Source organism: Mustela nivalis (genome assembly GCF_964662115.1).
Source record: "Mustela nivalis genome assembly, chromosome: 2".
Lineage (NCBI taxonomy): Eukaryota > Metazoa > Chordata > Mammalia > Carnivora > Mustelidae > Mustela > Mustela nivalis.
Genome location: NC_139021.1, coordinates 147,614,234 through 147,685,011, shown reverse-complemented (window position 1 = coordinate 147,685,011; position 70,778 = coordinate 147,614,234). Strand labels below are relative to the sequence as shown.

Genomic DNA, 70,778 nt, shown 5'->3' with positions numbered 1-70,778 from the left:
CCCCCCACCACCACCACCACCACCCAGGCTGACTACCCAGAGGTAACTCTGACTTTTTCTGGTAATGCTGATTCATACCTCATTTAACTCTGGTTGAAACTGGAGGACAGCATCCTGGGCACAGGCATTTCCCAGAAACTTTGTGCGCTCGAGTTTATCTTACAATCTTGCCTTACCTGCCCTTCTTCTCTGGTCAGAGAGAAGCAGGTTGGAGAAGGAGAGCAGGTTGGGGGGTGCAGCTCTGAGGGCACAAAGATGGGCTGGGTTGGGGCGTGTCAGGGGAGGGCAAGGCCGCTGCGTGGTGGAGCTCTTGCTCAACATAGGGGCTGCAGAGCCCCAGAAGGGGCCACAGTCCTTAAAGCTGAAGTTACTGCATCGAATGCAGATGGGAAAGCTTGCAATTTTATTTCTTAGCAGAAAAAGTTATGGCAATGAAAGTAGGAATCATTGTTCAAGAAGGAAGAATTTCCTGATTCATGATAGAATGCTTAGACAACGGACACCTGGGTGGCTTAGTTGGTTAAGCGTCTGCCTTCAGCTCAGGTCATGATCCCAGAGTCCTGGGATCGAATCCCGCATTGGGCTGCCTGCTCAGCGGAAGCCTGCTTCTCCCCCTGCTGCTCCCCCTGTTTGTGCTCTCTCTCTCTCTCTCTCTGTGACAAATAAAATCTTAAAAAAAAAAAAAGGAAGAATGATTGGATAAGTGTTTTAATCACACAGGAAGGGGGTCAACACAAAATATTAAGTTAAAAAAATACATAATTGGTTACATAAAATGTGATCCGAAATTAGTGAAATCAATTTCTCTATACATCTATCTCTTAATAATCAGCCATAAATAAAAGAAACCCAAATTGAAATATGACAAAACGTTATCAAATTTTTATTTTATCCTCACCTATCTTTTTTCATTTTACTATAATGGAAATGTATTTCTCGTGGAGTAAAATGTTCCTATGAAAGCAGAATGCTACGTCTATAATAACTTAAACTGGTTGTTGAGAAAGAGGGACTACATCGAAGGTAACTGGCACCAGACACCAGGAAGAAAGTTTTTGAGCCTCAGGTTCTCAGTGAGGATGATTAAATATTTCCAGAGTCCTAAGTGATGGTAATCTCTGAATGAAACCTGGTAAGCGAAGCTTGGGCTGAAAATGAAACTTACATCCCCCATCTCCTCACATGCGAGAGACAACTTGCCCAAGTGGTTTCATCACCTCCCAGATGCTTTTGAAGTTCTGGGTTGCAGGGGCTTGAGGCCACTGGGAGGGATGGAAAGCAGGGCTCCCCGGGTGCCAGGAAGCCACAGGGAGCCCAGTAGCTGCCTGGCGGGGGAGGGGGTTGGTTGTGTTCTGAGCCAGCCGATGGCCTGTGGAAGCCTGAAAGCTCTTCTCTTTCACCAGGGTGTCCCGAGTCTTCTGTGAAGGAACCCTCTTTCTCCTAGTTCTCCTCCAAGGTGTGAGGCTTTTTTACCATGACCTCACATTTAATGCCATCAGATCAATATCTGCATTTCTCTATAGCTGCCAACGTGGGCTATAGTTGGGTGTCTGGGACCTGAAAGTACAAAGAACATCCTGTAGGCATGGCTGGTTTCTAAACGGACCGTAACTAAAATCCTTCCTTAACTCTGCAGGGCTGTGTTTTTCTCCAGAGGGACAAGGAGCCACATGACCCTTCTGCCCTGTGCTCTTCTGGGCTCTCTCCAGAGCTGCTCGTTGGACTGGCGAATGCAAAAGAAGCCAGATAATTTTCTTGTTCTAAAGAATAACTGATGATTTGACTTCAGGTACTCATATATGAACGTTTAAAATATGATAGCCTTGGGGCCAAGAAATCAGCCTGCAGAAATGGCTGGGTTTCCAAATACCGACATTTACTTTCGGTTCAGATTTTCAGGAGCCCCAGTTCTCCCTCCCTGCTCCCCTTGCCGCCCAATCTTTAATTTCACCTGTTCCTAGCTCTTTACTCACTATAGAATGGAATCTTAGATGCTTCTGGCAAACTCCGTGTTATTAGGATGAGATGGCATTTTGTTATTAGGCTGCATTTTATTATTTCCTTCAGCTCAATGTGGACCCGATTGATATTGGAGGGCTCTCCCTGTGGGTTGAGACTGAAAGATGCTGCAAATGCTGTTTTATTATTTTTGTGGGCCCTGCTTCCTTGCAACCAGGTGAGGGACCCTGTGTGGGGCAGGCTGAAGGACAGGCTGGCCTTACCTGGGATTGCGAGAGCCTTCAAAGGCTCGGGCTGCTTTTTTGCTGCACAGAAGGGCCAGAGGTAGCTGCTGTTCTCTTGACTTCAGAGCCCGTTCGGACGAGGAGATCAGTAGGCATTTAGGACGGCTATCCTGGCCTCTTCACACAGAGGGTCTAGTTTGCCATCACCTCCTGGGGAAATAGATGTAATTTTCTCTTGGCCAGTTTTCTATACGATGTCATGTCATAGAAGACAATGGCTTCCACTAGAGGTCACGTCTCAAAGTACACAGGCACGTCAATTGTTAACTAGCCTTTAACAGAGTATGAGTGGATTGCACAAGCTTTTATTTCTGAGCAGAGTGTAGGATGCGTGATGCTCGTCTGCCCGGCGGGAAGCTCTCCAGGGCCAAGAGGTCCCTAGAACCTCACTAATAACGCCATGCACAGCTGGCGTACAGACTCTCATTTTCTTAGCAAGCCTGGGTAGAAGAGTCAAATGGAACAGAAACTGTTTTGGAGGAAAATCATAATAAAACACACATAGTTAAAACGTGAAAAGAAAAAGAAAGAAAAAGAAAACCCCAAAACCTCTTATCCCTAAATTCCCATTTGAAATCTAGGGCTAACATTTCATTTTTCATTCGGTCTCTCCTATGTTTCCAGGGTTCTGGGAAGAAGCCCAAGGCATAGAGCACTTATCTCTGTATCCTTTAGGATGTGCTCATACACGTATCACAGAACACAACGTTTTGAGTAAGAATTTAGGACGCAGAAGAAAAACCAACTTGAATCTGGGCATAACCACTGGCCACTTGCACTTGAAATCAAGCATGCTTCCGGGAAGGCAAAGGGCTGGCTGGGAGCAGGGCTAAAGGACCTACCGAACTCCAAGTCTTGGATGTTACAATGGAAGACAATTTCTTCGTTCACCATGAGTTCCACCACATTCCAGTCTTCTATCTTCTCTAAGATGACCTTGTGTCCATCTCTGGTCAACACAGCTGCAAAAGATGGAGAGGGGTGTGAGTGACATGGGGACAAGCTCTAGATTAACCTGATATGCAGCTGTCCTCATGGATGGCAGCAGCTGGCTTGTTCTCCAGCTGCTCCTGGCTTAACTCAGCGGCGCTGGTGGGTACCCAGCTGGTGCTGGCCCAGGTGTGCCTTCACCTTTGCTGGGAAGTGCAGCCAGGGACCTGAGCAGTTCAGGGGTCGGTAGGTCACAATTTGCCCCAGACCCATAGGGTGCACGAAGATTGAGATGTCTCTAGGAAGGGTTTTTAAATGTTTCTTATAGAGATGATACTCAATGTTGGAAGCATTGTTGGAAGAAGCAGGGCCCACTTCTTATCCTGCGGGTGGAAATATAAACTGGTCACTTTTCTGGAGGAAATTTGGCAATACACGTAAAAAGCCTCAAAAGCCTCAAGAAAATGTAGAATGACAGAATGAATTAAACTCTGGCCTGCGAAATTGCACTTATAGGAAAGCTTCCTCAGGAAAAAAACAAGAAATACAGGCAGACTTTTGTAGCAAGATGTTCCTTTCTGCAGCATTACAACAGAAAATACTTTGAATAACATACTGTCCTAATCGGAAGAGGATGGTCAAGCAGGTCCTTATGATGAGATTTTATTCAAACACTTCAAAAGATGTTTATGAATTTTTTAAATAGAAAGAAAAATATTTCTGACATAGGTAAACAATCAGGATATATATATATGTAGGTATATATACACACACACATACATATATAGTATCTATGAAAATGTATATTCAATACTAATTAAATATGTATATGTAATAGGAAAAGAAATACCCAGTAGATATATATCTTTGGTAATAGTATGTGAAACCTCTTTCTCTTTATACTTTCAGCATTTTCCAGATTTTCTTTAATAATAAGAAACAAAATGCCCATTTTATTTTTTAAGTTAATGAGCTAAATTTTGGAAGCCGCTTCTGGTTATCACTTCCCTAGAGATCAGCTGTAGAACAGTTTTAGATCTTGCCTCCATTGTGGAAATCCAAGAATATATGCATTTAGGAGAAATGATGTGCATTGACCATCACAGAGTTCTGTTTTCTCTAACACGTCTCTCCGCAGTTTTCTTAATAATATGTTCATCCCGTAACCTTGGTGGTAGAGTCAGTGGGCTAAGCTGCCATCTATGGTGGTCTTCATACGTTGGCGAGGATTTTGGTTAGGATGAGAAGAGGAATCAGAGGAAGATTCTTTTTTTTTTTTTTTAAGTCTTAGAATCTCAATCCGTCTTACATGCAGAAAAGCAGACAGTTACGTCAGTTAATTGTATTTAATTACAGAGACAATTGCTGTTTCCAAATGTTGGCATGTCCACTTCTTCATCTTTCAATCAGTTCAAGAACATCCAACCCCAACTGTGAACATTTTAATTGTGTGATTTTAATTTCACTTCTGGAAAGGAACTTCAGAGAGTAACTCAGTGAGGATCTCCATTAACAAGATTGCTCTCCTCAGGCCCCCAAGTGGTGGCCCTAATTGACCCGGCATCAGCTAACGCCTCTTTCTACAGAACACCAGCATCTTTTTCTCTGGCATATTTATGTTATTGTATCTTATTTCAGTGTCCTGTCTTAAATGTCTTTGGAGGAAGGCACTCGGCTTGGACCAATGACTTGTTTAAATGAAGTGGTCCGTGCAGTTTGGGATGGCCGTTAGATCTGGGGATCAGACACTCTCCCAGCAGCACCTCAATAGTGGGGACGTGTAGCCCTAGAGGAAAAAGCTGCAAGGGAGTAGGTCGGAGGCAATTTGGCCTCCAGGACCTTGGCTTTGCATTGTCAGAAAATGCTCTTGGGAAATGGACTTCAACTTGATGGTAAGAAATCAGGAACACATCAGCTTCTCCACTCCTACCCGATCTCTGGAGACAAGGTGTTGCCTCTATCCTACTTACACACAACACCCACTCCCTAAGGCCTGGGGCTTCTGGAGAGGAGGAGGCACGGGTTCTGTGGGGAGCTGCCCACTGTGACTGCACTAGAAGTGTGGAGGGGCTCTGCAGAAGGAGCCCCTAAGAAGGTGTGCACCCGGCAGCCCGCCATGGTGCTTTACTTTCTCACAGGGCAGGGCCCCATCTGACTGAGTCTCATGGAGATTCTGGGTTTGGGGTTTGCTTTATGAGAACAGCAGGACTCTTTCATGGCAGAGTGTCTCCTAAGAGATAGGATTGGATGCACCAAATGACCTACCCTGTTCAAGTCAGTGGTGCCAAATAATGGCACCTGAGCCATGAAGCCCAACAGGAAGAAATCTTCTGAATATATTGCACTTCACATCACCTTCTATATGGTTCACAAAGCGTGAGCTCTCAGGGCCTTTAAGGGCACAGGTCTCCCTCACTGACCCTGACCATAATCTCCCCACCTCCCAAGCCCACCAGGTGCCTGGTATTAGAACAGCTTGTTAAATAAACAAGCTGGCGTAATGGTGCTGGGTACCTCCAATGACTCTTTAGGGCACTGAGCGACCTAAGTCTGCTTCTTATGAAAGCGATGAACCACCTCGGATTCCACATCATACATTCACCCTCAAGATGCCTGCCCCTTCTCATCCGTCCATGATGGGCTGAGCCCAGCTGCAGGGTGGTCAGCGCAGGCTTAAGGGATCAAACTTGGAGAAGCACCAGAATCCCCACAGCTCACCCAAATGCCACCTCGCTACATGGAGGCCTCATTTTTTCTTACGAGCTGCTATGGGGTTGTCTATTCAAAGAAAGGTCAGATAAATATACTCCATGCAACAAAGTCTTTCCAAAGGCAGTGGCTAAACTCCAGCATAAATCAACCAGAAGCTGTAAGGCCACCCGCAGAACGCCTGCCTCTTTGAAGTGGCACCTCATTCTTCAAGGGAGATCTGTGTAAACTGAAGGGACACGGAAAAGCCTCCCTCTTCTCAGCGCTGGCGGAATTGTGCACCATCTGGGAGTGACTGAAACACAGCTAGTTAGGAAGTCACAGCAAACAGACAGGCATCTCCCCCTCCTCCGCTCAGCACAGTTGCAAGGCTGATGACCATTACTGTGTGCAGCTTGTGTGGAGCTAGGGATGCGAGAATGGCACAGAGAGCATCTTAGCTGAATAAGGGCGGATCCTAGCTTTCTGGGTTGGTTTCAATTCCTTTTCCTTCCTTTCAGCAGGTCGTTTGGCAGACTTCATTTGGGACAACGGACGAAGTAGCAACGATGGGCGGGGAATTACTTCGGACTTGTTAAACATTAGATAGCTTAATTTCATCAATATTGAGGCCACAGTAGAGACACTTTTGCTGAGCGATTAGAATTTGTGGGTAATAAGGAATGAACAAAAATGTTCAGATTTCTTAAGGCAGGAAAGTGAGTGCAGGAAAGATCAGGCATATTTCCAAAGCCAGCAGGGCTTCGGGACATGCTAAAGGGCTATGATTTTCAAAGAAATGTACAGAATTCAGATGCAGATTTTACAGAGGAGGACCTGTGCTTGGTCTGATGCTAGTATTGACTCTAAAGTGGTGGAGGGAGTGGGGGATTGGGGAGTGGGGAGCAGACCCTTCCTGTTTTGTTTCTGTTAGCACCCTGGCTTTTGTCGCCAGCCCTCAGGAAATGTTGGCTGCTGGCATTATACGTACGAATTATCATTCAGAATACACAAACTAACTTTAAAAATCAACCACCTGCGGGTAGCCTGCAATGTTGTTCTCCTTTAACCATAAAAATTCTCCCCTTGATCTTCTTGAGATATTCCTTCCCCTCCCCTGCTGTGGGAAGAGCTGTTTGTGCTCTTGGCTTCCTCATCTCTCCCTGCTTTCCTGCCTCCTGCGGATGGAGGCTTCAGTCCATCTTCTCTTGACCCTGTGCTCTCAGAGGTGGGGAACCATCAACACACTCTGGGGACGCACTCAGTTCTCCCCACCCCTCTTAGCAGATGGCCATTCTCACTTATCTCCTTACTTACTTCTTTAAAATACATTTTTGGGGCGCCTGGGTGGTTCCACTGGTAAAGCATCTGCTTTCAGCTCAGGTCATGATCTTGGGGTCCTGGGATGAAGCCCCGCATGGGGCTCCCTCCTCAGCAAAGAGTTTGCTTCTCTCTTGGCCACCTGCCCACCTCGTGCTAGTTCTCTCTCTCTTGCAAAAATAAAGAACATCTTTAAATAAATAAATAAATAAAATGCTTTTGCTGGTTAAAAAAAATAATAACCCAAACTATTTTAAACTCTAAAATTTTGTCAGCTTATAAATGTAATGCAGGCCCATAATTTTTTTAAAACCTTGAAATTATGGGACAAAACTGCTAAATTACCCATATTCGTCCCTCTCCCCACTCTGACACTTTCAGTAGAAATGGGATCACAGAGTGGGTGGAATTCAGGAACACACGTTATTCCCTCACTGCTGTGTCGAGGTTATCCAGCGCTATCGATATACACAGACCGCTGCACCGCATTTCATGGGATGGGTAGATTACAATCTCAAGCCAGTCCTTTGTCCGGTTGTTCTCAAATCTTCACTATCAGCAAGAACACTGCAGAAAACATTCCTGGGCATGTTTCTGTGTACATGTATGTGTGTATATATATATATATATATATATATGTAAAAGTGTATAATTTAATATATATGTACATAAATTTAATATATATATGTACATACATATATACACACACACATATATATATATATATATATATGGGACTGAGCAATAGAAGAGCTGGGTTCTACAGTACATGGTTAAGTTTTAAGACACAATCAAGTTGCCCTCCAATTTCTGTGCCATTTTACCTTCCTGTTGCAAGTCCGTGAGAACACTTTTTTCTATGTCCTTCATCAACCATTAATTCATCTTTTTCTAGAAATGACTCCTACTTTACAGTTTGTTGCTCCTTAGCCATTTTCTTCTTGAAATCCTCACCTCACTGGTCTCCTTTGCCTCTGGGTTCTCTCCTACCTCTGCACCACTCGGAGGGGCCATTGCCAAGGTCCTGCTGCCCGCCAGTTCTGTCTTTCCTTGCTTTCTCCCCAAGTTTCACTTCCTGTGGGTCCAGTGTTCGGTTCCATTCAGGTTTTTTTTTTTTTTTTAAAGATTTTATTTATTTATTTGACAGAGAGCGAGATCATAAGTAGGCATAGAGGCAGTCGGGGAGTGGAGTGGAAGCAGGCTCCCTGCTGAGCAGAGAGCCCGATGTGGGGCTCGATCCCAGGACCTTGAGATCATAACCTGAGCAGAAGGCAGAGGCCTAACCCACTGAGCCATCCAGGCGCTCCTCCATTCAGGTTTATTTTACCTCATGTTTATCAACCCCTAACATGTACCCGGCACAGGGGCGCCTGAGTGGCTCAGTCAGTTGAGTGTTTGACTCTTGGTTTCAGCTCAGGTTATGATCTCAGGGGTGTGGGATCGACCTCTGCATCAGGCTCCCTGCTCCGTGGGGAGCCTGTTTCTCTCTCTCCCTCTGCAGCTCCCCCAACCAACCCCGCTTGCACTCTCTTGCTCTCTCTGTCAAGTAAATAAAATCTTTAAAAAAAAAAAAATGAACTCTTGCCATTTGCAATGACATGGCTGGAACTAGAGGGTGTTACACTAAGCAAAATAAGTCAGTCAGAAAAGACAAACACTGTGTGATTTCACTCATACGTGGAATTTAAAAAAACAAAACAGATAAACATAGGGGAAGGAAAGGATAAAATAGGGAAGGATAAAATAAGATAAAAACAGGAAGGCAAACCATTAGACTCTTAACTGTAGGAAACAGGGTTGCTGGAGGGGAGGGGGGGTAGAGGGATGGGGTAACTGGTGACGGGCATTAAGGCGGGCATGTGATGTGACGAGCACTGGGTGTTATACACAACTGATGAATCACTGACCTCTACATCTGAAAATAGTAATACACTATATGTTAACTAAATTTAATTTAAATATTTAAAAGAAAGAAAAAAAAAAAAAAGAAAGATGCCTATGAATTTCTGGCCTGAGTAACTGAAAGAAGGGAGCTGTGTGCATTGAAATGTAGAGAATGCAGGAGGGACTGGGGTGGTCTGGATATGAAGAGGCCAGTTTAGAGACTTTGCACTCAGTCTGAGATGACTACTGACCATCCCAATGACAATGAGAGGGCCTGACTGGAGAGATAAGTTTGGGAGTCATTAACAGAGAGATGTTATTTACAGTCACAACTACTGAGGCACCTGGGGGGCTCATTTGGCCAAGCCTTTGGCTTGGGTTGTGATCCCAGATCCTGGGATGGAGCCCCGTGTCAGGCTCCCTGCGTGGCAGAGCCTGCTTCTCCTTCTCCCACTCCTCCTGCTTGTGCGCTCTCTCTCTCTCTGTCAAATAACTAAATAAATAAATAAACGAACAAATAAAATCTTAAAAAAAAAATAAAGCCACAACTACTTCTGGATCAAGTCATCTTTAGTAGTCAAATAGTCTTTTTTTGTCTTTCCCCTGAACTTCAGAACTTAATTTCTAATCTCTTAATTTTTCTTAATAATTGTCTTCTCTCACTTCCTCTCCCTAAATCTCTTCTTTCAGGAATTGGCCTCTTTTTTTTTAAATTTTTTATTTTTTATAAACATATATTTTTATCCCCAGGGGTAGAGGTCTGTGAATCACCAGGTTTACACACTTCTCAGCACTCACCAAAGCACATACCCTCCCCAATGTCCATAACCCCACCCCCTTCTCCCAACCCCTCCTCCCCCCAGCAACCCTCAGTTTGTTTTGTGAGATTAAGAGTCACTTATGGTTTGTCTCCCTCCCAAAAGAATGGGCCTCTTAAGGCACATCCTTAATCTCATCATTCTTCACTCAGGAAATGTTGCTGCTCCTGTGGTCAAGGGTAAAACAGGCCTGCCTCTCTCGTTGCGTAACATCCTCTAGCTGGACCCAGTGACTTGCTGCTCCCCAGCATGTCCCAAGCTGTGCCCTCCTCTCCGTCCTAGTAATCCACCTGCTCTGGAGTAATAAGAACTAATGCTTGTTGAGCATTTATTATGTGTAGGAATGGTATTCACGACTGTGTGCATTTTCCCGTTAGAATCTCACATTAGTGAGGTAGTGATCTGCTCCCATTTTATCAATGGGTAAACTGAGGCTCAGAAAGGTAAAATAACTTATCTTGACTTTGGCCACACAGCTATTAAATGGTGGAGACAAATTCAAAATGAGATTGGTTGGACTTCAGAGTCCTTGTGCTTAATCTCTGCTCTATCCGCAGTGCCAAGAATGCAGGTAGGAGACAAGTGACCAGAAGTGACCAGTCGAGTCAAAGGGATTTGTGTGCCAACTATATGGGAAGCCCCCCCAGCCTCAATACTTGTAAATTGTACATTATAACAAGTGCTTATGTATGCATTCCCCTTTAATATAATTCTTGGTATGTAATTGATCTAGTTGAACTCTATACAGTCATGCTGATTATGGCAGCAGCAAGAAATGTAATTAAAAAGGATCTGTAGACAGCAGCAAAATGGCAGAGTAGGCACTCCAAACGCCCATTCCTCCACAGAGAAGTTAACAAACCACCAGAAACTGTGAGAACCCACTTCGTCAGAACTTTGGAAAATAGTCAAAGTTGGCAAAAGAGTAAGGCTGAGTCAAGACAAAGGCAACTTGAAAGTGGTAAGAAAGCTTTGTGGCCTCTTAACTTGCCCTTGTCCCCATCTCCTCCCCGGCAGCCCCTGTCCCCTGTGTGGGTCTGGGTTTCTGTGTCTAAAGGGAGCAGAGCACACCTTGTTTGCAAATTCCTGTGTTTGTCTCTGCCGCCTGTCTGGGGTCTTACTTCAGGGACAGGCAAGCCCTTGTCTCTGTTTCACCTAATGCAGAACTTGGGGTGGAAAAGGCATGGGCAACGCACGGGCAAATGAAAAATGCGAGCTGTCCAGGCAAAAGGCTGTTGAGACAGACAAGGATCCTCTTGAAGCCTGAGAGAGAAAGTTGACGAGGAGGTTTTGTTGGGACGTTATAGAGGATTTTAAAGCACTGAAGGCTCAGTCCTGGACTATTTTCTCATTCTACATGTTGTCCCCAAGTCCATGACTCAGACCTGAAAGTGACTGTTGTCGGGAGCCGGTACAGGAGGCCTACTCTAAGAGCCGTAAGGGACTGAATATGATTGGCTGTTCATTTAGGTCCACTCTCGGGGGAGGTGCATGAGCACTGCATTGTGAATGGGTAACACTGCCTGTATAAAAACACATGTGCCGAGGGTAAAGGGGGAGGAAGAAGAAAAAAGCGATAAAAGAAGAAGGTTCGCCGCTACGTGAGTCTCCGAGTTGTTCTTGCGGGCCGAGAGCGACAAGTGGTGCTGAGACCCGGGATTCTCATCGTGAGAGACGCACGGAGTCGGCGACGATCAGGTAAAGAGTGCACCTATTTCTGTCTAGTGACAGGGAAAGTTCCTCAAGTCGAGGACAAGCGTAGAAAGCTTTCGGGATGGGAAACGAGATGGCTGCAAAGTTCCTAGGATAGGGACGAGAGTAAAGCTTTCCGGTATGGGAAACGAGATGGCCACATATAAAATGCTGGGGCCGCTTTCTGATATCCTTAAAGCAATTGGTACTCCTTTAAAAAATAAAACAGCTCGTTTGTTTTTGAGAGAAGTGGGACAAACGGCTTCCTGGTTTTTGGAAAGGAGCAGAGGAGGGAAATCGCCCAAAAGCCAAAAGGTGAGCAAGATGCAAAAGGAGCTTGCAAAAAAGGAGGAAAAGCTAAAGAAGGCTATGGCGCAGCTCAAAATGCAGGGGTAAGTTATGGCGCAGCTGAAATTAAAAGCGAAAGAAGGAGCTATGGCGCAGTTACAAACAGAGACGGAAGTGGTAGATAACTTAGATCCTATGCCCACGCGCCCAGCCCCAACAGCGCCACCTTACGAGGGGCCTCCTCCGTATAAACCTTGCTGCACCAAGGCCTGCTATTGTGCGAGCTGCACCGCACGAGTGGCTGCCATAGTAGCCTCTCAGGAGTTTGGGTGGGAACAGGATTCTCATTCAGTCCTAAAATCCCCACTTACTCTAACTCCACCTTTTTTGGCTATAATTATACCTACCAAGACCCGGGGCAAGGCGCGTCAGCTCACCTTCTAGATAGGTGGCTGCTCTGCAACGCTGCACAGGCATGTACAGGCTTGGAAAGCCTTCACTTTATTAATGGGTCTACATGGCGTAACTGTACGTACAACTATCACGTAGGCTCTCGATTTGAAACAAATGTTACTTGCAATTGCACCTCAGCTAAGCACATAAGTTACTCACCAATGCCCGTCTGTGTTAGAGCTCCCTTTCTCTTCATAGTTTTTAATGCTTCTACTATTAACAAGTCATCTAGTCTCTCTTGTGAGTCCCAGAATTGTCTGCTATCAGAATGTTGGAATGCCACGGTGGGAGACTCGGCAGTAATAGCCAAGATTCCGACGTATATCCCGATGCCAGTACAGGTGAACCCCGACAACCTGCCGGTGCTGCTTCGACATAAACGAGACTTTGGAATAACAGCAGCCATTATTGCAGCTATTGCAGCATCCGCCGCCGCTGCTACTGCTGCCGTGGTAGCGTTGACAACCTCGGTACAGACAACAGCCGCCATGCTCAACAACGTCACAGGAATGGTCGCTGAAGCATTGGCTACGCAAGAACAAATTAACGGACATTTGCATGCTGGGATCCTTATTGTAAATCAAAGGGTTGATCTTGTACAGGAACAACTTGATATCCTAGAGTCAATTGTGTCGATAGGATGCATACATAATATGGCCGGACTTTGTATCACCCCTATAGCTCATAACAACTTATCCTTAGCAGCTAACCTCTCTAGACAGTTAGGAAGAATGCTTAATGGTACCTGGAACCGTCAATTTCAAAATTTAACTAGGCAATTACGAGCTCAAATTATATCCATATATTCTACCAAAGTAACTATTGCACCTGTTAGTGAGTGGAAAAAAATGTTACAGCAATCTGTTTCGTTCCTCAAACAGTGGGCCGGACTTGGTGCCATGGCTGTTCTCTTAATCACAGCTAACGTACTAATGTTACGTTGGGTGTGTGGCCGTGTCCATCGCAATCAACGACAATAACACCTCATGGTTCAAGCCATGATGGCTCTTGAAGCTGGTACCTCCCCCCAGATATGGCTAAGTATGCTAGATCGGTAGTCAAAGACGGGTAAGACTGATCCCACACCATAGCAACCTAAGACAGGGGCTCTTTGACCAGGGAGAGTACCCGATGACGGGTAAGCATGTGTGCTGAGGATTGGCAACCTAAGACAGGCACGATCTCAGCCATTATAAATAAATAAAAAAGGGGGAGATGTCGGGAGCCGGTACAGGAGGCCTACTCTAAGAGCCGTAAGGGACTGAATATGATTGGCTGTTCATTTAGGTCCACTCTCGGGGGAGGTGCATGAGCACTGCATTGTGAATGGGTAACACTGCCTGTATAAAAACGCATGCGCCGAGGGTAAAGGAGGAAAAAGAAAAAAGCGATAAAAGAAGAAGGTTCGCCGCTACGTGAGTCTCCGAGTTGTTCTTGCGGGCCGAGAGCGACAGACTGTCCTGATCCAAACTACTCTCATCTCTCCCTGGACCACCCCAAAGCCTCTTGACTTGTCTCTGCTTCCATTCTTGGCCCCCTCTGATCTGTTCTCCTCAGGGCAGCCACAGTTTCAACCCCCGCCTGCAACTTTCACACAGATCTGCGCCTGTCTGCCTCTCCAGCTTCATCCCCTCAGCAGTTCAACAAACGCATCATTTGTCCATGCTGCCAGCCTCTGCAGCTCCTCTGCCCGGCACACTCTTTTTCTTCTCCTTAACTGGTTAATTTCTCCTTACTCTTTAAAGCTCAACTCAAGTAAAGTTTAGTGAATAAACCGTTCCAGATCCCTTCCTCCCCTCCAATTATGACCAGTGGTGGGTCCTGCTATGCTTATGTTCCTCTGCTGGAGGCCGGGGCTCAACAGTCAACTAGCAGTCAACCATGAGAAGGTCACTTTAAGGACATCTATCTTTGTTCACCAGTGTGACCCCGGTATCTGGAAGAGTGTCCAGCACACACCAGGTGCTCAGGAAAGTTCTGTCCCATGATTGAATGCTGAAGGCATAGCCTCTCCACCATTTTCCAGCCATCTGACCTTGGCCAAGTCAATTAACGTTCCTGATCTTCAGCTTCCCAATGTGTAAAGCAAGGTATGTAATCCCTCCTATCCAAATAACTTGTGTGAACTGCCTGGTCCCCAGTGCGAAGACTTTCCGGAGGTATGGCGCTTGGTCTGGGCCTGAGGAAGGGAGGAGGGATAGGCAGAGGGCACAGCCTGCACGGGTGTTCAGAGGCCGGGGTGCACCTGGGCACATGCAGTTGGGTGGCCTCTGGCTCTCAGCTGCCCACCTTGTAGGCCCTCTAGACGGAAGGTGCGGTACTCCACAGATAGGCCAACTGCACTGTACGGCCCATAGCGAATGATGACCACCGCATCCTTCGGCATGGCAGTCCGCTGGCTCCCGCTGAGACGCAACACACACTGCTAGGCAACTGCTGGGCGGACTCTTGGGAGCGGGTGTGGCCACGCGGGAGGGTGGGCGGGGCCAGCGCGGGTAAGGGCGGGACCTGAGGATTCTTGCCCCCAGGCCTGTGCCGGGTACCTGTGTGTGGCTGGCGGGATGAGCACTGTCGCTTTCTGGGTATCTACACCACCACCTCCGGGTTGCAAGAGAGTTGTGGTGTAACTTGCTTTCTCTTACCTGACTGCCAGGTAAATGGGAGACTTCTGCCCCGTGTGGCAAGTGTTAATGATAAATACCGACAGTAGCCAACATTTATAGCCAGTTCCAGAACGTATGTGTCAGGTGACATGCTAGGCACGTTCTATATATTATCTTAATCATTTTACCATCCTTATGAAGTAGGTTGTGTTTTGTACTTTGTATTTACAAAGCTGAGGCTCGGAAGAGGCCAAGTAACCTTCCCAGGCAAGCCAGGGGTGTCGGAGGGACAGGAAACTCTTGTAAGGTGCCTGTCTATAGGTTTCTTTTTGTTTATCTTGCCTAGGATTTTTCGAGATTCTTGAAACTGAATTTAAGTCCTTCACCTGTTTTTGGAAAAATGGGAGTCCTTATCTCTTCTCATATTGCTTCTGGTTCCATTTTCTCACTTTTCAGGGACATCAGTTAAATGCATATATATATATATATATATATATATATATATATATATATTAAGATTTTATTTATTATTTGACAGATAGATCATAAGGGAAGCAGGCCTCCGGCTGAGCAGAGAGCCCGATGTGGCATTGGATCCCAAGACCCTGGGATCATGACCTGAGCCGAAGGCAGAAGCTTTAACCCACTGAGCCACCCAGACGCTCCTAGCTAAATATATTTAACTGGGACTGTATTCTTTATGTCTCTTCCTTCTGTGTTTTTCTCTTTTCATTCTTCTTTTGCATTATATGTATATATGTGTGCATACACTCACTCATTTTTACATGTAATCCAGTTTGCTAATTTTCTCTGTAACCATGTCTTAACTGCTATTAAATTAATCAATATGGTTGTTTTTTTTCAGTTATTTATTTTTATAATTCTAAAGTTTCAGTTTGAAGTTTGATCTTTTTTCAAATCTGCTGTATCACCTTTTATAGTTTTCAGTTTCTTGCCAAGTTTTTTTAGGTTTGAGGTTATTCTCGATCATAGTAAAAATACTTTATAGTCTGTAGACCTCACATGTCTGGTTCTCTTGTTGTTTCTGCTGGTGTCTGCTTATCTTGTCTAGAGTTCTTGGTTTACTTTAATTGTGTACTGGACATTGTATTAGAAAAATTATTTGTAGGAAGAGTTTGAGGCCAAGGGTGATGTTATCTTTCTCTATAGAAGACTCCCCCCACACTCACTGCTTGCCAGTTCCTAGTAACACCAGCAACCCAGGATCCCTTCATACAATTTCAGGGTTTGAGATTATCTGAGCCATCCAGATGGCTTGAAACTGGGCCGCAGGACATGTGGAGGTTGGTTCATTTATATTTTATCCTCATTCCTGCCCCAAAGAAGGTGGTAGCTAGCCAGGATTCCTCCTGGGTATTGTTGGACTCCAATTTTTTGTATGCCTAACACTGCAAAGACTCAAAAATTGCATCTCATCTTCTAGGCTGCCTATTCAAGGATCCCTAAACAGCCCCAGAGTAAAAGTACTTCCAGTGCTATGCTTACTTATTCCATCCTCTCCCTGGTCTTGATCTAATGAGCTCTTCTATGATTTTAAGAATATATATATAAAATATAGATATACCAGGAGTGGCTCAGTTGGTTGAGCATCTGCTTCTTGGTTTTGTCTCAGGTCATAATCTCAGGGTCATGGCATCAAGCCCCATGTTGGGCTCCATGCTCAGTGGAGAGCCTGCTTGAGAGTCTCTCCTTCCCTCTTCCCCTGCTTCCTGTCTCTCTCAAATAAATAAATAAATAAATCTATCTTTAAAAATATATACGTATATGCCAGATATTTTAAAATGTCTTCTGTAAGAAGCTTCTTTTGAATTAACTAGTCTACCATTACCAGAGGCAGAGGATTCCCTGTTGAGAGTTTTGATGGAGCTGCATTGAATCTAGAGATCAATCTGGGGAGAATTAACATCTTTCTAATGCCTTCACATTCATTATCTTGAAATACCTCTCCTTTATTTAGATCTTTTTCAGTGTCTTTCCATACATTAATATCTGTATTATAATTATAATATGATTATCTGTGTATAGATCTTCATGTCTTTTGTTAGATTTATTCCTAGGTTTTATTATAAATCATGTATTTTGTATTGTGATTTTATTGTTTGTTGTGGTGTATAAAATAAAATTGACTTTTGTATATTGATTTTATATAAGCAACCTTGATCTTTTTAATTGATTTGTTAATTTGTTTACAGATTTCTTTTGGATTTTCTTTATGGAAAATCACACTGTATGCAAACAAAGATAGCTTTTTTCTTTTATTAAGCCTTTCTTTCCTTTTCTCCTTATTTTATTGCACAAACTAGAACCTGTAGTGCAATGATGAATAGAAGTGGAAATAATGCATATCCTCACTTTATTCTACATTTCCCTATTTGCAATGATGTATATTGTATGTTTTATGTAAATGTTAATGTCAAGCTAATTTCTTTTCTACTTCCTTTTGCAATGGGTTTTTTTTTAAATTATGAATAACTGTTGAATTTTACTGAATGCATTTTAATAATCTATTAGAGTGGGCCTATATTTTTATTCTTTAAGCTGTTCATGAGTAAATGACATTTAGCTATTTTCTTGTTTTAAAGTTTTTTAAATAAAGTTTTTCTGGTCTTAAAGTTTTTTAAATAAATTAAAGTTTTTACTTTAATTTCAGTTGATTAACATACAGTGTCATATTTCAGGTGTATAATATAGTGATTCAACACTTCCATACATCACCAGTGCTCATTATCTAATATTAAACTACCTTGCATACTTGGAAAACCTGACTTGGTCATGGGTATATTATCTTTTTTATATACTGTTAGAGTTAGTTTGCTACTGTTTGATTTAGATTTTTTTAAGTGGGAAGATTTTAAACTATGGCTTCAGTTCATTTAAGATTTATAAGGTTGTCCAGAAATTTTATTTATTCTCTCATTAGTTTTATTTTCTTAAGGATTTTTATCTAATTCTCAAATTTACTGGCATTAAGTAGTTGATATATTTTCTAGTTATCAATATAATGTCTACTGCAGTAGTATCTACCTTTTATTCATTATATTATTTCTGAATTTCTCTTTTTATTGGTTTTACCAGAGATTTGTTTATTTTGTTATTCTTTTTAAAGAACCAACTTTAAAAAGATATTTATCACATTGTATTTTAATTATGAGTTTATCAATATCCATTAGATTGGGGGCTCCTTGAAAGCCAATGATTGTTGCATTCATTTTGCCTTGACATAGGTAACAAATTATTTGCTAAATGAATAATGAACACTATTTCTATTCAAACCATATGTATTTGCTCATAATTTCTGAGTGTTAAAACTCCAACTAGTCTATAAGCTGATTTAAAATACTCATATTTAAAGAAGAAGCTTATACCAAGGCTTTGCTTGAAAGCCTGCGCTAAATCATTTCTAAATTTGTAGCTTTGAGGCATTTTATCATTAAAAGCTGGCACTCATACACCTAAACTAACAAGAACTTAAAATTCATGACACACTTTCTTCATTTTTTAGCTTGACCTTCTTGTAAATCTTTAGCTTCATGGATTTGGGCTGCTCTATAAGGAGATCTTCCCTTGTCTGGGTGATTTAAAAGCATAGTTCATTGGTGAATATCTCCTATTTTTCCTTTATTGGCTGTAGGTTTGCATCTACACCTCATATTATGTTGCTTCTTGTTTTATCATTTTGGGTTCAAACACATCTCTATAATGCCACCACTGGAGGCAGATTTTAGTAGATTTTGAAAAACTTGTTTTACTTGAGGCTTCATATGTTTCATGGCTTGCCAGCCATAATGGTCTGCAAATCCTGCAGAAGCAATGGTCAGGCCAATGTGTACCACACATGGCTCTGACTGTGGCTTGGCTCCCCACCCTCCATTGAATGCATGGTCAAAGAACCCAATTTTCTTTTGTTTAACTTCTCTTTAACTTTGTTTTCTCCTTCACTGATAGCTGTCCTCCCTTTGTTACTTTTTGACTTTACTGTTCCTTCTACTTTCCTTAAGTTTAGGGCCTGACTCTTTTTCTTACTTTGTAAGTTACACTTAGCTCATCGATTTTCAGTCTTGCTTCTTTTCTGATGTATTTTAAGGTTAAAATTCTCCTCAAGGCATCAGTTTTGCTGTATCCCAGAGGTTTTGATATAAGGTATCTTTATTATCATTCTGATCAAAGTATTTCTAAATTTCCATTATTATTTCTTCTTTGACCCAAGAATTTTAAAATAACATATTTCTTTGATTCTGGAATATTCCTAATGATTTCCTCTTCGAATAGTGCTTTCCCTCATTCTCTCTAATCTCTTCTTCCTGAACTACATGTACCTTCCCTGTATTTTTATTCCTTTCTAATGTTAAACATATCAATCCCCAGAGTTGGAGATAGAACAGATTTATCATCCAGTCATCCCATCTCTGAGCCTGGTGCTTTTCCCTCCACTCCATTCTGTCTATGCATGTTGGTGCAGGCTTATGTGCAGACACCCATCTCTACACCCAGATTTCTGCCAACATGATCACAAAAGCCCCTGAAGCCTCTCTGCCCTTCACCCTTTCCCCATGCCACACACTAGGAGAGACTAAGTTCCTGCCTCTCTTTCTCTCCTGAACCCTGTATCTTTCAGATGTCCACCGCTGCTGCTGACCTCAGACAAAGCCAAACAGATCGTTGACCCAGTTCACAGAACTTATAACAAAATTTGAATACCATTTCTGTTTAGAAACAATGGCTAACACCGTCTTTCTTGGTATTACTTTTTATTGAATATGGACTTATGGTCTTTAAATATTTTGAATATAGTGCTTTCAATATACAGTTCTTTAGTCATACATATTTCTTCAAAGCACAAAACTATAACTTAAAATCGAAAGGCTATAATACACACGTATATATTGCCATAAATCTAGAACAATTTTATAAAAATAGAACTCAAATGTCAACTTTATGTATCTTGGCAACTTAGTGGTATCGTAAGGTGGCCACAAGCATGTTTATTATGCATGACTCCCCCACAGTGACTGTCTCCATGTTTCATTTTCCATCTCTTTGGGGACACTTGGAACAGTCTCCATTACCAGGATCCCCCAGAAATGCCCATGGCCATGGCTCAGCATTGCCTTTGCATAAAGTCTCAGTGCCTCCACTTGTTCTTGGAGGGGGAAGACCAGCTTCCAGATTCTTCCTCAGAAAGAGGAGGTGTTCCCTCCTGCCAAATGTCCACAATCCCCCACTTCCTGAAGCCCTCACAGTGCATGGTTGATATCTGAATGTGTAGAGTCAGTTTCCTTTCCTTTTGTGCAGAGAATGATAGATGTGAGTTTGGCTCTTTAAAATCAGTGTGAAAAGTTTGAAGCAAATTCATCTGAACATTGCCCACTGGGGTAACATCATCATGACAGAGGACACCAGTGTCCACCTGCTTTTGCAAGACCCTTTACACACGTGCTCTACAATCCTCACAGCCTTGCAAGGTCGGGACATTCTTGTCCCCATCTGATGATAGAAAGAATTGAGTCTCTGGGCATTTAAGTCTCTTGGTTAAGGTCAGTGGGGTTGCCTGATCCCCAAATCAGTGCTCTCTGCCTGCCCAGAAATCCATGGAAGGAAACCAGCAGAGAACTCAGATCTGTACTGTGGTCATTTGGTGAGAACAGACAAGTGGCTTTGGGTCAAATTATAGCAGGGAGACAGCATTTCCCCAGATATTCCCAGGACACTTGAGCTGCAACTTTCCTAGGGTAGCAGGAAGGTGGATGTCTGTGGAAGCAGTATGGACCTACAGACTGATGACTCTGAAGGGTTGTGCAGAATATTGCAGATCATCCAACAGAAATCCTCCGTCTAAAACCAGGGCTCAAAGCATTTACTGCTTGGTCCTGTTTGTGTTTTCAGAGAGCTGAGCAAAGGTCATAATGCCAGCGGAACCCATCTCAGCCCTCATCCATAGAGGTCAAAGTGCAGAAACTTGCCTAGTGGGCAAGAGGGACCTGCACAGGGTCCCCAGCCCAGAGCACAATGGGAGTGTAGTGAGGGGGCTTTGCCAGGACTCCCCTTCAGGGTTGTACCGCAGATCTCTCTAGCGCTGAGCTCTGTTCCTCCTCTGAACAGAGACTGCCTCATTTATCTGCAGTTTTGATTTTCTGCTTGCTTTCCCACTCCCTTGCCTTTTTAGATTTACCATAAAAATATTCCCCAGTGGGAAGTGCCTCTCCTATCTCCTTGATGATCACAGCCTCTCAGGACAAACTTAACTTTGGCTCTGTGCACGGTCTGTCCCTCCATCAGGGCTGACTCTGGACATAGCCCTTCCCTCCTCCTGGCCCTGGTCCCCACCAGCTGTCTGCTCAAACTTGCTCCCCCCACCCCCCCCCCCGCCAGCCTAGGCAAAGCCCTGCTCTGTGCTCCTCCACATGGGGTTTCATTACAAGCCCTAGATAACATCCTCTACCTGCTTGGGCCACTGAGATCATTTTCTGAAATTAATGTCACAGTGGTTTTCTTAAAAACCTCTCTTAAGAATGAATAAAACAAAACAAATAACAATGACAGAAAAATCCCCAAAGCAACCCTCTCACTTCTCCTCTAGAAGGCAGATCACCTATAATGGGTATGGTTCCTTATAGAAAGGGCAGTGGGGAAGCCACCAGAAAAAAAATACAAGAGGCAGGATTCTTGGGGAAATGGACTGGTCCTCCCACCAACCCTGCCCTGCTGCATGGGGGGCACTGGGTTGTTTCCTCCTCCTGGACTGTCGCTGATGCCCCGGGGGCCGAGCAGCATAAGGTCAGTGCAATGGTGGATGATTCTTTTTCCCTTCTCAGATTTTCCCAAACTCAATGGAAGGCTGCCCCCAGGAGATGAAAGGAGAAATGTATTTTGGGGCCTGGGTCACTGTATTTTAAATTAACTGGATGTGTGTGTGTGTGTGTGTGTGTGTGTGTGTGTGTGTGTAGGGATGGGGTTTTTGCAGCCCTGTATGGCTCAGGGCAAGCCACCCTGGAGGAGGTCATGGTCACACTGCTTCGAATCTGAAAACAATGTCCCCTACTCCTCCCAGAAGAAAAGAGGTATTGACCTGGAGTTAGCCTCCTTCTTCATGACACTTGTAGATATGCTGCATGTAATAGAGTGACACATTCTCTTGTTGGGCAAAACCTCCCCTGGACACATTAGGTCCCGCTGGAGAAGTAAACACTACCATTAAGCTTCTGCGGCCATGGAGGGAAGGTGGTGTAGACTTGCACACCTCACCAAGGCCACCTCCGAGCCAGGCCGGACTTACTTCCCAGTACACAGGCCAGAGGGCAGTTTGGCAAACAAGGACAGTCCCCATGCCTAAGGAGGGACACTTTCCTCTTCATACTCTTGCTTTGCGTGATGCCTCTGTGTGGTCTCTGTTGGGCCCTGAAGACAGGGGAGCTACCGAAAGCTAGGGGGAGAGGGTTGGGAGCTGGGGTTTGGCAGGGTCTAGCGGCAGCAGAATGCTGGGTTTGGGGAGCTGAAACCGAGAAGCAGGAGTCAAGGTTGGTGCCCCTGAATGGGCCTTGTTGCTTTTTCTTGTGGCGCCAGTGGCTTGCCCCCTGTAGACTGTGGCGGACTACACAGGTCCCTCATTTCAAGGAGGCTTTCTTCCACTGCTTTCGCAAACTTGGTAGAAGAGGTTTCCTTGCAGCCATGAAAGCTGGAGATGCAGAAAAGGATATTCTCTGGCTGGGGGTTGTAGCAGGCCCCGTAGCCATCCGGCACCACGGGACCATAGCAGCAAAACATCTCCATGGTTGTGGGCACCTGGAGGAGAGGACAGGTCAGAAGCCACTGGTCTGAAAAGTAACCTGTGACCTTGCTAGAATACAGGGTGTTTCAGCAACCCTGAGGCTTCAACGGGATATTTACTTCTCCATTTTCCACCTGGGTGTTTGACTGAATTAACCAAATGATCCAATAGCTTCAGCATGGATGGCTACAGCCAGAGTCATAAAAACAAACCCATCTAACTGCACGATATGGAAAGAAGAGGGTCCATAAGCCACTCCCTGGTGGGAAATCTGCTCAACTTATGAAGTCAAAATCTCCCAGAGTGACCTGTGCTGGGTCTCAGGCTGAGTCTCCCCTTCACCTTGGGGGCTTTATGAGGCACCGAGGCAATCAGGGTAATTTCCTCAATGGCACCCTGGTGGCACCCCATAGTTAGATGGCTTCCCAGAGGGAGTAATTTATGAACGGAAGGAAATCTGGCCTGTCTTCTCTGTCGATTTTCCCCACATCCTTAATTACTGTCAGTATTGCCTGGCTGGTCTGCTTTTCTCCCCATAGCCCCCTGCCATGTGCAATTACCCAGCACTGGGCATTTCAGAGACTGCCATCGACTGGCGTTTTAGTTAGGCACCTAACACATTTTGAATTCAGAGCGCTGAGGTTTTGTAATTAGGACACAAATCAGGAAAATGTGTCTCCGAAGGCATTCCCGCCATACATGTTCATTGTCAGTTGGGAGAAAGAAAAAACACCAAGCCTCTCCCCCCGCCCCCAAATTCATTGTCTTAGCTGGTCATAGGGGGAAAACTAGAACACATTCTCGGGGAGTTGCAGGCTTGGGATTGTTTTTAAACCCAAGGTTTTAGGCGCTGTGTAGTCAGGCCTTCAGAAGTGACACCGGCCGTTTTAATGGGGCAGAACAAACCATTAGTCTTGCTAATAGAGTCACCTTATTGTCAGATAAATTTGCCGTGCAACAGCTGAAGGCCGTAAAACCGTTCCAAAGCACTTTTTGGCCCATGGATAGTTTCCTGAAGAATTTATGTTGTTGTGGCCTGCCCTCGCTGATTCGCGTCTGCGAGCTCACCGCTGTCATGACAGAATCAAATTACTGAGTGGGCTTTTATCCTCAAACACAACTTGATCAGCCCCTCTCATTGCCCATGTCCAGCCTTTAGCAGATGAAGCGGAGTCTTAGTCAACTGACATTTGGGAGTCCTTTTCTTTCCCAAACTGCTGTCCTTCTCCAGTAGACTGTATTCTGTCTTTGTCACAGTGGTCCTCCAACAGAACAGGCTTGGGAGATGTTGGGCTGGCCACTGATCGTCTGCAGTTGGTCTCATAGCACTTTACCATAATGACCGTGACCTGTTTGGAGTGCCTGTTCCACGCCAGCCACTGGGCTAGGCTTTCTACCCAAACTGTTGCTTCTAGCTGAACCGGGACTTGGCTCTAGACCTGTTGGGCTTCAGAGCCTGTGGCTGTCATGGTGGAACACCACCCCACAGGTAACAGATGAAATGCTGGTAAGCTCAGGGCTAGAGCACCAGTTCCCATTCAGGACACCTCTGCTAGGGTGGCATCCATGATTACAACCACTAAGTGGGGAAACCAGTACTCTGAGCATTTAGGTCACTTTGCCAAAGGGCATGCAGCCTGTGAGAAGCTCCTCTGGGACTTGTCTGACTCTAGCCAGTGGGCTGGAGTCACTGGTTTATGCTAACTGGCCTTTTAGAAAGCTCATTTACACTAAATGGCCCCTTGGGTGACAGCCACACCGTACCTGGCTGGTTGAGAGGACGAACCGGTTGCTGGTCAGATATGTTTCATCTGTGAACATCTCGGGCAGCTCCTTGCATGTGTCCCGAGCTAGCTCCCGCAGCGCCAGCAAGTGGTTGTCGATGGCCATCCCTGTTATGGCCTGGGTAGTTGGGGGCAAAGAACAGGAAATGAGACAGGGGCTCCCAAACCCTCCCCCTTCTCTAGTCCACAATGCCGATGGCCATTGCAAGAGTCCTGGCTTATGCTGACCTGGTGCTTGCTGTGGACAACGTGTGTGGGTGGCCGCCCAGGGCTGACCACTCTACCGCTCAGCTGGTGTTCCTCAGATCCTTCCTACATGCACAGGGCGAGTCTGGCGCAGGCTGGGTTCTAATGTGAGCATGCCTGAGTTAAAGGTCTGTGAGTCTGAGTATCCCCTGCTTCTCAACCCCAGCATGGTCATTGCCGACACACTGCATATGACCCCTCTAATTGGAAAGGGGTGGGCTGGGCATCTCTAGTACTTTCTTGAATAGGGGAGGAGACTGGGGGGGCAGGGATGGGTGCTGGGTCCTGTTGGGGCATGGAGAGTGGTGCCCCAGGCTATCACTGGGCAGACACTCACTGCAACAAACACTTTATCCCCCAGCCAGAGTCCAAGGAATGAGGGATAGAGGACATTAAGGCCTGTTCTTAAATCTTGGTTGCTATTTCATGGGCTCAGGATCGGTTCAAATAAACTGGATTTATAGCCTAAGAAATCATTCTGAGACAGGAACTAGACATCTTAGAGGCTCAGCTAATGTTTACAAGGGGAAAGCTTGTTGAATGAAGAAAGATTTTTTTTTCCTTTTTATTACAAGATACTTGAACTCTTATCAAAGGTTAAGATCAGAGCAGTGGGGACTCTAGGATGTCTATGTAGGCAGAGCTTGGAGGTGGTCTGGCTGGAAGTGGGGCGGTGGGGTCTGCATACTCATTTCATCTCCTCCCCACTTGAGGCTGCATATGTAGCATGCACACTGGTTTTACTTGGATTACATGTTCATTTGGGGTTAATTTTAGGAGTGGTGGAGACTTGGGGGCCGTCTCTGACCTATAGTAGTGCGTTCACATTGGGTTAAGTGTAAATCTTGGGAGGTTCACACTTAGGTAAGATGGCTGCTTAGCTGTTAAAGCCCCAGATAGGAGGAAACGTCCATCAAAATGAACTTCGTTCAAGTTTACAAGGCACGTTTTGGGATTTGACAGCTGTTCTTTTTCAGTGAAGAATGAATGAATAAAGATGAGTCAGAGGCTCCAGTCTCTTCAGATCCACCTAATTATAGGCTGGAAAGATGTTATATAACCACAGCTCACTTTGGACATGCCCCGCTAGGACAGAGGGGAAGGACTCTGAGCCCATCTATGCAGTGAGTGTGCTACTGGTTCCTCTGTCAAATCGCAGACTCGTGTAGACCTGTGGAAGCCGCTGCTCTGTGCGGCAGCCAGCCTCCGGTCCTCACCCCCTCCAGCTCACAGCAGCAACCAAGGCTGACTGAACGGAGTGTTTGGATTAAGGCCACGAGTCATCATGAGTAACACGATTCATCGTTCAATCTTTCATCCATTCGGGGAAACTTACTTGAGCTCCCACTATGTGCCCAAGGCTGCTGGGCACTGGGGATGTGCATGCTGTGAAGGGAGAGCCTAAGGTGCTGTGAGAGTTTGTGTGGGAGGGTCTGGACCACGACGACTCCTTCACTGGGATGTCCTTTCTCGCTACCGTGGCCCAATACAGCTGCCACAGAGCTGTAGCTCTCCTTGCTGCTTCCCCCTGACCCTGACCCAGCACCACACAGCCAGCCAGGCTCCAGATTCACCACAACAGATTTTCATAGTTCTCCCCTTCCCAAGCCCCTCTGTTTTATTTAGCTGTTCCCAACAACATAAAATAGTTAACAGAGCTGAACCCTAGAGCCATGCTTTAGAGGATATTTTTCTAAATCTTCCATAAATTATTACCAAAGCTATATATTTATATAGCTTAAAACCCCGGAGAAGCTGAAGGCGTCTGTCTCTTTGCCAGGTCTGATTCCCACTCCACAGAGGCAACCAATTTGGCTATTTAATTGTCTTAGTTCTAAATAACAGTCTTAGAATGCATTCACTACCTTTTTCAGCTTTATCTATGTCTTCGTGCGATAGAAGACGAACCTTTGGCTCTTTCATATTCCTGCTCCCCAGACAGTCTTCCATTCTCCCATCCTCTCAATAAAGCTACTTTTAACTCCTCACTGTCTGATCAGGAGTCAGTGCTGACATGATTTAAATTATACAAGTATTCCCATCTGAGTCTCAGGCTGTATTATGATCAGATTTACTTTCTTATTCATCTTTTGTTTTCCTTGGAATGGACAGTTTTTTAATGATTGAATTATGGTTTTCCCCATTTGCTTAGCTTTCTAGAGATCTATAACTAATTGATTCCTAAACTCTCAGCCAGAAGTGTAAAACTTTTCTTAGTACAGTCAACTAAATCAGATAATTTATCAATTTCATTCCATCTCTCACTTCTTGCTTCTCTATTTTTTAAAAATGATTTTATTTATTTATTTGACAGAGAGAGCGAGTGAGCGAGAGCACAAGCTGGGGGAGTGATTGGCAAGGGAGCCCAAGGTGGGACTTGATCTCAGAACCCTGGGGTCATGACCTGAGCCAAAGGCAGATGCTTAACTGACTGAACCACCCAGGTGCCCCCTCTTCTGGCTTCTCTATGGGCTGATTGTTTCTGTGTCTGCTAAACAGCTGTCAACTTGGGACCTCCTTTTACTGTCACCATCTTTCTCACTTTCTTGTGCTGAATCTTCTGATTGTTGGAGCCTATGATGTCTTTTATGTTTTATCTCTTACTTTAGTAGTCTAAATCCTCCAGTAGTTTGACAAGAAAGAAAGCTTAAAAAGTAAAGCTTTTGAGAACTTATCTGTCTGAAGATGTCTTTCTTTTGTCTACAAAGTTGATCATAGTTTAGCTGGGTATGAAAAATACATTAAAAATAATTTCCCCTCAGAATTTGAAGGCATTGCTCCATTATCTTCCACCTTCTAGTGATATTGTTGAGAAGTTCAATTGCACTTTTATTCCAGATCTTCGTATTTTTTCCCCCTCTCTCCCACTGAGATTTTACGATCTTCTCTTTGATCTTTGTGTCGTGAAATTTCCTTGGTATGAATCTTTTCATCTCTCATGCAAATACATGGTGGGCTCTCCCAATAAGAAAGTTCACATCCTTCAAGTCTGAGAAGTTTTCCTGAATTATTTTGTTGTTGTTCCCCTTTACCACCATTTTCTCTTTCTGGATATGTATTACTTGGGATATTATTTCTCACATAATGAGCATTTTTTCTGTCCCATATTTCATTTCTTGTTTTGTTGATATTTGGGGAAGATTATTTCAGCTTTATCTCCTAATCCTTCCATTGCATTTTTTCTACCATATTTCCCCCAGAATTATTTTTATTGCCCCAAGAAGATTTTTTTTCAGTTTTGTGTTCTTATTAATGGATGCAATAAATTCATTATCTTTCAGAGGACCTCAATTACTGTTTTAAAACATGTTCTCCTGCTTCTGCATTGCTTTCATTTCTTTGAAGTTTCTCTTAACTTATTTTTAAAAATTAACCAAAAATTTAAAAATTACACAAAAACATTTCTACTGGCTTTTGTGTCTTATGTTAGTGGCTTTCCTCAATGTCTGATGATTAATGGCTACTTACTTATATTTCAGAATAAAGCACTGAAAGAATGATAAGAAGATACAAGGGTAAGCCTGTGCTTGCCCTCTGGTAGCCTTCACTGGGAGGTGAGCTGGCTGGGCTCTTTCTCTGGGCACCCCAGCCATCAGTATCTGTGAATTTCTTCTCTTGGCCTGGTCAGTTTCACCACAGAGAAATTCTATAATCTCATTCTTGGAGAGACTTGGTAATAAAAGTACTTCCCAATGAACCTGGAGCTGAGTAGGTAGACTTTGATTAATTGCCATGTTTAATCTGATTAACCCTCCCTGAGCTCTACCTGGTGTCCCCAGATCTAGAGTCTTCTGTCTTCAGCTTCTCCAGAGGCTAAGCTTCTAGCTTACCATTGAGAAAGGGTAGTCACCTAACTGCATGGGATGGTGGAAAGGAACTGAGGGTCTGATTCTTTCTTATAGAAATAATCAGCCAACCCTCTTCTTTTCAGCCCTACACACACCTGTACTTCTGGTGGGTGCCTCCAATGCCTGAGCCATTCTGTGATTACAATTCATTGGGTTCCTGGGTCTCCCTTACTGTTCGCCTGGGTTTTAGCTTCCCCTGGTTTGCTAAGTCACTGGCCATCTGTTCTATTTTCTAATGTGAAAACTTTGCTGTTCCTTTTTTTCTCACTCTCTTTGCCTAGTATACTCATGGCTTAAAAAAGAAAAAAACTGCCTTTGCTGATATTTCTGAGGATTTCAGAGGGAGTAACAGTAAACCCTGTGTCTACCATGGCTAAGCAGAAGTTGGTGTCTACCTCTTCAATCCGCTGCCCATGCCCTATGTCAGTCCTTAGCTCAGCTCTACCTAAATATTATATAGGTTCCTAATTAGTGTCACTGAATGTTGGCAGACCACCCATGCTCCAACCAGTCCTCCTTCTACCTGGCCACTGGAATAAACTTTGTGACTGAAAAATCCCACCTCATAAGCTCTCCTGTGCCTCTGTCCTTCGCAAACATACACTGAACTATTTGCCTTTCCTCCAATGTGTCTTATTCTCTCAAGATTCTTTACCTTTGCACGTACTCTTCCTTTCTGGGACCATTTTTCCCTTCTATGTCCGCCTGACAAGCATCCCTTCATCCTTCAAGTCTTATATCAAGCACCACTTCTTCTGGGAAGTCTTCCTGGCTTTCCCAAGATGAGGAACTAGCTTGCCCCTCCATGCTCTCTCCTACTTCCTGAGGACCCTTTTCACATGAGATGAGATTTATCATTTAAGGGATTTTCCTCTCAGCTACTCAGTAAACTCACTAAGGACAGGGGTTGTGGACTTCACCTTTTATTTCCTCCCACCCAGCACCTTGTCTGGCATTAAGCAAGAAGACCAAAAATACCCAATGAATACATGAGTGTGAGCTGGATTTTCCCCAAACAGAATGAACATTTAACTCTTCAGATGAATTCAGGACCTGGTAACTCAGTGGAAAGAAGTCTACATTGGCTCATTCTAAAACCCAAATAAGCATTGTACTTGCTTTCAAGTATATGGAGTGAAATTTGGTCAAGCCCTTTTCACAGGATCTATGCTCCTTCAAAGACTGTATCAGAATAAATTTCAACTGATATATTGATCACCTGTCCAAGTAGTAGCTTATTCTCTGTTATTTATATGCAAATGATGGCTCTGCCATGCTAGAAAATAAACGACTTCCTTAAACTAAGAGAACATTTCCTTTAGAATTTTGATTTAGGGACTCCTGGGTGGCTCAGTCGGTTAAGCAACTGCTCTCGGCTCAGGTCATGATCCTGGAGTCCCAGGATCGAGTCCCACGTCAGGCTCCCTGCTCAGTGAGGAGTCTGCTTCTCCCTCTGACCTCTCCCCTCTCGTGTTCTCTCTCTCTCATTCCTCTCTCTCTCTCATATAAATAAATAAAATCTTAACAAAAAAAATTTTTTTTTGACTTGGGGTACCTGGGTGGCCGAGTGGGTTAAGCATCTTACTCTAGATTTCAGCTTTGGTCATGATCTCAGGGTCATGAGATGGAGCCTTATGCCAGGTTCCACGCTGAACATGGACCCTGCTTAAGATTCTCTCCCTCCCTCTCCCTCTCCCTCTGTCCCTCCTCCCCTGCTGTCTCTCTTAAAAAAAAAAAAAAAGTAAAAATAAATAAAATTTTGATTTCACTATTAATTTTCAGCAAAAACGTTTTACTCATAGGCAATATAAATAGAAAATAAGAAAGCAAAAGCAGTACCATCCCACCAGCAGTCATACAAGGTGCCCAAGCCACCACAGTGTGCCAGGCTTGGCCGCCATCTCTCACATTTGACTTTTCTTGTTGTATAAACTGTAAAGTACTATACGTATTTGGTGCTATTATTACCATTATTGTTCTTTCAGAGATCATTCATGGTATTCTTGTAAAATCCAAGTGAAAATGAGTGCTGTGTTACCCAGGTACTAAAAATAAGAAAAAGGCTGAGAGGCATGGCATCAGCCAAGCCACTGAGTGGCTGGTGGCTCGGCTCTCACACAGGTCCTGTGCTGTGGCCCGGTGCCTGCAGGACCAGCTTTTGGGCCCACGGTCATGAGTTCCCCCGAGAAGAGGCACCATGTCACTCACCATGACTGTGTACTCTGTCTGGGCTCGGATGGCATCCTTCAGAAGCAGCAGCTTCTCTGAATCCTGTCAACAGACCAGAGATGGGGCTTGAAGGGCTACTCAGGGACCAGCAAGTGAAAGGAGCTGGCTGTCCCCGAGACCTGGCCAACAGGAGGCTCCCGGGGGACTCCTCAGGCGGAGCAGGACTTACTGGCACGGCAGCCTTGTGGTCAGTGACGGCCTTCACAAAACTCAGCGCCTCCGGAGTGGCTGAGCGAATGTTGTCCACGCGGCCCTCCTGGAACCGGCGAATGGACGCGCTCTCGTAGGTGGCCACGAGTCTCCTGTGGAGCCTGCAGAAGATGGAAGATGAATGGCAAACGCTGTCACCGTCTGAGGAAACCATAAATGCTGGAAGAAAAATAGCATCTGCAGGCTTTATGTTTACAGCCCTGACTACTGGGCACAGTATTTCATTTTAATGTTAATAGAATTCTCGGGGAGATTTCCCAAAGATGAGTGTCGGGGAGTCGCTAATAGGAAGAGCTGTGTACGCCTTCATCCACCAGTGACACTGTGTGGATATAAAATAGAGAAGTGACGGGTAACTTTTCAAAAAACCTCCATCTGGTGGGAAACCTAGAATTTTCTTCGAGACCTGATGAGTGTTTGATTAATAGCACAGAATGGAATAACTATGTGATTAATCATTCATATCCTTGAGGGAATCCTGTTTTATTTAGAACAATTCAAGTATGACCTATGGATTGAGGCAGGGAGGAGGCTGAAGCCCAGGCCTGCCTGTCCAGGGGCAGCTGAGTTTCCAACAGACCCACGGGCGCCATGGCTGTGCCTCTCCCGGCCCCAGCCAGGCAAAGTCCTTTCATTAGGCACACGAACCAAGTGAGCACTCCGAGGCTTGCACATCTGGCTGGCACATGTCTTTCTCACCGGTCAGCAAAGTCTTTGGTGTTGGAGGAGGTGGGGAGGAGGAAGACACAGAATCACAGAGGGGCCTTGATAAGGGGACACAAGTCATGGGCCTGCATGCTGGCTTTGTCAGAGCGTGTATCTCCTGTGCTGAGGGAGCTCTACTAAGAGGAAGGCCAAGTCTGATTCAGCACAGGGCTTGGCGTTGTAACTTGGTGAGAAGGTGAATAAACTTTCTGGACACTTCTGTCTCATTACCCCAGGTAGGAAGGACTCTGACAGTGAGCTCATTTCCCTGGCAGCAGATACCATGTCCAACACAAAAGTAGAAGCCATCACTGGCTAGTCACTGACCAACCCCCATCTAGACATCTTCTAGGCTTTGCTGAATCTAGGGGCAGAGTAAAAACATTTTTTTTGGTTATGGCTTAGACTCTGAAGAATGTTCTCCATGGGAAGCAGATCCTATTTTGGTTGTTCACTGAGCCCAGCAGCCTCCGGCCATGTCCACTCCTGGCCACATCCAGTGCCACAAGGATCAGTTGAGGATAGAGGAGGCTGTGCGCAGGGCTGGCCAGTCCCTCCTAGCTCTCGAACTGAAATGCTCCCTGTCTTATGGCCCATCTCAGCCACCTGCCAGTATCAGAATGGCGACAGTGGTTCAGAACACCAGGTCCTTCCACGGCTCAGTGTCAGCGAGGTCTCTGTGTCCTCACGATGAGCACAGACCTCACGTGGGATGACGTCAGCCTTCCCCATGGAGTCAGTGCCCAGAGTGGCTGAAGACATTTCCTCTCCCTGTGGGTTATGGCCCCTTGCGAGGACACTAGGATCTGGGATGCTGTGTCCACAGGAGAGCTGTCTGCTCATTAGTGAGACCTCCTTCCCCTGGCCTTACTGCAAGGTCACTTTATGTCCCCTGCTCCCCCTGTATATTGCAAAGTAAAAGCAGATACTGGTGGGGTTCTGTGCCAGTTGCTTTGGGAACACTGGAACCAACAGGAGCCAGCCTTGTCTTGAGGTTGGTCTACTTTGCATTTTAGTTTAGCCTCCTATAAAAGACCCATTGGCCTCCCTGCCCTGTTCTCAACCCTTGCTCTCTACTTTCTCTCCTTCCCCAACACAGAGCTACCACGAGATTTCTCTAAACCCGACCTGACTGTGCCACCCCCAGTTAATACTCCCGTAGTGTCTTCTCACGTCTGTGACTCAGCCCTTGAGGCCTACTCTGGGCCAGGTGTGTGAGACATGCAGAGTGTCAGGCTTGGGGGAGATAGTCTAGAAAACAAAACTGACAAATCAATGAACAAGGCAGCCCACATGAACAATGACTGCCATGAAAGAGAACACAATATGATAGGCTGGAGAGCTGGATGGTGAAGGGGTCTGAGGTGGCTACTTGAGGTAAGGGGGTCAGGGAAGGCCTCTGAGGGCAGACACCTGGGCAGAGACCTGGGTGGAGGGGAGGAGCAGGCGTGTGAAGAGGGGTGGTGGCAGGAGGCTAGGGTGCGAGACACAGGGGGAGCAAAGGGCCAGAGGCCGGAGAGAGCTTGGGAGGAGGGGCCCAGGAGAGGCGAGTTCACAAGAAGCCTTTCAAAACCTGGACTTTGTTCTAAACATGGTGGGAAGCCATGGGGAGGGTTCACGGTGGTAAGTGATGGAAGCTGATTTGCATATTTCAAAGTTGATGATTTGTGAAGATGGGAGTGGGAAGCAGAGCCCCCGGGGAGCTTGCTGCCGCTGTGCAAGCACGAGATGATCAGGGAGGGGCCGGCGGCCATGGAGATGGAAGACGGGGTAGGTCTGAGAGACCTCTGGAGGACGGACATAAGGGTGTCCCGGGTGGGAGAGGAGAGACAGGGACGAACCAAGGATGAGTTTGCATTCTTGGACGGGACACATGGAGGGGGTGCTGGCTGCATGTCCTTATCAAGGAAGAGGGCAGAGCTATAGGGGCCCACGTGAGGGCAGGAGGAGGAGCAGCCCCTGGGCCTTTGCTCAGGCAACTTCCTGACTATGATGTCCTTCCTTCTCATTTCTGAGATTGGATTCAGACTCTGAATCCCGGTTCAGGCGGCTCCTATTTTTCTGAAGCCTGCCCTGCTCCTCCCAGCTTCTCAGCCCACAGAAAGTCATTCTTACCTCCAGGATGCTTCTAGACTCCAGAGTCTAGAGCAGCTTGTCGGGCAGCCCACCTGGGCCGAGTTGTTCCGCTGTCAGACTTTGCTTACCTGTAGAAGGCCAGCTGGAGGGCCACCTGGATGAAAGCATCAGGACTGCATTTCTGCTTCTTAATGAATGTTTTCCCAAAGATGTCAAACTTATACACAATGAAGTCAAGATTCTTTACTATTCTGTGGGAGAAAAGAAGAGGCCCTATTGCATGCAAAACAGAATGCACAGACTACGAAGTCTAACTGAGTGGCTCAAGCTTGGTCTACGACCCAGGACTCTGGAGGTGGAGGACATGGTCCTTGCCCACTGGGAACGCATCGGGTGTCAGAGACAGGACTTGACATGAGGAAGTGGCAGAGGGCCTGTCAGACCAGGGTTCCCTGAGCTGAAGGGGAGGCTTGGCCCGGGTAGGGCAGTGGCCCTGTTCTGGTGGTCGGGGAGGGGACCTGGCTGCAGGGAAGGGCATGGGGCATGGGGGCAAGAGACATTTGCATGCGCAGGGACAACACTGCCCACAAACAAAACCCTGGAGCCCATTGCCTGCAGAAGTGGGCCTGAAAGAAGCCATTCATCTGACCTGTTTAAGAATGCGTGTCCCACAACCTCAGATTCTTCTGGCACCCTGGCCATTCTCCCAGACCTGGCACACGGCCTTTGCCCAAGGAAAAACCCGTTTCTCCGATGGCTGGAAGCCATGTCTCCTCACAGAGACTCCTCTCTGTTGTGCTATGAGAAGAAATGCCTGGGGCCTCCCTGGGGGTCCCGGTCACCAGAGCGAGGGCTGCTCGACTGTAAACCCATCTTACCCAGAAATGATTGCTGAGCCTCCTGTGACACACCCGGCTCTTTACTGCCCACGAGCCATGGTCAGAGTAACGGGTAGATTCTCTGACTCTACACTGAGACCTTTGAGCATTCATCCCCTCACCAGTATGGACCAGTACCCTCCTTCACAATGAGCTCAGGGTCTGGGCTGATTGTCCACTGCAGCAATGTCTGGCGGGGTCCACACGGTCTGTCCACAGGCTGTATGTGAATGCAGAGCCCTGGGGAGGCAACCTGCACCCTCCAGTCACGCTGCTGCAGGCCTCAGATGCTCTCTGCCTTCTTGCCTCGCAGTGGGGCTGTGCCAGATTCTGGGGACCAGGGTCCAGTCAGTTAGCCAGCTGTCTCTCGACAGGCTGAGTGCATGGTCACACAGTCACCTGGAAGTCTGTTGCTTGGGCCCTGCCCACTCAGACCCTGTTCCCTTCCGTAGGCAGCTCGGAACCCTTGAGGCTCCTCCTGCTTTCCCACACTCAGACCTCTCCTGGCTCCCCACCTCTGGAAAGAGAATTTGGAGGCACCACTCAGATCTCTGAAAGTGAGTGGGCACCTTTCTCCACCCAAGGATGTCAGCCCACCAACTCACTGGCTCTCCTAGAGGCCTGCTTATCCCAAGAACAGCCCCTACAGTTGAGCTCTCAGCATCTTTTGTGGATGAACACCCGAGGCCTCTTCTACTCTCCCGCGTCAGCCAGTCAGCCCCCAGAGCAGCTTGTGGTGGACTCGTCCTCCCTCCCCTCCAAGCTTGGCCATGATCTGTCCTGCTCACTGCATCTTCCTCACTGGCTCCCTGAAACCCCTGCTCCAAACCCTCCGAGGGCTCCTCCCCACTGCACAACAGCATCCAGACCCCATAACACAAGAACAGCAAAGCTCTTCAAAATGTGACCTCAACTTCCCTTTAGTGCCTCAGTTCTGGCCGTTCTCTCACTTGCTGGTTTCCAAACCAGCCTACATCTTCTATAAATCTTCTATGTACAAGCTCAAACAAGCTGCCTTTCTGCCTCTTCTCCAGCTGCCTGCACCACGAACTCCTATCCATCCTTCAAGACTCATTGTTGCAAAGCCCTTCCACGATCTCCTGGTAGAATTCCACTGCTGTGTCCTCTGTGGGTTCAGGCCTGTATGCCTTTCTCCAGTTTGGGCACTTGCGTCACACATGTTTTGGTCTGGGGGTCTACTTCCTCCACTGAAGTGTGGATGGCAGGCTCCATGGCATATTCATTTATGTGTCCGCAGCCTTTCCACGTACTGGCACATTCATATGTTTGATGAATGAATGAATGAATGAATGAATGAATAATGCTCACTTACTGAATGAGGGAATGAAAAACCAAGGGGCCGATTTAGTTGCCAGCCTGCAGCTCCCTCCACAACTTGGCACTGCGCCAGTGCGGGGTTGGGGGACACAGAGACCCACCCCCATCCCAGCCCTCCTGCCTGTGTCCCGTTAGGGACGGAACTGCCTCTCTCCCCTTGGGGAGAAAGGTCCCCTTGTCACATTGTAGTGTAAATTCAAGCAAATTGAAGTAGCTTGGATTCAAATGACCTATTCAAACCAGTTGTTTATTACTCCCCCCCCACCAGCCAAAGCAGAGGGATAATCCCCCCCCCCCCCCACTCAGCTCAGTCAGGTGAAACCTGTGAAAAAATAGCTCCATGTTTGCATTTTATGGAAATGATGGAGACTTGAGCAAGGTTATTTCCCCAAGAGTTATAACTCCCCTTTAGTTTGACTACATTTCCCTGAAGGGGTGGGCCGGGGGCGGAGGCGGGGGGCGGGGAGGCAGAAGAGCTGGGGTCTTTGGAAACTTCCAAGGGGCCTCATCGTCCTGGGCAGAGGGGGTTGGGGTGAGAGTGGACACGGGGTGACACCAGAGCATCGCCCTAAAAGAGGCTTGGGCTTTGTACCGTTGAAGTTTTTCCGCTGACGAGGCTAAGAGGCCTTGGATTTCCGGGGAGCACTTCCAACGCAGCCTCCTGGGGGCTGGGAGCTCGCTGACAGAGTCTGCTCGGACCAGCTTCTTGCTGCTCTTCACCCTGCAGGCACAGACAGGTGATGGCCTGCGGCCCTGGGAGCTGAGGACTGCGGGCAGCTAGCCTCGCCCTCTGTGGGCATCCTAGCTGCTGGAGCCTCAGGGGGTGTGAGTTGCCCTGGGCCCACTGCACAGATGAACAGACTGACGCTCAGTCCCCAAAGCCACCCAAACAAGCACGTGGCAGAGCCTGGATTCCCGCCAGTTCCGCCCGACTCCAGAGCCCATTTCTTTTCACGTTCTTCCGCTCCACTAACACTTGGGAAACACTCGGAGAGAAACTGAAGAAGCAAACTGTGTTGTTTGTTTGTGAGGGTTGCTTTGGGCTTTTAGGGATTCTAAAGAGCTCCCAAATCATGTAAGAGATTTAGAACTTTGATTCAGGGAGAAGATTCTGGAGGGACAGAAGGAGCAAACCGTGAATGGAGGAAGGAACTCGGTGTGTTTAAGGGATAGGCAAGCACTCAGTCCGGCCAGCCCGGAAGCTAGGGAGAGAGGTCCAGCTCCCAGGGGTGGAAGGAAGTACAGCTCAGAGACCTCCCCCCGTCCCCTCTGTTGGGTCAACAGTCGGCATAGGCCTGACTCGGAACAAGCACTAGATATTGGTCTGGGTTCCTTGGGCCAAAGCAGATGTTCCTTTTTGGCTAAGAATTCTTGGCCAAGCTTCTCCTGATGCCCAGCCTGCCCCCACTGTCCGTGGCAGATAAAGTGTCTGAGCTCAAGCTGGTTTCTGAATCCATCCTTCGCTAAGACACTTTCCAGACTAATGCAGCCCCCCGGTGGCCACCCAAATTTTTCATGGCCGAGCCGGGCCTCGCCTTGGCAGTCTGGTGTTGGCTCCCGTAGCTGCGGCGGGGGGTAGGGAGGTGAGGGGATGGCGGCGGGGGGGGTGGGGAGGATGTGCCCAGACTCACATGTGCTTGAGCAGATGCTCCGTGCACTGCACCAGGACGATTCCATCAAACGGGGAGTGCTCGCACACGACGCCGCATGTGCCATCGCGGCCCACCACGAACTGCAATAAGGAGGGAGAGAAGTGAGCGGACCTCAGGTAGGGTCTACATCTCAAATTAGTCCCTGGGCTCCAGGCTGGGTCTCCCTGGCCTCTCCGGAGCGGGGGGCTGAGAGGGGGACCCTCCTCCAAGGACACAAAAGCACATAATGTCCCAAAAGGAATGCTGTATGAAATTGCCATGACCTGAGAATATGGGGGCCTCGAGACAGCTCTATTAGGTGACCTCCTTCCCAGAAATGCTCTGGGCAGTGAGGGTAGAGCCCAAGGTTCCCCAGTTGAAGCAGTCCAGTGATTCCTAAAAGTCCACCCTGAAGCCCTGCATTCTTTCCTTAGGTCATGGGCAAGTTCCTTTGGCTTCTGTTAAGCCCTGTGTTCCCCCACCCCATCGCACAGTGTGCAACAGGGCCACAATCCTGTACAGCTTCGTGAGAGTATGGGTCTAAATGGAGCCTGTGTGTTTGCCCCCCCCTGGTTTCTTCCCAGGATCTAGACCCATGTCTACCCCCTAGTAGGTGCTCAACACTTCTGTTGAATGAGTGAAAGAAAGGTAACGATCCGGTTTGGATCGTGGGCAGATCCTAGGGAGAAATAGTTGTCTCTGGGTGGGAGTGAAGGAAAGGTGTTCTAAGGGTGTTCCATGAACCGCTGTCTGGGCTTCGAGTCAGGGACCAGGGTTCCAGGTCTGCCACAGCCACCTGCCAGCTGGGAGACCTTCAACAGGATATTTTAGCTCCTGGCTTCAGTTTGCTACCATTGAAAATGGATCCAATAAAGCCCAGTTCACAGGATGGCTAGGAGGATCAGAGAGAAGGATTAGGAAAGGTCCCCAGGGACTGTAAGGAGTTTGCTAAAGCTGTACTTAGCTGACGTGGACAAAGGACATGCTCGGCATGTACAGAGGTGCTGGGAAAAAAGAATGAGAAGAATGAGATTTGACTGTTGACATGTAACCCAGATGAGGTGAGGCTGCCCACAGCCCGGCTCAGCACAGCATCCCATCTGGTCTCCCATCCACAAGCAAGCAAACAAACAATTATTGACAGTTTTCTGATGCCCTTCTGGGGCACTATAACACATGTGAGCCGACTCTCCTCCTGTCTTCCGCCAGCCCTCACCTAGAGCCAGTGGCCCGAATCTCTACTCCCATTCTTCCATCAACCTCCCCACAGAGTCTTTCTCAAAACTCATCCCTTGCAGTCTTTTCTTTTCTCCCTAGTGTCCTCTGCTTCTCTGTCTCCTGCTTCCTTCTAGCTCTTGATCGCTCAGCTCAGGTCCCTGGAGCCTGTTTGGCTTCTCCAGGTCATCTGATCATCTGTCTTGCCCGTGAACAGCACCCAGCGGTGGGCACAATCACCCCTGTGGGGCAGGAGGAGAAGACTGTGCCCACTTGTGCATTAATGCTTTTCTGTCCTTGCCACTTAAACAAAAGGGAGGAAAACAGTGCCTTTTTAAAACCACTACCAAGGCTTCCTACGTTTCTGGTCCCCTACATCCATTATATCATTACATTCCCACAGCTGCTCCATGAAAGATTACAAGCCATTAGCACCACTGGTGGAGGCTAAAACGGCCAGCGCAGCAGCAAGTGAACTCATCAGAAACAGCAGAATCAATATGCAAACCAATAAAAAGGATAACCTGCCGAACGCAGAGGCCAGAGAAAGAGAAAAATGAAATGTTGCCCATCAATGCTTATCTGTGGGAGCCGATGTTAGCACAAAGCATAGCGATCGCTGGCTATTTAATATGGTCATTGTGAAAGTGGGGTGGGGGGCTTTAAAAACAAACAAGGATCGATTCAGGATTGACACACCAGAGAGAAAAGGCTGGAGAAACAGGAATGAATGGGCCCAAACTCGAACTTCATCTGCACCTGCATGAGCGTTTCTCTCCGGGCTAAAGTGAGCATCTTTTTTCAGGGTTGATGTCACGTGAATAAAAAACATAGGAATTGCATTATTTCATTTTATGGCTTTTCTTCTGTGGAGATGCTGGGCTGTCTGTCCTACCTCTCAGAGTTGGAGGGAGGTATGTCGAAACAGTCAGACAAGAGTGATGGAGATTCAGAAAAACTGGCACTTCCGGGCATCAGCCATGATTCTTGCTGGATGCATTGAAGTTATGTTCAGGGGGCCCCCGGGACACCCCACCTTACAGTGTGTGCTTGGAGAGTGGGAGTGAGCTCCAGGTCTGACCCCGAGGTCCTGCACACCTGGCCCAGGCTGTAGGAAGGTTGGGAGTTGGAGCTGGGTTTGGTCACTGGCTCTAGGGAAGGGGTGTGGCCAGTCCCAGGGGCTGACACCAGTGGCACATTTCCAGTGCCTTCGGCTCCCCCGGCCCCAGACGTGGCATCCTGGGCAGCACAGGCCAGCGTGTGAGCCCGGCAGGTGTGCGCATCTGCTGGCTCGGCCCTGGCTCTGCCGCTGGGGAGGCTCACCTGCAGGGATTTGTCATACCAGCGGTTCGCCCCATTCTTGCTGCAGCCTCCGCCGTGAAGCAGCTGAAGAGCCCTGTTGGTGTCGCTGAGCTCCACGCCCGCCGGGGCATCCAGGCACACAAGACAGATGCAGCGTTCAATCATATCCAGTGCATCCCGGTTGGTGGAGTCTGCAGGCCGGGCAAATAAGGCCTTAATCCCTATCCTCCGGACCCCAGGTCTGAGGTCCCCTCTGCGGAGCCCCATGCGCCACAGGCAGACACACATGGACACCCAGCCCTTGAGCCAGTCCTGACTCCTCTCCCGACTCCAGTGGGTGGGCCGTGGTGGTCAGCTAGACTCTCCTGAGCTCCTGTGCTAATCCCAGCAACCGGCTCCCACTCAGGGGTCTGCAGGAGTCCCACCGACACTCCAGCTCTGGCCAGATATGCCTTCAGACAGGTGGTCATTGGAACTGCCCACCAGGATGAAGGGGGTTCATGCGGGGCCTTCTCCATGGACATTAGACCAGCCTCAGACCAGCCTTGCCAGGGGAGGAGCCCCAATTCCTGCATCAAACAGTACCCTGCCCCCCCCCACTGTGCTGCTTGAGAGCCACATCTGGCCCATAGGTCTGTTTGTTTTTTCCAAACTAAAATTCTCAAACATTAGTTGCTGAACATTAAAAACCTGTCAATTTCACATGAAAAGCTTCAGGGAATCAAGGTGTTGCTGTCTCTGCCCCTCCCTGCCTCAGCGGTTATTTCAATGAAGAGCGCAGATGGAAGGGCCAGGCGGTCTGCCCTGAAGCCATACCCCGGTGAGCCCACTGAGGCCAATTCAGGCATGTGGAACTCGTCAGGACAAATAGGCTAGAAGGCACTGAGTTGTGCAGGAGACGTGTCACCAAGGCAGCCTGATTGCTCCGTGGGGGACATTGGGCATAAGGCTCTTCCCCAAACAGAGCTGGGTCAGCTGGATGGGCTCTCCCCGCACAGCCCCCTCCATTGCCACCACATCCTCTATCCAGACTTTTGGGCTGGAAAGCTGTAACAGGATGAGGGACAGGGTTACCTCTCCCCCCAAGCCCCAGAGTATCCTGTGCATGGAAGATGGGGTGCAAAGTATTTGGAGGCAAAGGGACACTGTGGGGCAGAGGCTGCTAGCTGTGTAGGGCAATATCCATTCTTCCTTTAGACACAGAGTGCCTGGTTTTAGCTTGGCACATGGAGGACCAGAACTAAAGGTGCGTTGCCCAGCCTCACTTACAGTTAGAGGAGAACCCACATTTAATTCTGCCAATAAAATTTAGAAACCCTATATGAGAGCTTCCAAGAGACTTCTTTAAAGGTAACCAGCATGTGCTCTTTGCCCCTCTTCCCACCCTCTTCTATCTACTGCTCGGAGCGCTGGTGTGATGGCTGGACCTCTAGCCTCCTTTTCGGATCATATGGCTGTGCACCACACCCTTGCAGTGATGGAAGAATCCTAGCCACTACGTATCAGCTCTGATGGCTTACTTCTGGTATACAAGAGAGAAAGAGAGACCTCTGTTTTCTTTAAACCACTATTATTTTGGGTTTTCTGTCATATGAGGCCAAATCTAATCTTAACTTATACCATGTAGTGAGTTTGGGTTCACCTTCTCACACTGTAAGAATCAGCTGGAGCTGAGAAACCGTACCCTTGTTTTACCATAGTCCTCTCATTCATTCAGCCCCCTTGGTTCCTGTAGGTATTGAAATCCAAGGTCCCTGTCCAGGAGGTGTTTGTCAGAGAGAAACATTCTGCGGGCTAAGGAGCCCCTGCACAAGATGACAGTCCCTGTTCCTTTTTGCCCCATCAAGACAGGCAGTGGGGCAGGTTCTGGTCCTGAGTGCTGGCCCTTCTATTTCCTGTAGTCAGTCCAAGCCCAGGCACACATACCTCTCTGCTCCTGCCCTTTCCCTCACTACTGGGATCCCACTTACTGCTGAGTCAGAGCCCCTGGTTCTGGAGGTTTCTCTTCTTCTGGAGCCTCAAGCCAAAAATTATGCCCATCACCTCTCATAGCCACCTGAAATCTGCTTTCCTGAAGTCCAGAGAATGTGTGGGAGCCAGTGTGGTCTCCGTTTACCAGCCAGGTCCTGCCTGTGGGTTGAAGCCAGGCACAATGGGACCTTCCCTAGTCAGTGGGAGGCTGAGTCCATACACAGTCTGACGTTGCCAGTGGGAGCCTGCCCTTCCCTTTGTCCAGCTAGGGACCCAGGGGTCCTGTATGTTCCTCCCTGCTCTTGGCCTCACCTTGACCCTCCCTGGGACATGTGGTGACTTCCCTCTTCCAGTGCAATCAGCCTTGAGTGGAGAAGTCCCCAAGAATCTCCCCTGGTCCTCCTCAACATAAGATAGGCACACGGATGCTAAGGTCACCTGTGACGATCACTGCTCTGCCCATGTGATTTCTCCAGCTCATGAGAGGCGTCTGTATACAGTTTCACGGAAGACAGTCTCCAGTATCCACCCATCCCCTTCCTCCCACTTCTTGCAAATCCCTCTCACAGCAAGCCTTCCAGTCTGAGAAGCAGAATGAGCAGCAAGCCAGCCCATCCTTGGGTCATCTTTTCCCCACTTCCTGTGTAGAATGAGGGTTTGGAGAGTACCATGCTTTCAGGACCCCTCTTGATCCCGAAAAGGCCAGGATGACTCCTTATCTTTTGCATGGCTTCTTGGGCTTTCCTGGACTCTGATCATCTCCAAGACTTTCGGTCATGCCCTGAAGATCTAGATGTAAAGGTAACCCAGTTGAAGCTCTGGGGAAATTCCCCTTCCCTCCGCCCCTGAAGGGTGCGGCAGTCACTGTGTTACCATCTTCAACCTGAAATGACTTCTATGAGGTTGAGTTTAAACATGGCCCTTTGGGCTCCGTGGCTTACCATGCTGCCCCTCGAGGGTCACATCCCCTGAATGCATAGGGTGTCTCCTGGATAGGGGACCTTCTCCTACTCTGCCTATCAGAGTTTCACTCATAAACCTCTCCCAAGCTCTCTGATCCTATTAATGCGGCTGGACCTAGGCCTGGCATGGGTGGCAACAGCCCAGACAGAGCGCCTGCCCTCCAGAACTCACACCCAGAGGATGGCGGCTGCTCCTCAGTGCAGACAAAGCACCGCTGCTCTGTTCACTAGGCTGGCCTCGTACAGTACCTGGGTCCAGGGCTAGACCCATCCCCTCTACACCTGTTGTCTCCTATGACATTGCGCATGCCCTTCCATACATGACCCAGCTACTGACTGCAGACTTCCCCATGCTTCAAGCAGTCAGTGCCAGTCCAACCCCAGAAGCTCTGACCTGGTCTCCTCCCCCATGTCTGGGAGCTCGCAGAGGGTGGAGGCTGGGTCTCCAGTGCAGGTGGGCACAGGAAAGTGTCCATGGCTGGCAGTGGACTCAAGTGTACATGGACAGGTGAGGCAGAGATCTGTGTATGCAGCTCAGAGAAGGAACCTGGAGGAGCCCAGCTGGCTTGAGGATCAGAAAACCACCACCTTTGGGGTATGGACCCTTATGGGATAGGGGAATGGTGAGAGGTTGGGAGGGATGGAGATAGGGAAGGGATTCCTTACCCTTTGCAAGGCTCCCAGTCCTGCCCCTGTCTGCTCTATAGAAGTCCCCACCTAAGGCTCTGGGCAGTGGTCCTGCCCTGTGTGCTGTTCTGGGGGTTCGTTTGGGATTCCAGGCTGACTGGTGACTTCAGAGCATGGGAAGGCCTTGGCCATACTGTGGTCAGATTCAAATAGGCAGAGAGGAAGGGGGGAAGCCTGTCAGGAGGGAGATAACAGTGCTGGAAAATGTTCTGAGGGCTGGGGTGCATACACCCAGGTTTGTGGGCGGAATGTGGGTGAGTGGGCCACCCCAGGCTGCAGTTCACCCCCAGATTGTAGGTGAAGGCGTGTAGGATTTAGGTGAGGCTGAAGAATGCAGTGAAGTGATGCTATTAGTGAACATTTGTTGAACACCTACTATGTGCCAGGCATAAACCTAAGTCCTCATACTAATGAACATGAGATAGGCGTTTTTATCATCCCTGTTCACAGAGATGCTAAATGTCTTGCCTAAGGTCATCCAGTAAACTGAGGGAGCTAGACTTGATCCCCAGCATGCAACCCCAGTGCCCAGGTTGGGAACAGATCATCAAGGGCTGTGAATGGCCTCATCTAGCAACAACAAGCAGCCGCCAAAGGATCTTGGATAGGAGTTGATGTGGTCAGAGCAGAGTCTAGGCTGCCTAGCAGCCTGGGGAGGGTGTTGGTCTGGAGGCCAGTTAAGGGACCATGGGTAGCCCCAGACCTACTCATCTAGGCCCTGTTGGCCATGTCTCAGTGAGCTCTGAAAGCCCAGGCTGGGCATCTGCCTATAGCAAAATTTCCTTAGAAACAACCTTAAGGCCAATGTGGAGTGGACAGGCCTGTCTAGCCAGGATGCTGGGGAGTAGGCCTAACACATCCTCGGGGCAAGAGAGAGGAGGCCTGGCACACTCCTTCCCAGATGGACAACATGAACCTGACAGCAAACAAGGATGGCTCCCTAGGTCTCAGTGCCCAGCCACCTCCAGGAAGAAGCACGGGACTCCTGGGGAGGGACTGAGCCATCACCATCACAGGCAGGTTGTGCAGGGCCCCAGAGCTCAGCGCCAACCTACAATACCCAGGTCCTGGCTCATTAGACAGGGCGAAATGGGAGCAGGACAGCCGAGCCGAGATGCCAGGTGGCCTTGCAAATGAACTCCCTGCATACGAGTAGCTGATCGGTCAAAGGCTGACAAGTTTATCGTGTAAGGCAGAAAATGAACTACACCCAAATTCATCCACCATGACTCTGGCCCCAGTGTAATGGAAACAGGGGGTGGGGGGCTGGAGGCACGCGGCAGGAGCCGTTTGTCTTGTGACATTCTCATCGAGCACATGGGGGCTCGTTTAATGTGGTAAATCAATCTTCCTCAAGGAGCCCTGCTTAATAGTGAGAAGTGGGAGGTGAGTAATAGGAGGAGCTTGCTCGGCCACCCACGCCTGGGGAGCTGACAGCTTCGGTGATGCAGAAATTCCAGAGACCACGAGGCCTTGGAGGACCTGGAGCTTCTGTTAGAGGCTGAAAGCTTATAGACTGTGACTAAGGTGAACAAGATGAAAGGAACAGAGCGCCTCTGTCTTTTGGAGGGCTCCAGAAATCAGGTGCTGCTCCCCAACACCTCTACCTGTGCGCGCGCGTGTGCGTGCACACACACACACACACACACACACACAGCTCTGTCTGGTACACTTGCCTTCTCTGGTCTATCCCCCTGGGAGGGAGATTGACTTAAGTAAGATTCCTATTTTCCTGCCTCACAAGGTCTGTGAAGATAGAACACTAGGCTCCTCTTCTGAGGCTTAGAGCTTTTCAACCTCTGTCAATCTCATCTGAGGATTTTTCTTCCTCAGAAAAAGGGATTGTATCTGCTTTTGGGATAGAACTCTGCCATCACGCATCCCATGTTCTTCTTTACTTTATGGCTTATAGAATAATCTTTATGCTCTCAGTTCCCAGTTTCCAGAGGCTATGGAAATTTCCACAAAAATATTTCTTGCCCAGTGAAACCTGCCTCTTGCAAATCAGAACAGCTTTTACTTGAGTTACAAAAGACTCACTCTCTCTTTTTAAAGATTTTTATTTATTTAACAGACAGAGATCACAAGTAGGCAGAGAGAGGTGGAAGCAGCTTCCCTGCTGAGCAAAGAGCCCGACCTGGGGCTCAATCCCCAGACCCTAGGATCATGACCTGAGCTGAAGGTAGAGGCTTTAACCCACTGAGCCAGCCAGGTGCCCCACAAAAGTCTCTTTAAAGAGCTCAAGAGGGAGGGTCTTCTGCTTCCAGGAAAATAAAGTGGAATTTTCCCTATTCCTTCCACTAAAAGTCCTGGACATTATATTTAAAACAAACATAAGAAGATTCTGAGAGATGGACAGAGAGGAGCTAGGGACCTCAGGACCCAAGGAACAACATGATGGTGAGTTCCTGGTATACTGGACTGAATTGTGTCCCCTCCACCCTGAAGTTCATATGTTGAAGCTTTAACCCTCAATATGACTATATTTAAAAATGAGGCATTTAAAGAGGTAATTAAGGTCTAATGAGTTCATAAGTGTGGAGTTCTAAACCAATATTACTATTATCCTTGTAAGAAGAAGAAGAGACACCAGCAATGTGTGCACACAGAGAAAAGACCACTGGAAGATGCAGTAAGACAGCGATTATCTGCAAGCCACAGAGAAAGACCTCAGGAGAAACTAACTCTGCCAGCAGCTTGACCTTGGACTTCTAGCTGCCAGAATGGTGAGAACTAAATTTCTGTTGGTTAAGCCACTCAGTCTGTGGGGTTTTGTTACGGTAGCCCTAAAAAATGATCACACTGGGTTTTCGGTTTTATGTAAAATTTCCCAGACTTAGAGCTCAAACAGCCAGTAACATAAAACACAAGCCAATGTAAACGAACAAACAAACAAAAAATCCAGCAAAACCTGCTTTCTTTAGTCAAAGGACCAGGGAAGAGAAAGACTAGCAACACAGGAAACCTTTAGATAATGACCTTCCTCCATGTCAGCAAAGGCAGAGTGGGGAGCCTAGACTTCTACCATAACCCATCTGTAATGAAGCATCTCAACCTCTGATGGGTCAGAGGAGACATGCTCTCAGGGAGAAGCTGGAACATTCATCTCCTTTGGATAGTAACCACCACCTCAATTCCTCCAGATGGCATCAATAGAGAACATGTGGGGACCTTGAATTCCCACTTTCACTACCAGTAATAAGAAGCATCCTCCCCTAGGTTGTCAATATAGGCCTCATGAGAAACCTGGACTTCTACCTCCACCCGGCTATAATAAGGTAGCACCCACCCTGCTCCTGCTGGAGTTTTGTCAGAAAGTCAGCTAGAACACAAATTTTAAATAACATCCAGAGTCTCATAACACATCCAGGTTTCAACAGAAAATCATTTATCACATCAAGAACCAGGAAAATCTCAACTTGAATGAAAAAAGACAGTGGATGCCCAACACTGATGTGACAGGAATGTTAGAATTAGGTGACAAATATTTTAAATATTTAAAATTAATCATTATAAAACTGAAAAATCTGTGGGACAAAAGATCTAACAGTCATATCACTGGAGTCCCAGAAGGACAGAAAAAAAGAGCAGATCAGGAAAGTACTCAGGGAAATAATGGCCCAAAGCTTTCTAAATTTGGCAAAAGACATAAACCTAAAGATTCAAGGTTAATTAAAATAAATCCACAGGATAAATTAAAATAAATCCACATCAAGACATTATCATAGTCAAACTTCTGAAAACTAAAGACAAAGGAAAAAATCTTAAAAGCAGAGAAAAAGAAATGATGCTTTATCTCTAGAGGAAAAAAACAATTCAAATTATGGTGTATTTCTCATCAGAAACCATGAAGGCTGACACAAACTTTTTCAAGTAGGGAGAGAAAAGAACTGTCAACCCAAAATTTTATATCTGGCAAAAATATCCCTCAGAAAAGAAAGGGAAATCAAACATTTTTAGATGAAGAAAAACTAAAAGAACTTATTCCCAGCAGACCTGCCCTAAAAGAAAAGCTAGAGGAATTTCCCCCTTCAAAAAAAGAAATTATATAAAGAAAGGAACATTGAAACATCAAGAAGGAAGAATAATAGAAAAAGTAAATATTTTAGTAAATAAATTTTCATTCTCTTCTTGAGTTTGTTTTATTTTTAAAGATTATTTATTTATTAGAGAGAGAGAGAGAGATCACAAGTAGGCAGAGAGGAAGGTAGAGGGGAAGGGGGAAGCAGGCTTCCTGATGAGCAGAGAGTCCGATGCAGGACTCGATCCCAGGACTCTGAGATCATGACCTGAGCCGAAGGCAGAGGCTTAACCGACTGAGCAACCCAGGGCCCCTCTTTTTGAGTTTTTAAAAATTATGTTTCACTGTTGAAATAAAACTGTAACACTGCCTGATGTGGCACTAAATTTATATTAGTGGAAATAATTAAGACAAGTATATTATAAACATGGGAGAGTAAAGGGATGTAAAGGGTGGTAAACTTTCTAAATTTCACTAGAACTGGCAAAATTTCAATAACTATAGACAGTGATAAATTATATATATAAAGTAATACCTATGGAAACCACTAGAGAAGCTAGTGAAGGGAGAGTAGACAAATTCACAATTATACTTGGGGACTTAAACACCCTTTTCTTGGTAACTGATAGAACAACTAGACAGAAAGTCAGCAAGGATATAGAAAAGCTCAACAACACCATCGATCAATCTAATTGACATTTATAGAACATTCCATCCAACAACAGCAGAATGCACATTCTTTTCAAGTGCCCATGGAATATATATGCCAAGGCATATTCTAGGCTATAAAACATCCTCAAATATATTGAAGAGAACTGAAATCATACAAAATGTATTTTCTAATGTATGAAATCAAAGTAACAATAAAAAACAAGAAAAGTTCTAAACATTTGGAAGCCAAACAATACTCTCCCAAAGATTCCATGGGTAAAGAAGGAATTCTTAAGGAAAATTAAGAAAAAAACATTGCAATGAGTGAAAATAAAAATACACCTTATCCAGATTTGTGAGTCACAGCTAGACCACTGTTGAGAAGGAAATGTATAGCACAAATGCTTATATAGATAAGAAGAAAAGTCTTGAATGAATTCTATTAGCTCTTACCTGAAGAGCCTAGAAAAAGAGCAGCACAATAAACAAAAAGCAATCAAGAGTTAGGAAATAACAAGAATCAGAAACCAACAGAATTGGGAAAAAAAACCAACAAAAACAATAAAAAGAAATTTAGTTCCTTTAGAGGATCAATCAAAGTTCTAGCAAGACTTGTAAGAGAGAGAGTGAGGGAAAGATAGAACACTATCAGGGATGAAATGAGGGTTAGTACTACAGACCCTGCAGACATCAAAAGGATTATAAAGAAATACTATGAACAACTCTACAGACATAAATTTGACAATTTAGATGAAATGGAGTGATCTCTTGAGAATTATAAACTACTACAATGCACCATATATAAAATAAATAATTTGGGGGCACCTGGGTGGCTCAGTGGGTTAAGCCTCTGCCTTCAGCTCAGGTCGTGATCTCAGGGTGCTGGGATCGAGTCCCGTATTGGGCTCTCTGCTCAGCAGGGAGCCTGCTTCCCCTCTCTCTGCCTGCCTCTCTGCCTACTTGTGATCTCTCTTTGTCAAATAAATAAAAACAAAAGGAAAAATAAGAAAGAATTTGGATAGACCTATAACTACTAAGAAAATTGAATTTATAAGTTTTAAATTCCAGAAAAAGAAATTTCTGGGCCCAGAAGTTTTCACTGGAGAATTGTACCAAATATTTAAGGAAGAACTAAAATACAACAATACAATTCCTTTCAGATAACTTAAGAGGTTAAGAATATTTCCCAATTCATTTTATGAATCGAGTGTTATCCTTATACCAAAACAAGATGAAAACAGTACAAAGAAGAAGAAAAGCCACAACACCCAACCAGCTGTAGGCCAATAATACTCATGAATGTATGAATATAGATACAGAAATATTGAACAATATATAAGTAAAAAGAATTATATACAAAGTGGGGCTTATTATAGGAATGCAAGGCTGAAAATCAACCTATATAATCCACCATATTAACAGGTTATAGAAAAATCACGATTATATCAATTGGTGCAATAAAAATATTTGACAGTACTCCTAAAATTTAATATCTATTCATGACAAAATCCCAGAAAAATGAAAATAGAGGGGAACTTCCTCAACTTCATAAAGAACGTCTGCGAAAAGGGCTATAGTTAACATCATTTTAAAGGTGAAAGATCACATGCCTTTTCCCTACGATCAGGAAAAAGAAAGGATATCCACTTGTACTACTGTTATCCAAAATAGTACCAGAAGTACTGCCCAGTGCGATAAGGCAATAAAAAAGAATTAAAAGGGATAGAGATCAGAAGGGAAAAAAATCCCTACTTTCACATGACATGATTGTTTGTGTAGAAATTCTAAGAAATATACCAAAAAAAAAAACAAACCCACAAAACCTAAACAAACCAACGCCCCACCCCAAACATCCTAGAATGAATTAATGTGTTCAGCAAGTTTGCAAGATACAAGATAAACATACAAAAATCAATTGTATTTCTGTACACCAGGGACAAGGACATGAACACCAAAATTAAAAATATAATACCACTTACAATGATGCAAAACACTGAAACACTTCAGTGTATGTAACAGAAATGTACAAGGCTTGTATGCTGAAACTACAGAACACCAATAAAAGAAATCAAAGAAAAACTAAGTAAATGGAGAGATGTTGTGTTCAGGAATAGGAAGTCTCAACATGGTGCATATGTCAATTCTCCCCAAACTGATACACGGGTTTAAGACTGCTGCCATCAAACTCCCAGCAAAACTTTTTGTAGGTAGGGGTGCCTGGGTGGCTCAGTGGATTGAGCAGCTGCCTTCAGCTCGGGTCATGATCTCAGTGTCCTGGGATCAAGCCCTGAGTAGGGCTCTCTGCTCAGCAGGGAGCCTGCTTCCCTTCCTCTCTCTCTCTGCCTACTTGTGATCTCTCTCTCTCTCTGTGTCAAATAAATAAATAAATAAATCTTAAAAAAAAACTTTTTGTAGGTATAGACAAGATTAGTCTAAAATTTATATGTAAGTTGGAATAGCTAAAATAATTTTGGAGAAGAATAAAGTTGAAGGAACCAGTATATTCAATTTCAAGACTTAGAGCTACATAACCAAGAATATGTGGTATTGGCAGATAGAGGAGCACAGAGATCAATGGAGGAGAATAGAAAACCTCAAAATGGACTCAAATAAAAATTCCTAACTGATTTTGACAAAGGTATGAAAGTAATTCAGTGTAGAAAGGATGTCCTTTTCAGCAAACATTGCTGGAGCTGTTGGAAGCTATAGGCAAAATAAATAAATAAGATCAAAATTAAAATTAAAATTAAATAAAAAAAGAAATAAAGCCTGACTATAAATCCTCACACCTTATAAACAATTTAATTAAAAAATAGATCATAAACTTAAATGTACCAATGTAATATCAACTTTTGGAAAAAATATAGGAGAAAATTTGGGGGACCTAGGGCAAGGCAAAGAATTTCTAGACTTGACATCAAATGCATGATTCATCAACGGAAAAACTGACAAATTGGACCTCATCAAAACTGAAAACATTTACTCAGTGAAACACCATGTTAAAAAGATGAAACTGTAAGTTACAGATTGGGAGGAAATATAGAACCACATAGCCAAGAAAGGGCAAGTAAAGAATATATAAACAACTCTCAGAATTCACAGTAAAACAACAACAACAACAAACCCAAAACCAAACAATCTAATCAGAAAATGAGCAAAAGACGGGAAATGACATTTCACCAAAGCGGATCTGAAGATGGAAATTAGCATATGAAAAGATACTCAACATCATTAGTCACTAGAAAAATGTAAGTTAAAACTACAGTAAGATATCACTACACACTGCTGAAAAAGGCAAAATTAAGAAATAGTGACAACACCAAATGCTGGCAAAGTTGCAGAGAAACTACATCTGATGGGAATATAAAGTGGTACAACCAATCTGGAAAAATTTTAGCAGTTTCTTTAGAAACTAAACATGCAGATATCAATTCTACTCCTGGAATTTTTCCTAAAACGAAAACTTATGCTCACACAAAAACATATAAATATAATGTTTATAGTAGCTTTATTTGTAATAGCCAAAAAATAGGAATAACTCAGGTGTCCTTCAATGGATGAATGATATCACCCATACCAAGGAATAAAAAGGAATGAACTATTGACATATGGGACAATGTGGATTAATCTTCAGAGAATTACATCAAGTGAAAAAAAAGAAAGGCTCAGAAGGTTATATACCATATGATTTCATTTATACAACATTCTTAAAGCAATAATATTACAGAAATGAAGACAGATTCCTGGTTGCCAGGGATTAAGGACAGATGGGGTTGGAATGGACATCGGTGTGGCTATGAAAGGCAATAGGAGGGGTCCTTGGGAGGATGGGAATGATCTGTTTGTAGGCTGCATCAATGTCAAGATTGTGATGTTGTACTGGAGTTTTACAAGATGTTAGCACTAGGAGAAAAAGGGTATGGGGGAGATTATTTCTTGTAAGGGTGTGTGCATCTACAATTATCCCCAAATAAGTTTAACTTAATTAAAAAAAAAAAAACCTTCAAGAACTAAGCATTGCTCTTTCTTCTGGGTTTGAAACACCCACAAAGGCAGATTTAAAGAGCTAGCATACTTGCAGAATTAGGGGAGGGGTGGTGAGTGGAGAAGGGCAGGAGATAAAAAATGAAACAAAGCAAAGCAAAATAAACAAAAAGACACACCTCCCACTCACTTTGAACCCCAAATATCATAAAATGGAAAGTGAGGGTCAAAGAGAGGGTCTCGGGGGTAGAAATGAAACAAAAGAGTGCACACTTGGAGTGTGTGGCCTGTGAGAAGCCCAGGGGACGCAAAGGAGCGGCTCAGAGTTAATAAGGATTAGGGTTCCAAGGCAAGGAATCCAGGCCATTCAGTCTGAGGCCACGGGTCACTGTCACCGACGGAACAGATTCAACAGGTGCCCATGTGCAGTCTATCAGATTTTTCCAGTGAGGCTGTGAGCCTCGGACAAACCATCCCCACAGTATTTCCCCAAATCTAATTAAGAGTTAATCCTTTAGTGAACAGCCTCGGTGCCCCAGGGACCAGACCACCTGCTTTGCAGCCTCTCTGCACCCCCTTGGTCCTAGCCACTGGGCAAGGCGACCACCTCCATGTCCTAGCCTAGAAGCGAGCTCCAGGGCCCCGGGAGGAGGGCCAGGGCAAGCCCAGGTCTCTTGCCACAGGCCATGTGCCTCTCCCTGTCTGGAGGCCCTCAAACACCGGAATCTTCATACTTCCACTGTGGGAGGCAGACAATGGCCCCAGAAATGCCTCCCACCCTCCCCAACCCCCACCCCGGAGGAAAGAAAACAGCATTCAGCCTCAGGAGCCCGGGAGGTATTTCTGGGCCAATTAAATCAGAGAGGCTGTTATTGCTAATGTGTAATTGGTTTTAAAATCAGCAGACTTGCCTATCTCTGGATGACAATATTTAAGTAGCAAAATGCCCATCCCGAGCGGTTCTTGTAAACCATGACCAAGGCCTTCTCCAGACGTAGCTGCCTTCTGTCAGCTCCCTCCTTGAAGGCAGTGGCTCAGCTCTAATTGGCTGCTGGGGATAAATATTTACGGTGCTGTGTAAACACAAGCATCTGCGTGAAGTCAGCTCCCAGGATCTCCACACAGCACCCAGGAAAGCCAGCAGGCTCCGGGTGGGGGGTGGGGGGTGCCGGCTCTCTGAGCTGGCTATTCTTTTCCTACAAATTGACAAGCACTGTAGTCTTCCAGACTCAGGGCCGAATATCTAATTAAATTTGCAGACCAGGATAACAGTGTTGGTCCTCCTGGGTTCAGGAAGGCCACAGTTTCGAGGCTCTGCAGGGAGGGAGGTCCTGCGAAGTTACGGATTCCCTTCCTGAGGCCTCAAATCCTGCCCTGCCTGCGAGCCCTGAGGATCTTGGGCTTGGGAGAAAAAGATGCCCTCATTCCGTCACTGACCACCTCCAAGGGTGAAGACTAGCTCAACCTGCTGGAGACAGAGCCGCCTATGTTTTGTGGGGCTGAATCCCCACCTCACGGGCTCTGCTGAAGACTCAGAGCAACAAGGAACAGAAAGGGCCCTGGGTAAGGCCAGCATCACGGGAGACCTCCATGCACAGTAGCTGCTAACTTAATATCTGCTTAAGTTGGTTTCAACCTGGGCTGACCATGAAGGTGCTTTAAAAATACAGATTCCTGGGGCACCTGGGTGGCTCAGTGGTTAAGTGCCTGCCTTTGGCTCAAGTCATGATCTCAGGGTCCTGGGATTGAGCCCCACATCAGGCTCCCTGCTTGGTAGGAAGCCTTATTCTCTCTCTCTCTCCCATTCCCCCTGCTTGTGTTCCCTCTCTCACTGTGTCAAATAAATAAAACCTTAAAAAAAAAAAAAAGATTTCTTGGCCTCATCCCTATCCCACTGGAAAATCCCTGGGACCCCAGAATCTTTATTTTAGGGGTTCTCCATATGACCCTGATTTGTTAGCCAGCCCCAGTCACAGCCAGCTCAACCCACCTGGGCTTAGCCTCATGTTCTACTTGACACAGGAAGCCCTCCTAAGCTATGACAAGCACAGGGGATAAGATCCCCAAATTCCCTCAGGACTCCTGTTGGAGACGCTCCTTTGGTTTTATCCTGTCCACTCTTGTCCTGATAATTCTGTTTATTCCGGGTCTCCCCAACAACACCACAGGCTTCTGGGGGGGCAGTGATGGTCCTGCCAGATCTCTTAGCCCTTGGACCTCCAAGATCTTATTCTGTGTTGGCTGTGGATGATTAGGCTGCAGATAGAGATGATAATACACTCACCTCTCCTGCACCACATTCTCAGAGAGCTCTGTGTGAGCAGTGCTGGGGCCACAGGGGGTGGGGGGAGCACTGGGTGAAGGGGGAAGCCTGGGTTTTACGGCAGACAGCTGGTCCACTGTCTTGTGAGCTCCACCCTCCCAATGTCATGACACAGGGTCAGGCTGGGGAGCCAGTGGGCCAACGAAGGGAGCTGTTTTGATTGGGGAGCAGAGTGAAGGATCAGGGACGGTCTCTCTAGAGAGAACGCGTGGATAAAATCAATTGCCCCGTTGGTTCTCAGTGGACCCTATGAGAATTCAGATTTTGTCTGAGCTCAGATGTCTCGGTCCAGACCTCCAACGGGTCAACAGGAGCTCAACTTGGTCGAGAAAGCTCCTGCCAGACAACACCTACCTGGGCCCATCAAACCCCTAGCCCAGCCCCCACAACCACACCTGGAACCAGGAGAGTACCTTCCCAGAGACTGAGGATTTGGGAGCATTGTATACAATGCCCTGCTGCTCTAATGTCCCCTGCATGGACTCATCCCTTACCCTCCGCACCTTTCCCCCTTCGCGAACATTTCATGACGTCTGAGTAGTGATGGCGGGTCTCCTTGCACTGCTAATCTCTTCTGAGAGTGTTATGTTCACCTGCCTCACCGGGGGGGGGGGGGCACCCCCTGAGGGACACACTTGAGAGACACACCTCCTGTGACCTCTCCAGGAGACTATTTTCCTTCACACTCATGCACCGTGGGAGTCTGGTGGGGTCGGTGGTATTCTTCTCCCTGTCCCTACGCCTGCGCGGCTCCTCCCTGCTTTTCCTTTGAAGCCGCAGCTCTTAGACTTCCACATTCCCATCCCCATCGTCGCTGGCCCCGTGTTGCTGCATTCCCCTGATGTCCTCACAACTCCCCATCATGCAAGTCTGGGCACCTGGTTCACCTTCTTCCTCCCCATCACCACTCCAGTCCTCATTCCTGCAGTCTGTGTGGAGGACCCAGCCCACGTGCACCCTCCTCTCTCAGACCCTCAGTCTCCCCCTTTCAGATCCCAACACTATAACCAGTCCCTTGCCATACCTTCACCTTTTCTCCCTCGGTTATGTTCTCCAGCCAAGGCTGAACCTGGTGACCTACCTTCTCTTTGCCTGAACCTGAGGCAACAAATTGTAAAACAAAGCTAATTAATTTCTCCTAAAACATATGACCCCAAAGCCCTTAAATATGAGCTCAACAGAGTCCATACATCTCATCAAGTTTTCCAAGGGGCTATTTCTTGTGTTCTCTTTTGTCTTCAGAATGCCACTGGTGCCTCTCTCGGCTCATGGCCATTGCTCTGCTGATCTGAGACCAGAAGCCATCAGTCAGGAACCTCCTCACGTTCCCACCACCACGACTGCATGCCCAGGTTTCAGTTTTTCCCGTACCAACCAAAGGTCTCTTATTCTTTGGCTTGCATTTCCTTTTGCCTTTGCAAGAATCCCATGACTCCATTCATCTCCTCTGTCTTCATTAATAATTTCTCCTATTGGAGTACTTCCATAGACTTGTCTGCATACAACCATGCACTTGCCTCTCCGACTCGACACTTCCCTTGACTCCCATCCTTTCCCATCAACTGCCTCATTTTCCTGCTCTTTTAATACCAAAATACCTGAAAAGGGTCATCCACGCTTAACTGATCCTACTCATTGACAGTCCCATCAACAATTTCTTCCTGCTGTTGGATCACACCCATTAGCATACAATCATTCATCCTTCCTACTCCTGTGTCTGGTCTTGGTGAAAGTCACTGATAACTTAGTGTTGCCAAGCTCTGAGTCTCCTCTCTGTCCAGCTCTTCCTTGAGCTCTGAGCAGCATTCCAAGTGGCTGGCCGCTTCCTCTTTCCCTTTGGATCTTCATGACTCATCTCCTGGTTTGCTCCTTACTTCATAGGCTGCTCTTTCTCAATCCGCTTTGCATCTTTCCCTACCTGACCTCCAAGGACCCATTCCGCTGTTTCTAGATGATCTCACCCAGGTCCATGACTTAAAAATCACTTATGTGCTGATGGCTCTCAAATTTATGTCTCCGTACTGACCTCTCTCTTGAGCTCCAGACACATAGATCTAATTTGACATCTCCACTTAGATGACTCAAGGCATCTCAAACCTGACATACTTAGAAAGGACTTCATTCTGTAGTCACTTCACCAACCTGGTTCCCATCACAGGGAAATCACCATTTAGGATGCTCTAATCAAGAATCTAGGAATCTGGGACACCTGGGTGGCACAGGGGTTAAGCCTCTGCCTTCAGCTCAGGTCATGATCTCAGGGTCCTGGGATCGAGTCCCACATCAGGCTCTCTGTTCGGCAGGCAGACTGCTTCCTCCTCTCTCTCTCTCTCTGCCTGCCTCTCTGCCTACCTGTGATCACTCTCTGTCAAATAAATAAAATCTTTAAAAAAAAAAATCTAGGAATCTCTCTCACTTTTCTATTTCTCCTTGTCACATCTCTTTTGCAATGTATCTGGACCCCACTCATGTCTTTCATCTTTACTTTCCAGCCTCGTCCAAGTTGCTGCCATCTTTCACATCTATAGTGAAATCCTTTCCTAAATGGTTTCCTCTCTGTAGGCTGGTGCTGCTCTAGGGAGGAGGGCTCTGGAGGGTTGGTTTCCTGCTGTGCCGATGACACAGTCCGTGCCAACCACAATAATCAGATCTCTGAAGAGAAAGCCTGTGGGCCCCTCCTCTCTGTCACGCTGCCCTCAGAAACAGCACTTCCATTCAGAAAGCCAGATCAAGTGCCATTAACAAATTAATTCCGATTAGCACAGCCCAAGCACTTAAACCTCAAGGCAATCCTGGTCAGTCCTGCAGGGAGGTAGCTTGGTCTGCTAATAAAGTGGAAACTGTATTGGAAGCGGAGGGGATTGTCTGATGCCTGTCCCTGTCCCTGGAGGGGAGAGGAGTGGGATTTGATTACACCATGGTCTCCTGAGGGAAATAACTCACTTTCCAATGAGAAGTTATTAATTTTCCAACTTGGCCGTTAGGTCTATGAGGACGGGTTCGGCTTTCACACCCTCCTGTGGCCCGTGCAGCCCCTGATTTAGGACTGAGCATTCCGCAGGTGCCCCATGGTTGAATGAACAATCATTAACTGGTAGAGAGGCAACAAGTCTGGGGCCTGCTATCATTCGTAACCCTCCACTCTTTTATTTAACAGATATTACTGGGGCCCCACTGTGTTTGGCACAGCAGATTAAAAAGTTAATCCAAACAGATAAGGCCCCTGTTCTCCTCAGAGACTAGGGAAGGGAGGCGGGTAATCAGCATGCATAAACAAATGAGAAGCTGACTTCAGAGAGTGACAAGGGCAATTAGTATAAGACAGCAGGACAAGATGACAGAATGTGCTGAGTGGGGGATGCCCTAGGGGGCCTGAGGCAGTGACACCTGAGCTGAGTCCCACCTCTTCCAACAAAGCCTTTCACAGGCCTCCCAAGCGGAAAGGCCCCCTCCTCTCGCTAAGTCCTAGAGCACTTTTTTTTGGACCTGCTGTCTCTATTGCTTTACGTGGCTGGTTGAATCTGTGCCCCCCACCCCCACCCCATGCCTTCCTTTCCCCTGTCCAGTGGGCTCCTCGGGGGCAGGGGCTTCCTCCCCTCTGCCTCTGCCTCCTACCTTTCCAAGCCTCACCCAGATCCTCAGCTGACAGACACTCAGGGGAGTCGGAATGGACACCTGGCTGAAGGAGAGCCCGAGATGCACATGGAGTTCCACAGAAGCCTTCTCTCTTATCCTGGACTCTCTAATTAGGCAAGGAGGGAAAGCACTGCAACTAATTCCTGGGAATAGGACTGGCTTTGGATTTGAAAATGAGTTTCCAAAAGGATGGCTTAAAATTTTTAAGACTATTACTAGCTTTCTTTTTTTAAAAATTTATTTTATTTTATTTATTTGACAGACAGAGATCACAAGTAGGCAGAGAGGCAGGCAGAGAGAGAGAGAGAGAAGGAAGCAGGCTCCCGGCGGAGCAGAGAGCCCGATGTAGGGGCTCGATGCGGGGCTCGATCCCAGGACCCTGGGATCATGACTTGAGCCAAAGGCAGAGGCTTAACCCACTGAGCCACCCAGGTGCCCCTATTATCAACTTTCTTATGGGAATGCTTAGAAACCTTCCTAAGAGCAGCAACCAGCCAGAAGGATAGGTCAGCCTGAAGATGAAAAGTTCCAGGACCGTGGCAGTGAACCACCCTCCCAGAGCTGGGCTCTATCCTATATCTCCATGTGACAGCTCTGCCAGTGACTCAGACCCTCAAAATAGGTACCATCCCTGCCCACCAGTAAATCACAACTGCTTAATTGTAGCCAGCCTTCCTCCAGCTCAAAACCTTCACTCCCCCAATATTCCCAGACATCCCAGGATTTCAGCGCTAATCATCCAGGAAGCTAGAACATTGCCGGATGAAATATGAGGGTACAAAAGGTGCTGTCAGCCCCCGGGTGCCTCAGCCCACGTGCTGTCGGGTCCTGAGTTGGAGGGAGGCCTGAGCTCTCCATGCTATGGCAAATGGGGATGAGGCATGGTGCCCGACCCTGGAGGAAGGAAAGCCAATGGGCATGAGGATGAGATGAACGTGAAGACGCACTGGGCACTGCTGCTAACCTTTCACGAGGACCGTCCTGGCCTCAGCCCACTCGCTCCTCCCTTCTGACGTCAGCAGGCCGATTGGAGGCAAGCGTTCATCCTCGTTGGAAGCCATTTTGACTATCTTTCTCAACTGAGTGAACAGATCCCCCTCACTGAGACGGCGGAAATTAATGACAACATCCAAGACAAAGAACTGTGGGGGAAACAGGTCAAACACGTCACTCAGGGCAGCCAGCCCAAGGCGAAGGGCCTTCACTGAGCCTTCACACGTGAGCCCAGGTGGGGGATACTCAGGCCCAGGGATCTCAAGGTACGTGATGGCTCTGAACAGTCACAAGTTGGGGACCCAACCAATGCTGTCAGCGGTGCTGGACTCCAAGCTCCCCCAAATCAAAGAAGGCAGATTAAACTTAGCTCAAATAAAACTTCCTTCTATGGTTCTTACTTCGTGTGGGGTTCAGGTATAAATTTGCACCATTGTTGTTGGAGGGCAGCGTCTGTCCAAACTAAAAACATGTGTTCTGTATGATTCAGCAATTACTCCTCTATATGCATATTTTAGACTAAGGCTTGGAGAAACATATACTCTTGCGCCTCGAAGATAAGTGAAGGAGTGTGCATATAAGTCATATTTGCAATAACAACATGGTAGAGGGTGCCCAGGTGTTTTCCAGTAGGGGGACAGCTAAGTCAAATGTAGCGCATTTGTCTAGTGCACATCTACTCAACAGTTAACGGGAATGAACTACGGCTACAGGGACAGATCTCAAACACAACTGAAGCAGAGAAAAAAAGGCAAGTCAAATAATATGCAGAGGAAGATTAAAATGAAAAACAACATGCAAAAGTTCTATCCCTATATGTGTACATATACATGTGTGCATGTGTGTGTTCCAAGGGAGATGTGTGAGCTATCATTTAGCAGTTCTGAAGCTGAAGTCTTGGGCTTCATGAAAGGTCTTATTCCAGCCCCAAGTTCTGATCCCTTTTCTGCCAGTTGGTATGAGAACCTGGTGTTGTGCCCTGAGCAGCATACGCATGGCCTGGTCCAGGGCAGGGGCCCTGGGGGCGTTTCTAGAATGGATGAATACTGCAGCATGTGGGGGCTGGGAAATGCTAGTTTGATGTTTTAATGAAGATGGAGAAAAGTTCTTGTTTGTGGCCAAACTCCCAGGTGGGCTTCTGGTGGGAAGAGCCAACCTAGGATGACAGACTTTCCCTGAGCTCCTATCAATGACTGCAAATGTCAGGGGAGCCCAAGAGAAAATGTGGTGACAGGAATATTTGGGGGATCTCTGGGTATGAGATCTAACTGGCAGGCGTTAGACTTGGGTTTTAGAAAAAATAACAATAACAAATGAACAAACAAAGAAAACACACCAAAACCCAACAACACCAAACAAAAAGCCCACCAAAACCCAAAAACCAAACCAAAGCAAACAAACAAACAAACAACAACAACAAAAAAAAAAACACAACCCCAAAACCAAAAACAAACCCACACCAAAAAAACCCCACAAAAATCCAAAACCAAAAAAACCCTAAAACAGCTTTTTGTCAGATGAAATAATTAGGGGGAGGCTCAACATAGAATCTATAGATAGCCTGGTGGGCACTGGTAAGGGGCCAAGGGTCCTTATGCTCAGCCTGTCCCCTTGGTCCTCATGGGCCATTGTGGGCTCCCGGAAGCCAGTGTGAAGTCATGAGTTACTAGGAGGTGGGCCATAAGCAGGGGCCACTGGCCAGGTCTCCGAGGCCTTCTCAGCCTTGGACAGGCTGCTCAGCTCTTCTGTCAGATGAGCTTCCAAGCCCTCCTGCGAGTCACTATGGAATCAGCAGGATGAATACATGTAAGTAGGCAAGCTTATAGCTTAGACATGGAGGTCTGGACAGTGAGTCCGTAAAGCTGTCCATCTGTCTGCATGTGGTCTCCAGGAAGGCCACCGCCTGGGTGACTCATGAGGAGTGGCTGAGGCCCTGCTGAGTCTCATGAAGACCCCACCATCCATCCAGACCAGCCAACCTGGCTGGTCAGGGCCAAAATGGGAGCCCATGGAAGTCATCCTCAATCGATGACTCTCCTCGTTCTTAAAATCCAACTCAAGGGAGAGAAGTGGGACTGACTAGGAGTCAAGAGAACCTACTCTGTCCTAGTTCACTGTGTGCCTCCGAGAGGAGGCTGAGCACCCTTGGTGAAGTCAGACTGGTACTCCTGTGCCCTCCCCAGCTGGAAAGGCTGCAGCAGAGAGGGCCACTTACCTGGTTGCAGCAGGCCACGATGACGTGCTCTGGCTCGGGCATGACACTGCTCTTCTGGGCCACCAGTGTGTCCTGGGTGTGGCCAGGGAGCCGGTAGGAGGAGAAGAGCCCATAGTATTGCTTCATACAGAGTGGCTGCCCCGACAGCTGGCCCTTGGCACAGTCGGTGGGGATGGAGTGGCTGGAGAGCAGGGAGAGAGGAAGGGATTGGAATTGGTGCTATTTGACTCGATTTAGCAAGGCAGGGCACAAAAACCAGAACTGCATTAGGATGGCCATCAAGGAGCTGGATTCCCCACTCTTTGAAGTATTGGGGTGCCCTATTTCCATGGCCCATGGAGAGACCCTTGGGGTTTTCTGAAACCTCCGACTGTCTCCTTCACCCCTGCCTCGGGCACTACATGTACAGAACTTGCGTTTCAGTCCTCACGCCTTCACTTATGCTGATCTTCGCTTAGCCTGCCTTCACCCCACCCCTGTGCTCAATGAATTTGTTTGGAAAACTCCTTCCACCCCTTCAAGAGCCTACTCTTGCATCACCTCTTCCAGAAGCCTTCTCTGAGTTCATGGTAGAAAGTCCTCCTTCTCCTGTGGTCTCAACACATCTTGCGTCCCTCTTGATTCCTGCCCTTGGCCTCTCGTCCACCACTTCCTCCCCCTCCTCCTCCCCTCCTCCCTTTATCTCTCTCCTTCCTTCCTCCATCCCTCTTTCCCCTCTCCTCCTTTCTCTATCTCCCCTTCTTTCCTTCTCTTCCATCTTTCCTTCCCTCCTCCCTCCGCCCTCCACTTCCTTTCCATCCTCCTCTTCCTTCTCTCTCTGTCTCTTCACCCTCTCTCCTTCCCTCCTCCCTTTCAGGCAACAAATTGAGCCCTCCTTTGTGCCAGGCACCTTTCTGGGATCTGGGGTGATCGTGGCAAACAAAACGTGAGTGTCCTGTTCTAATGGGGCACAGGTCCTGGGCTGTGTAGGTAAAGCATAGACAACAAGCAATGAGCTGATAAATGGGAGGGTTTCAGGGTGACAAGGACCAGCCATGTGAGCTGAGCCCTGAGGGTAAGCTGGGGCAGAGGGAGGGTGGGGTGTCCCATGCCCCTGCTGCTTGAAGTACAGGCACCGCACTGAACTGTGGGAGTCAGTGGGAGCTCTCAGAAACTTTTATTATAGCAATTTGACAGTGGAATTTTTTGTCAAGTCTAAAATAAAAATAAAATACGTGTTGTGTATTTTGTACCTTTATACCATTGTTCTGCAGATTCATTTTTGTAGTGTTTTACATTTTATAAAATTAAAAAATACATTGGTCCTTCCCCACGGCTCATTTGGAAACAAGTGTCCAAGCTGGGGAGGAAACCAGGGAGGTTGAAGCCAGGTGCATGGGCTCAGTGTGGGGAGACCATTCCCCCAGCTGGCAACTAACAAGGCTGAATCCACCATCACCTGGCTTACACTCCCAGGACTCCTTCTCTGCCTTCTCCTGGATTCCCTAAATTCCTGGTGCATGTAACAATGTGGGTGTGTGGGGGAGTGCAATGTAAAGAGATTATGATGGGACAGGGATCATGCTAGGAAAAGGACCCATTAATGTTCAGGTCAGCCGGGGTAAAGGTTATTCTGATGCTGGAGGAGTTGGGATGGGGGGTGGAGGAGGGTGGTAATGCACCTGCTCTATGACAGGAGCCGGAAGCACAGAGCTGGAAAAGACAAGGTCTCTGCCCTCTGGGAGCTCCTTGGCTAGTGTGTCAGGGAGACATATGACTCAGCAGGCCGTGCTAAATCAGGGCACTGCCCTCCCCAGGCTGGCCCCATCCTACCTGTCCAGCAGGGTCTTGTAGTGGAGCACACCAGAGATGAGGTTGGCTGCAAACCTGCAGAGAGAGAGAGCAGGCCTGAGGTTCTCCTCTTAGGGGCCCAGGCTCCTTCCCACTATCCAACCTTCCACTCCTTCCACTCCACACCCCAGCTCTCAAGCTCAAGGACCCCTTCCCCAAGCTGCCATCACACTGCCAGTCCTTCAAAAGCCTTGGATTAAAATGGTCCTGTGGGGGTAACGGATAACGGGGAGGAGAGGATCCTTGAAGGTGAATGAGGAGGAGGAGGGAGAGGAAGCTGGGAGGGGCCGCAGAGCAGGCAGGAGAAGGCCGGATTGTCAGGGGTAGGGTTCTCCCTAGGAAAGGACTGTGCTGGGTCTAGACTAGGCCAGGAACCCAGCTTTGGGGAAATCCAGTCTCCTGGGGGAAAGTCAATAATTTGGTCCCCTTAGTGGTAATAAAAATGGAAGGGGGTGCTGGAAGGCGGGGTGGGAGGGACATCATCAGAGATGGTGCCGCAGGACTGTGTCATTTCAACTGTCCATGGATGAGGACCCTGGCTTGATTGCATCAGGAAGAAAATGCCCCCTTGGATGCAGTTTGAGAACTGTTTTCAGAAGCTGTTCGTCCATCTATCGGCATACTTTGTTCTGCCCCGCACCCCCCCTTCCCCGGAGGTCTGGGCTACAGGCTGCCTGGCCAGCAGCTCAGTGGGGCTAGTCCTGGTGGGGAAGGAGGGAATGGGGGATCTTCTGAGCATCGCTGAGCCTTGCCTGTAGGCCCAGGTAGGCCCTGCCTCTTTTGTTTGTTGGTTGGTTTTTTTTTTTCCTCTCTGAACCGTGGTCATGCTGGGCCACATTGGGTGTGGCTCCAAGCCACTCCTGTCCAGAGGCCCTTCCTCCCAGCCACATCCCTGTGCAAATGCTCCCTACCCCGCCCCCCCCCCCAGCAACATCGGTGGGCCCAGAGGCCGTTCCAGTGGTTCAGTGAGCCCTGAAATTACAGCAGATGGTAGAGGCTCTTGTGGTGGCAGCTGGCAGGAAGGAACCGTTTCCACCCCCTCGGAGCCTCTGTTTGGAGCTCGGGGCTGGTGGGGGCTCAGCGGAGCTCCTCTCAGACAGTCTGGGGCAGTGTGTCCTAGGGCCAAGTACAAGCCTCAAGTCCTGGTGGGGTCAGAGAGTACACACCTCCTTCCAGGGCCTCAGCCAGGGCAAGAATGCCATCGAAACACCAGGGGGTGGGGCAACCACGGCCTCCACTACTGTCCACTGCATCCCAAATAAATATGTTCTGAGGAAGACCTTGTGTTTGTCCCTCACAGAGCAGCCTCATCTAACCTACTTCCTGGACCCGTGGCCCAGACGGCCTCTGTCTTGGGCGCTTTGGGCCTCAGAGAGCTCAGCCAGGGCACAAACCTCCACCTTTCCTTCCTGGTCCTGGGGCTGGGCTCCAGGCAGACTCTCCAGCTGTGAGCCCAGGAGCATGGTGGCCTCACCTCAGCTGGTCGTTCGTGTCTGGGAAGTGCTGCCGGGCGAAGATCACGGCTGGGCTGGAGTTCACGGGCAAGGCCAGGCGGTTATTGAGATACATGTCATTCAGCCAGTACTCAGACACCTGTTGGGGAGAACAGGAGCGGTGCCATTACCCCCAGGGGCCATACCCCTCTGCACAAGGTCACCTTGCCTGTGGAGAGCACCCGTCCCATCCTGGCAGCCCCCAGGAATGACTGGGATACTTTGTTGGATCACGTGCTTCATTCCTTCATTCCACAAATACACCCTGAGCCCCCGTTACCTGCTGGGGCCTGTGTGCTCTCCAGTCCCCCATGACTGACCTCCATCTTTGCCCCATACCTTCCCTCTCTTCCATCCCAATTTCCTATTCTGGGTGTTTGGTACTTCATCCTTGAACCCTGCCTATCCTTCTGTGTGTCCCGTTCCTGACTTTTCCCCTTCTTTGCTTCCCTGAACTTACTCCTACCTTCTGCTGCCACATCTCTATCTGCCATACTTGTCCCCCATCTGTCTCCATTTCCGTACCCTGTCTTTCCCAACTGCCCCATTTATATCCCCTGTGGCCCCACCTGTCCCCATCCCTTTCCCCATCTGTCCTCTATCCTTGTCCCTGTCTGTCCCCCCATCCCTGACTCCCATTGTTCTCCATCTCCATTCCCTCTCTCTCCCCATCACCTCATCTCTATTCCCATCTGCCCCTCCTGATCCCCATCCCTATCTCCCATCCCACATCCTGTCTGTCCCTCATTTTTGCCCTTGCTGTCCCCTTGTTTCTCCTCTCTTCCCTATCCCCCCATCTGCCCCATCTTTGTTACCTACCTGCCCCTCATCCAAACCCCTGTCTCCACGTCTGCTCCCTGCCCCCCACCCTGTGGTTCCCTTGTCTGCGCTGCGCCCTCTCTGCAGTCTGCCCCCTCTCAACAACTCTTACCCAATTGGCTGTCTTCTTCTGTCGTTCTAGGAGCTTTTGCTGAAGGGTCTCCCCAAGGCCACCCGGGGCCCCAAACCGCTGCACAATGGCTTGACTCCTTCTAAACTGTTCCTCAGGTACCAGATGCTGCATGCATCGCAGATAAGTGGCGAGGGTCTGCTGCAGGGGGGGCACTGGAAGTTTGGGCAACTCCTAGAAGAGAGAGTTGACAGGCACTTGTTATGCCGGATCTTATGTGGGGTCTATAAGACTATGCCTGTCCCCAGGTTGGTCCCTGGAGTGTGTCTCCATCTGTTCCTATCCTTGTTCCCCATCTTGGGTCTTGCCTATTTCTAGGACCCAGCTCAGTGGAATTCTGACCTTAGAAATCTTCTGTTTGTTTTTTCTGATATCCCAGGCCTGCCCCCAGGAGGGGATAAAGTGTAGAGGAAAAGACCTTGATGTTGGCAGCAGACAGACCTGGGTTCATGCATTGAACCTGATGCCGACAAGTTGTGTGATCATAAGCAAACCCCCTCACCTCTGTGCCTCAGTGTACTCCCCTGTAAAATGGGGGTAATAGCTTCTACCTCTTATCAGATCAAACAGATCCTACATGAGAGTGCTTTTAAACCATAAAGAATGGGTATAAGGTAAAAGAGATCCGTTATTCATATTGGCTGCTGGTCACCATTAATTTAGGAATTGTTCCCAGCTGGGGCTTCAGAAGCTAGTTCATCTCTGGACCCAAAGGGTATAACACTGAAGGAGAGATTGGCTCCTTTTTCTATCCCTTCCTTTTCCTTCTTCCTCACTGAGCTAGTCACAGCCAGAAACCACGACTTTTCATAGTACCGATTTGAGTTCACAAAGTTGGTGGTAGGGGGCCACCTTCTTTCAGGGGTTTTTCCCTTTGGGGTGGTGGGGGCAGGCTGTGGAGTAAAGGGACCCACTGAAAACTTGCCTGTGCTCTGGTCCTGCTGCTGCCTGAGCTGGAGCCCTCCCCAGAGCTGCCCTGGGCAGACAGGGACCACGTGTGGGAGCCTGTGCTGATGAATGAATGGGAGTCTTTGCCTGCCTGATCCAGTCTTGAGAGCTCACTGCCCTAAGGGGAGGGAGGAGGGTGTCAGTGCTAACTGTAGGCTGCTCCTATCCCAGAGAATGCTTGAGGACGAGGGTGCTCTGGGCGGCATTCTAGGCTGCTCAGCCCACTTCAAGAGAGCCATGCCTACCCCTCACCCAGCTGCTCTGGTTCCCTCTTCCTTCTCTTGGGGACTATGGTGGGCAAGTGGGCAGGCACCTGCAGAAAGCCCAGTCCAGCTGGTGGCCTTGCCAAGAGTATCAGCAGACCCGAGTGGAGCCCCTGCTAGAATCAGGCCACCCTTCCTCAGGGCTCTGACAGTGTGCTGGGACTCAGTCATGGGGAATGGGTGGTGGGTAAAATGGGATGAGGCAGGAAATCTCGACTCACATGTCTCAGCCCTCTGGGGCTCCTCCCCCAGACTATCCTGGGCTTCCTGGATAGGGACATGTACCAATGAGGACACTAATTTGGACACTGGAGTCTCAAGTCAGTACACATTTCATGGGCAGTGCATGTGAGCCAGGCCCTGGACTGGACTTGGGAACAATGGAGAAAGAAGGGCTGCTCTCAAGGAAGCCCCAGGCCAGTGTGAGGAACATGCCATGGCATGTTCAGCAACAGAGCTGTCTGTCAGCTGTAACAGTCAGGACAGTGTGGTGAGCAATTTCATGTGGAAAAGCCAAGAAGTTCTGATTAGGGTTCCAAATGAAGCCCCAGGGAAAGACGTGGCACGAGGACAAATGTCACCAAGGGGCCAACACCTCAATGACCTGCAGATTAGATGGGCTGCTCCACCACTTAGGAATGTGGGGAGGGAGGATGCCTGCCTAAGGAGGGGTGGCACTGCCTTCAGCCAGTGGGGAAGATTGTGCCTAAGTCTTCAGGACTGAACTAGGGACAGCAGCTGGGGCTGAGATGTGATAAGGCTTAGAGAGTTCAGTCTTAGCCTAAGGCAACTCCACTGGGCTCAAAGCCTTTGCAAGTGAAACTTGGGGAGAGGGAAAAGCCTTGGGAATAGAGTACCTGACCTGGGTCAAGGGCTCTTCCTGGCCTTGGGAGTTAGGAAGCATGGCTGTCAGCAATTCTTCAGCACCCCCTGAAGCCACTCCCCACCCCTCCAGGCTCTCCCAGGCTCAGGGCAGGACTGCAGCCTGGGCTTCATGCCCAGCAGAGAGAGGGCAGGGCTGGTCGCCAGGCAAGTGCTCAGGGCCAGTCCCATACAGGACTATTCTGGAAGCAAGGATAGGTGAGTGGGGGAGAGTGGGGATAAGGGATGGGACTCCAAAAGTCACTCACAGGCTCCTCCTCAGTGCTGGGAGTTTTTGCTGCCATCTTTTGGGGAACTTTTTCCAGTATGGGCATTGTGGTGACTCCTGGCTGGGGAAGCAGAGGTGCAGACCTGGGGACCAAGAAGCAGGGAGGCATCAATACAGAAGCCACAAAGAACTGCCACGGACCCTTCACCTCCCAGATTCCGATATTCCACCCCTCCCTGGGAGGAGACCACAGCTGGATGTGGGGCCCAATTACACCAGGCCTCCATATAGACCTGGTCCCAACCTCCCAACTTCCAGACCAGCACCCCTTACCACAGTGTCCTTTCTGAGTCCCCAGATGGGATAGAGAGAGGTCTACAGCAAGCCTTTAGCTGACAGCTGTTCCATAAGACTGTCCCCCAGGCTCAACTGACCACCCCAGGCCAGAGTGGGAAAGAGCAAGTTCAGGCAGGCTCACTCCAAATCACAAGGGGTCATTGGCAGTGTACTCGCTTTGTTCCTGCCTGAGATCCAACAGATAAATGTTTTGCTGATTAAAATCTCTCCTAGTAGACTGTTAGCTTCTCCCGTTGTGTTCAGTGCTACATCTCTGGGACCCAGCTGGGTGATGAGCATAGAGTAGGATCAGGGCTGGGTAGCTGAATAAAAGGAATGCACGCATGCGTGAATGCCTGCGTAAATGAATATAGGTCCTCTAAGGCTGTGGGCTCCAGGACACAGTCTGGGCCAACTAGGGAGCCTGGCCTGTGGCCAAGGCAGGGATTGTGGTGGAGGGTCCTGGGGTCTGCTGGTTGGACCGTGACTTAGGCAATCAGTCTCTGGTTTGTAGGTTCCTAGTGTGGGTGGCATGAGAATGCTCAGGGAGACTGTACAGGGCAGCTGGGCAGTTCCGGCCCTAGGGGCCACCTGACTCAGCCTGATGAAAAATGGATAATTTTTTATTTACAGTAGAAGTAACCCAGGACAACAGGGGCAAAGGCCCATTTTTAAGACCATCCTCTACCCTCAGCGACCCCCCTAAGCAGAACCTCAGAGCCACACACCCATGATTTTTCACTTACCCATCCTCTATTCTCTTCTGAGAGCCTAAAACTGATGTTTAGCTCATGTGATCCCCCACCCCAAGCAAGCACAGCACAGAGGGGGGCTAGGCTCCAGGCACAGATGACCCAAGGACAGAGCATTCAGAAAGATGGATGAAAAAGGCTCAGGAATGGGTGAGCCTGGGGCTGTCTGGCAGCACTAGGCAGAGAATACAGAACCCACACTAACTCTGTGCCAGGATGCTCTGGTCTAGGTGGCCCCCAGAGCTGTTGAATAGCGTGGTAGCTGCCCTGACACCCTGCAAAATGGAAGCAGCGGGCATCCAAGTCAGGGGCCTGCAGGGCTGCAGAGTTCTGAAAGGACAGTGGGTGATGGCAAGGTCCAGTTGGTAGAGGCCCTTTTGCAGCTGGAAACCCTGTATCTTTGAGAGGTGTGAGATTGGAAAAGGATGGCTTCCTGGGGACCAAATGGGAGGGCCTGGTGTCCTCCCGGCTGCTTTTCCTCCCTGGCCCATGGGCCCGCAATTAAGAGGCATATGTCTATCCGAACGCGTATCTTTCTGTCTATCTTTACTTGGTGCCCTCCAATGCATGCTGCCACCAGCCTAGCTTCCGAAGGCTGCCAGGAGAGGGTCTCCGCTCTGCCCCCGGCGCCCAATCCCAGCTCCGCCCCCACAACACAGTTGGCCCCTGTCCTCTAGGGATTCCCTGGGACCCAGTTCACACTTGTCACCTGCGGCTGCTCCCCCACCTCCCGCCTCCACGAGGGTCGGGGGCGCACCCGCAATTCAAAGGGGGACCGCATGAGCCCCGGCAACGCCATGGCTGGGCATGGAAAGTGCAGACCTCGGCATTTAGCACACCGGGATCCAGGAGAATAGAGAAGCGAGGATACGCACGTGGAGCCGCGGAGCCTGACGGTCAAGCCTCTCCCAGCCCTTTCCCCCTAACTTCTCACGGTCCTGCTCCCTCCCGGTCCGCCTGCCTCCACTCTCGGCGCGCAAGCGCCAGAGCGGTGGAATCCAACAGTCTCCCGGCGGTTCCCCGACGGCCGCTTCGGTTCAGGACTCGGGAAAATCCCGCGGATCCTGTCGCCTCTAGATCCCCGCGCCTTCCCTAGACGGAGCCTTCCTCCACCTCCCTCGGCTCGGCTCCCTGCGCTCTGTTCCCCGCGCCGCGCTCCTCCAGCCCAGCCCCTCTCACCTGCCCTCCTCGGTTCTGCCGCGTTGGCCGCAGCTCCACCGCACCAGGCAAGAGTAGGGGCGGGAGTATGAGCCGGAAGGGATCCAGGGGCGCGTCAGCAGTAAGGCGGTGGGGGCCTCTGTCCGCGGTAGAGACTCCGACGTCGCCGGGTCCCCGCGGCCTCCCTACTGGCTGCCGGCGGACCGGCCGCGCCTGTGATCTCCCTCCCCTTGTTCCTCCTCCCTCCCCTCTTTCCTTTTCCCTCCCTCCCTCGGCCCCACCCCGTCTCTCTCGCTCCCAATCCTCGCCCCTACCCTCGCCGCCGCCTGCAGCGATCCTACCTCCGGGA

At 47.8% G+C, this 70,778-nt stretch overlaps 2 protein-coding genes across 4 annotated transcripts; both read right to left on the bottom strand.

Moving 5' to 3' along the window:
- Window positions 1–901: 901 nt before the first annotated feature.
- Window positions 902–14,702, bottom strand: LOC309857296 (UPF0728 protein C10orf53; the record flags this gene model as incomplete). 3 transcript variants are annotated; one of them, XR_014307616.1, is made up of 4 exons in its annotated part: window positions 902–1,557; window positions 2,223–2,393; window positions 3,086–3,205; window positions 14,606–14,702. XR_014307616.1 is itself a non-coding variant. In XM_082718838.1 (3 exons), the coding sequence occupies 3 exons, from the start codon at window positions 14,700–14,702 to the stop codon at window positions 2,329–2,331; spliced, it is 282 nt and encodes a 93-aa protein (XP_082574964.1). In that variant the 3' UTR covers window positions 2,201–2,328. The 3 variants fall into 3 exon arrangements, 2 of the variants coding, with proteins under 2 accessions (XP_082574964.1, XP_082574965.1); XM_082718838.1 differs by lacking the exon at window positions 902–1,557 and having other exon boundaries at window positions 2,201–2,393; XM_082718839.1 differs by lacking the exons at window positions 902–1,557; window positions 2,223–2,393 and adding an exon at window positions 2,539–2,712.
- A 7,713-nt stretch (window positions 14,703–22,415) lies between these two features.
- CHAT (choline O-acetyltransferase) lies at window positions 22,416–70,520 on the bottom strand. The gene is made up of 15 exons (XM_082722563.1): window positions 70,451–70,520; window positions 68,224–68,326; window positions 65,865–66,056; window positions 64,915–65,033; window positions 63,423–63,476; window positions 61,611–61,791; window positions 59,367–59,544; window positions 40,189–40,358; window positions 37,651–37,751; window positions 36,612–36,740; window positions 33,932–34,054; window positions 30,982–31,123; window positions 30,792–30,854; window positions 24,470–24,607; window positions 22,416–22,719 (listed from the first exon to the last, which is right to left on the bottom strand). The coding sequence occupies exons 2-15, from the start codon at window positions 68,287–68,289 to the stop codon at window positions 22,450–22,452; spliced, it is 1,926 nt and encodes a 641-aa protein (XP_082578689.1). The 5' UTR covers window positions 68,290–68,326; window positions 70,451–70,520; the 3' UTR covers window positions 22,416–22,449.
- Between the last annotated feature and the right edge of the window lie 258 nt (window positions 70,521–70,778).

What these genes read in the sequence shown, in the direction of transcription:
- CHAT (XM_082722563.1), bottom strand. Translation starts at nt 68,289, where the DNA reads ATGCCCATACTGGAAAAAGTTCCCCAAAAGATGGCAGCAAAAACTCCC. An exon ending in AGAAGAAGACAGCCAATTGG is followed by an intron (nt 65,034 to 65,864) that starts GTAAGAGTTGTT and finishes TCTCCCCAACAG; the next exon opens with GTGTCTGAGTACTGGCTGAA. An exon ending in CTCCAGCTGGCCTTCTACAG is followed by an intron (nt 31,124 to 33,931) that starts GTAAGCAAAGTC and finishes CATCTTCTGCAG; the next exon opens with GCTCCACAGGAGACTCGTGG.